The sequence below is a fragment of the Gymnodraco acuticeps genome, unplaced genomic scaffold, assembly GCF_902827175.1.
Source record: "Gymnodraco acuticeps unplaced genomic scaffold, fGymAcu1.1, whole genome shotgun sequence".
In the NCBI taxonomy this organism is placed as follows: domain Eukaryota; kingdom Metazoa; phylum Chordata; class Actinopteri; order Perciformes; family Bathydraconidae; genus Gymnodraco; species Gymnodraco acuticeps.
The window spans coordinates 162-72,250 of NW_022991964.1; the positions used below are offsets into that span (position 1 = coordinate 162).

General features: G+C 40.7%; 3 protein-coding genes across 3 annotated transcripts in view; 2 read left to right on the plus strand and 1 right to left on the minus strand.

Annotated features, from left to right (window-relative positions):
• Positions 1–1,409: 1,409 nt before the first annotated feature.
• On the minus strand, positions 1,410–5,106 carry LOC117536047 (putative monooxygenase p33MONOX; the record flags this gene model as incomplete). The annotated part of the gene is given in 3 exon segments (XM_034200771.1): positions 1,410–1,585; positions 2,233–2,296; positions 4,953–5,106. Coding segments are annotated over 2 exon segments (201 nt in total), but the record flags the coding sequence as incomplete, so codon positions are not given.
• Positions 5,107–6,673: 1,567 nt separating this feature from the next.
• On the plus strand, positions 6,674–47,489 carry pof1b (POF1B actin binding protein). The gene is made up of 13 exons (XM_034200770.1): positions 6,674–7,451; positions 10,463–10,507; positions 33,687–33,976; positions 36,780–36,813; positions 37,111–37,191; positions 37,358–37,450; positions 37,974–38,087; positions 39,389–39,541; positions 40,744–40,863; positions 41,442–41,579; positions 44,377–44,470; positions 45,067–45,179; positions 47,170–47,489. The coding sequence occupies exons 1-12, from the start codon at positions 6,948–6,950 to the stop codon at positions 45,162–45,164; spliced, it is 1,764 nt and encodes a 587-aa protein (XP_034056661.1). The 5' UTR covers positions 6,674–6,947; the 3' UTR covers positions 45,165–45,179; positions 47,170–47,489.
• Positions 47,490–58,500: 11,011 nt separating this feature from the next.
• The window catches only part of LOC117536045 (protein sprouty homolog 3), a 17,815-nt gene continuing 4,226 nt past the window's right edge, over positions 58,501–72,089 (plus strand). Inside the window, exons 1-2 of the mRNA XM_034200769.1 lie at positions 58,501–59,277; positions 72,060–72,089. The exon at positions 72,060–72,089 is cut by the window's right edge and continues 4,226 nt beyond it. The gene's annotated coding sequence lies outside the window, so the exon portion shown is untranslated. The remainder of the gene's footprint in view (positions 59,278–72,059) is intronic.

Below are 72,089 nucleotides of genomic sequence, written 5' to 3' on the forward strand. Positions count from 1 at the left end.
TCTCCACTCTCCACTCTCCACATCTCCACTCTCAAGACTTTGTATTAAACGATACCTCTTGCTGAAAAAACAGCATCATTAGAAAATAGGTGTGTGTGTGTGTGTGTGTGTGTGTGTCTTTGTAAATCTCAGCTAAAAGCTCACCTCTTTGCACTGGCTTTTAATACTAGTTGAGCATAACATTTTGATATTTGTATGTGTTTTACTAGTGCTGTCAAAATTATCGCGTTAACGGCGGTAATTAATTTTTTGAATTAATTGCGTTAAAATATTTAACGCATTTAACGCATGTGCAGAATGGCCCGCCCCATACGTGCCACCAGTGGCAGCGCCAGGGTATGGCTGGGGTAGGCTACACCCATACCAAGAAATGGCTTAGCCCCACCATGAAAAATGATGTTAAAGGAAGCAAAATAAAGTCTGCCAACTAGCACGGAGTAAATTGCACAGACAGCAGTTAGTAAGATTGATTTCAGTAGCCACGGTTTTGAAAACTTTTGTCACGTAGTGATCGTCTTCTCAATAGAACATCTTTGATAACGGCGTGGTGTTGTTGCAGGAAGTCCCGACGGAGAATACTTTTGCTGTAGTACAGGGGTGCACATAACTGGTACGCAGGTTATGTGCGTAATCTCTCTGAAATGCGTACCGTCACTTGTGTCACAAAGCGCATTTGCGTACCGACGTACTTGTGAAGCTTTTCCAGAAGGCGGTTAGATCACCGGACGACAGAGTCGGTCTCCGTGTGCACAGACAGGGCTGCTGTTAACGTCGGTCTGTACAACGGAATTGTGCCAAAACTACGCCAACCGGCTCGTGGAGGGAGACTCCCCCCCCCTTCACTGGAGAACTGCGCTAAAACAGCTGATCACAACGTTCACACTCTGTGGTCACGAAGTACTCCACTAGCCCCCCCCCCCCCGTCGACTTTCCTGAAGTACTCCCCCGTTGATAGAAATCAACACGTAATGAATTAAGACCCCACGGTTTGATGATTGATAGGTGTGTGGGTTGTCTTTCATTTTGACACGCAGAAAAATGTTATAATAAACATAGATACTGTATGTTAAATGGATATATCCGCCTTCTTTCATTTATCTTTCCATTCCCACAACAATATACATAAATAAATGGCATATTTTGGACATAGTTCGAATGGTGATTAATCTGATTAATTAACTTTTAAGCTGTGATTAATCTGATTAAAAATGTTAATCGTTTGACAGCCCTAGTTTCTATATGTCTCTAGTTATTGTGCTTTTTAACTTGTTTTTAATTATTCTTTTATCAATGTACTCCTATTGTATTATTTTATATTTGTTCCCATTACAGTCAACTGTTTTAAATGTGCTGTCTGTGTGTGTGTGTGTGTGTGTGTGTGTGTGTGTGTGTGTGTGTGTGTGTCTCACCTCAGCCAGGCGGGAGAACTTCCTCTCCGGTATGATTGGTCGTCTCCACAGGTTGTTGATGCTGATGTCGTGGGGCGGCGTGGACATGGGGGCCTCCAGGTTATCGTCGTAGCTGAGGGCTCGTCGGGTCATCCCGATGGGAAGCCTCATCGCGCCCATCCCGGGGCCCTCGATGGCTGCGGACACAAACAACAACAACAAGTCAACAAATGCTTTTATCTTCTCTTTCTGTTGCAGAGAGTGCGTCACTGTGATGCAGAGCGAGGCAGAAAACAACTGAAATCAATGCATTGGAACGAGGACAGTCATTAACTTCCAACGCACCCTTCAGCTGCATGCTGTTAGGTGAGTGGGAGAATACTGTATGTCCACAGCACACAGGGAGTGACGTGCAGAAGGGATGGTGTGCTTTTATTGGCTAATCGTTAAAAGTTATTTTTGTAGTGGTTTATTAAAAGAAATAGACTCTGTGCTAAGAAAAGGTTAATGATACTTGCACGCTTTGCTCCATGACATAATCTAAAAAGAAGCTTTGATTTTTTTGTTAAAGATTAAATAGCCTAAAGTAAAAGGATAACGTTAAGTTAGCAAAGTTCATCATGGTCACATGACGCCATCAAGGTCATTTCCCTTTGCTAAGACCAAAATACACTGCTGTTTTCAACCAGTGAGAGCAGGGCACATAATAAACACCAAACACTGGTAACATATGCAAATGGGAGGAAGAGTTGCATCCCTTACCAGCTTTAAAAAACATTGGTAATTTATTGATGGGCTGGAGAAATGTTATCTGTTGTGCGTGTTCTTCCAAAATAAATCTCACCTGGTATGTCCCTCGAGCCAGACATGATTTCAGTAACGAGGAATAAGATCAACCGGGAGAGGATCTGAAAAAGAAAGATACAGAGATGTCTATTATTATTGTTAATAAACATTTATATTAGGGCTGTCAAGTTAACGCCACTATTTATTTTAACGCGATTAACGCATGTGTATTGTTTGTCCTCGGCCGCCCCGTAGTTTCAGAGCGCATCGAGTTTAAAATACCATCTACAAGCTGATGCTCACAGCCCCGCTCCTGCCGCCCGCTTGCGGCAGACCACACTTCCACGCTCACCGGGTTCTATAGGACTTCACTTGCTAGTGGAGCCTCGCAGATGGGGGTGCTGCAACCCCCTCAGCATCCCCCCCTTCCCGCGTCCATTCGCGATGTCTCGCTGACCCCACACAGCAAGCAGGAAATGAACCCAGATCACACTGTCCGCTCCTCGCAGCAGCGAGCCCTGCGACGTCCCGCCAACACGGCCCCCAGACCCCACGCAGCATTCTCATCTGTTTGTCCTTACTGGGGTCATTTCCTGGTTGCTAACAAACGCCATTGCAACACATAATCACTGATGTTCTGCTGTAACGGTGGTGGACTCATCAGAACAGAGTGGGCGAGCTGACCAATCAGAGCACAGTGGGCTCACAGGGGGGGGGCAGGAGCTCCAACAAGCCGTGTGGGACAGAGAGTGAATACACATACTATACAGAGAAGCTGTTTGAGGAACCAATGTGAGTTTGGAACATTGCACAATTAAATCTATTCTAGTCGACCTGAACAATGGAAACATGATCATAGAAATGGCCATGACATATTTATATATTCATTTGACAGGGACAATGCACATTGATTAACATTTCTGTAAATGCGCCAGAGTTAGCCAACAGGCTATTTTTCATCTGCAGTCTCTGGACAGATGTTGAAAGTCATCCTAAAAACAATAATGTCACTTCAAATGACAGGTAAATACAATCAGTAAATCAACATTCAACATAGATGCTTATATTATAATAAAAGCATATATAAAAACAAAAATAGATATTCACAAAGCAGACAGATAGCAACAGGTCAAGGTACATGTGCACACAGAGCGTTGTAATGTACAGATTGTGTCAGTGTTGACAGAGCTGACTTTCCACTAACCATGTTTTTAAGTTAGATTTAAATAAACTGCAGGTGTTTTGTTCTCTAATCGTTACTGGGATTGAGTTCCACTGTTGTGCAGCTTTAAAAGAAAAAGAAGATTGGCTGAATGAACTCTCCCTTAATGGAACAACGCAGTCTCCTCTTGCTGCAGCTCTTGTTGACCTAGTTACAGGTGTGGTGATAACATGTCTGAGCGGAGGTGAGGTAAGGCTGTGTATTATTTTGTACACGAGGCAAGCATTTGAATATCTAATTACATTTTCCCAGCTCAACAACTTATATTTTGTGAGTATTGGGCAATGATGAGAATAAACTGACTTCTTATCTAATATTTTAAGTGTTTGTTTGTATAATGATTCCAGGGGTTTAAGAGTGGTTGTACGGCATGTGAGCGGGCTGTTAAGCAGTAGGTGATATGAGATAGAACCATAGAGTGCATCTCTGTTGACAGAGGCGGCTTTAAGTAAAGGATTTAAATACTCTACCTTTATGAATGTGTAACGTTAGACCGACTGGTAGAGTACAAAGATTTAACTCAAGCTTTTGTTTTATGTGACTTTCATGAATAAAAAAAAGTGATATTCTTAACACAAATTCTATTTATATAGCATCCAGCATTTACTTGGTCACTTACAACATTCTCTACATTATTTATCTTTTTGTATTTATAGTTGACTTCATCTGCATTACTTGCATTGTTCTGGAAAGGGAGCTCATCCTGTTAGAACCAGCTCACTGCAGGGTTTCTCCAGATGATCACAGGCTGCATTACGTAACCGCTGCTGCGTCAACAGGGAGCCTCACTGACACCTGAGCTTTACTCCAAAACAAAAGCTTACATCAGGTCGTGTTGGGATGATACAGCAGGCCTTGCAGTTTACACATAAACAGGTTGTTTGGGAATTGCATGATGAAGACAAGGCTGGTTGTCAATAGTTGCAATTAAACATTTTTAACGACCCTTTCTAAAAACAGGTACATTTAAATGTAGCAAGTATGTTAACATGAATGTTTTTTTACCATTGTATCACAGAATAAAATTAAAATAAAACACATTCTTCCTTCACTCACTTTAAAAAAGGGACACTATTTGCAAAACTACATTGAAATATTCGGCTTTTAAGGTATTTCAGAAGGGGGGAAATGGCTATATTACTGTCTGGTGGCTTAAAAACCAACATAATATCCCAGTGAATTCTGCAAATCTGAATCACATAATAGCACATTTATTTTCCAGATTATTCAACAGGCTTGTTTGGTGTGAAAGGAAACACACATTTTTCCTTTAACAGGTGTATTTTAACCGATTTTAACTCATGCCGAATTGAAGAACGTCTACTACACACAAGCAAAATGTCTAAAAACAAGGTTTACTAATTAAATACGTCAGCTGAGAGCATATGCATTGTTAAATTGTGTATTTTCCAGGTGTAGTTTGGTGGCAGCACGCCGGGTCGACGGATAGCGGAACCGGTCGGAGCTGGATGAAGGACAAGATGCCCCATCACCTGAGGACTAAAACCGGTTGACAACAGGATGCTCTCAGCGTAGTGTGTCTTGTTTTCACTTACCAGAAGAAAAGGATTCTTCAAAGAAAAGACTGGGGCATCTGTGACCCTGCAATGTCGACTGGACCGCGTTGAAAACAATAGAGAAGTCGGATAGCAGCCATTATTATTTCCGATAACTAAAAAAGCTGCTTCCTTGCTAGATTACGTTGGTTGATCTCGCTGAGTATCGCGAGAGTTGAGTTTGTATGCAAGGCACACGATGATAGATAGATGGAGCAAATATTCTCGTGAAGATCAACATTATTTTACTTTTTTATAATGTGGGATTTTTTTCTTTACCTTATCTGTCAGATTACATGGTTATTCAATTATATATATTTATTTTGTAATTTTAGGACATACATTTGTATTCATAATAGCAGAGACAGAACTGAATAACATTAATGTTTTTATTTTTATTTTATCGGACACATTAAATGGTTATTCCAATGTACATCTTTATTTTGTATTCATATAGCAAGAGAACCACAGGTTAACTGAATAACATACATTAATGTAAATACAATAACATCTAAAATACTTGTTAAAAGAAAGCTGTTGAATATTTCAGAGAATAAAATAAAAACATTCTACAATAAAATATGTTAATCTAAATTAATATAAAAGATCTTTGTAGATTTTAGATTTGGCAGTTCGTGCAGAAATGTGCGCTGTTGTCCAGGGACAGTGCAAAGATTCACTCTCTGATTAATTTAATTGAAGACCAATCTGCTTTAAAGGTCCCATGTTATGGCCATTTCTATGATCATATTTCCATTGTTGAGGTCTACTAGAATAGATTTAAACAGTGCAATTTTCCAAAATCACATTGGTTTCTCATACAGCATCTCTGTATAGTATGTGTATTCACTCTCAGTCCTAAACGGCTTGTTGGAGCTCCTGCCTCCTACACTGAAAATAAAGGTAAATGCACGAGTTACTGTGCAGGAGGCTGTGAGCTGTATCATTAGTGGCTGTCTGTTTCCACCTAGTGGCTGGTTCAGGGTTTTGATTAGATCTTTACCATTGGTCCAGTAGTGCTGGTTGTTGAACTAACTCTTTAATGCTATCTATTTTTAAGCATCATTTTCATATATGGACTGTATTCATCTTCTATCTTATATTTATTGTAGTACTTGCTTTCCTTGAAAATTATATTTATAGGCATTTTCTATTTGATTTGATATAATACGCCTATAATTATACAGTTACCTCACATTATAAACCTCACACAAAATAACACATGCATGAATAAATGTCCTAAAAACAAACAAACAACGCAATCGTAGTTATAGAGGTGGAAGTAGTAGTAGTGGTGGTGTTAGTAGTAGTAGTGGTGGTAGTATTGGTAGTGGTATTAATAGTAGTAGTAGTGGTAGTAGTAGTAGTTGAGGTGGTGGTATTGGTAGTAGTAGTATTAGTAGTGGTAGTAGTAGTAGCATTAGTTGTGCTAGTAATAGTACGTAGCAGTATTAGTATTAGTAGTTGTGGTAGTAGTACAGGGAGCTTTACTTTTTAATTGTTTTATTGTATTTTTTAACTTATTATGTTTATGTCACATAAGTACACTGAGGCAAATTCCTTGTAAAACCCATTTAATAACAACATAAACAACTTTTAATAATCAGGGATCCTCTATGTCTAAATGAACTGACTGTAACTGTTATAAAAGAGATAAATTGCTTACATAATAAAAGTATCCATGTTGACGGTGCAACAGGTGACTTCCTGTCAGCTGAGCCTCCTCCCACCTCCACAGCAGTAGTTTCGGGCAGAGGAGCGGAGCGCCTCCCTCACTTTCTCAGTCTTTCCCTCCACGGAATAACTCCTCCAACCGGACTTTCCTCTCCAGTTTGCCAAGCAGAGGAGGAAGTAAACCCGAGGTAGTTTAACTTTTCCCACCGCTGGAAAAACACGCACAGGGGAACAGCTTGATTCGCCAACTCTTCCAACTTCCAAACTTTCTTTGGTTGTTCTTATTTTTCCTCCCTTTTTCGGTTTTGTGGATCCATCAAGATGTCTGTGCATAACACCCAGAAGACGACGACGACCTACCGGACCGTGAAGGTAGCGGCCTCCTCCCCGGATCCGGTGGTGAGCAACACGGTGATCTCGTCCAGCCCGGTGTCCCCGGTTCCGTCCGGGATGAACGGCTTCGAGACGGTGCGGTACCTGATGCCGATGCAGCAGGGCATGCAGCAGCAGCAGCAGCAGTCCTACATCCCGGTGCAGCAGCAGCAGCAGTCCTACATCCCGGTGCAGCAGCAGCAGCGGTCCTACATCCCGGTGCAGCAGGGCATGGTGCAGCAGGGCATGGTGCAGCAGGGCATGGTGCAGCAGGGCATGCAGCAGCAGTACATCATCATGCAGCAGCCCATGATCCAGCAGCAGCCCATGATCCAGCAGCAGCCCATGATGCAGCAGATGGTTTCCCCGGTATACCTGCAGGGAATGTCCAACCTGAGCGTCAGCAGCCAGGACACCACCGACCACATATACCTGCAGAACAGCAGGCATGAGGTGAGCCCCATGGACAGCTGATTAAAGCCTTTTATTATTGATATTCTGTGTGTTTATAATGCAAAGTTAGGTCTACTATCTCAAAATAACAATAACAACATTATAAAAGTCATTATCTCAGTCAGTTTCTCATTGTTAAGAGATTTTAGGAAAAAATGGTGATACTAAGTCATTAATGTGTGGTACTAAGTTATTATTATGAGATCCTAAGTTATTGTTTCGAAATACTAAGTCATTTTTTGAAATGCAGAGTCCTTATTTGTATGCTTAAGTCATTATTATGTCATACTAAGTCATCAATTTGCAATACTAAGTCAGTATTTTGAGAAATCAAGTCATTATTTATAATACTGAGTCATTATTTTCTAATACTAAGCCATGATTTTGAGATATTAAGTCATTGCTTTGTGCTATTCTATATATTTCTTATATGAAGTCATTATTTTTGAGATTTTAAGATATTATTCTGTGATACTAAGTCATCATTTTGAGTTTCTAAGTCTTTATTTTGCTCTACTACTTAGTCATTATTTTGAGTTGAGTTAGTATCTCAAAATATATGTAATAATACAATTTTGGAGATGAGAACACGTTTATAATTAGCAGAATATTCATCTGGAGTGTGAGAAAGAGTCCACACACCAGGTGCTGATCCCAGTGTGCTGTTACATGTCTGAGATGGTTTATTAGTGTGTCAGTCACAAAGCATTTGAATGCATGATGTAACAGCTGTCAGAAAAAACCTCAGCAGTGTGAGCATGTTTACCACATCACAACGACTTCTGACACTGTGCATCACATTCTTACAGTTAATAGCCAGAGATAAATATGTGAATATAATAAATATATGACCAAGATAATGTTAAGACTTTTGCCACGACCCCAGATGCACATTTTAATACAGAAAGGAGAGAATTAAATGTGTTTATATACAAAATGATTGATTAAAAGTATAAATCTGATTAAGTCATGATGAATATAATTGTTAGTTGTGGGCCTAATGCTGTCCCTGTTAGGGAAATAATTATCATAGACGCCAAGATGTGACATACAGGACAAACCTTGACGTCTGTTTACCTCCTTTAAGGACACAGGCTGCTTCAGCCAATAATGTTATTGTTCCCATTCTGTGACCGGTCAATACTGGGTCACAGATGGTCTGTATTGTGGGTACACTGGGACACTTCCTTCTCTGGTGTCTGAGGACTCCAGGGCATGACATATGCAAGGCCATAAGTGGCGGAAGCTGGTAACTTAGTGTGCCCAAACTATCTAAAGCTATCTTATCAAAACATGTTGATGACTCTCTGTGGAACCAGTTAAATGGGCTAGCAAGAGACAGGCTCTCCAGAATTGACGTGGCAACCCACCCGTGCAGTCTCACCGTGACTGCCGTGACTTGTGATGTGAATACTCTGGCCAGAAACTCCAAATAAATCACAGTGGTTTGACATCAAAGCTCCGACTCTTCCCGTGTCTCCTTCCTGAGTCGGTGACTCCACTGCATTACTACACAGAAGTTTCCTCTACAGTCCCCATGCCTTTCATTTCAACTGCTGTCAATTAAATGCTACAATGCCAAAAAGTATTCTTAATAAAAAGAGAAACACAACATCTTTCACAGTTAGGAATATTAATTTAACATTTGACAAAGGGCCGTTTGTAACTTTAAGACTATATAAAAATACATATATAAATATAAAATAATGTATTATATTACATTATTGGCTCTGCATTGAATTATTATCGGATAGGGTAATAACTTCATAATTAACTACGTCTGAAAGCAGAAGTCTAGGGCCAATAATTGCAAGTCTCTTCAAGGAGAATGTCACAAAATGATTTAAACAGAAAAGCCAAATTCTGGAAAAAAAGGCACAATAAAAAAAAAGGTGACATTTTGAAAAATTCTATGAAAAAAGGCATATTTGAGATGCATTGTGCTCCATGTATGGGCTCCTGTAAAGCGGCACGTAACCGTATAATTAATAATTATATTCTTTGCAAGCTCTTACATAAAATGAAGTCGCGGGTCGGATTTGGCCCCCGGGCCTTGAGTTGTATTCATTGATTACTCATCACTCGAGTCTCGCCCTGTCTGATAAAACATATTTTCCTGAATGCCGTGCCCTTCTCCCTCGGGAGGATTTACAGTTGACAACATCCAAATGATATCTTCCTCTGTGATTACAAATATTCCTTCCACTACTGCTTTAGTTTAATCTCTCTCCAGTATCGAGTGCAGCAGCATGTCAGGTCCAGCTAGATTTCCCTTTTGCCTGCTTCTTGTCTTGATGTAGTTCAGGTTTTGCAGTTTGGGTAATTGCGAGCTAAATGCTAAATGACGTGTTTGATAGAGACGTTGTGCCACACCTGGTCTGACTCTGCTAAAATGGCACTCCCTCACATTTGAAGAAAAACACATATTTCTACCTGACACCACAGCTGAAATAAACTGCTTAACTTTCACTTCATTTGTCTTTTTACATTTTCAGGGCACCCACAACTGATTAATTTAGTCTCTAATCTCACTTTTTAAAAGTATTCCATGCCCTGCAGGATTTCTTCATTCTGATTGGCTGGAGAGTAATGGCTGCAACTAACAATAACATTTCTTATTTAATTGGTTAGTTGCTCTATAAAATGTAGAAACATGTCCATCCCAGTTGTCAGCTCAAAATGCAAAGATATTCACTTTAATAGGATTTGACCCACATATTTGAGAGGTTGAAGTACACCATTTTTGGACATTTTTGTATGAAAAAGAGTACTACAAGAGTACTTAGACATAGTTTAGATTATTTAGTTTTGAATGTAGTAGTAACTAATGTGGTTAGTTGCGACTGAATCAAGATGTATCTGTCTACTAATATTAATTGTGTGGAATGTGTGTGTCATAGGCAAACCTTTTTTATTGATTTGCTCTAGCTTCAACAAAGTGGACTGAAGTGTTTTTATTTTCTGTTGGAAACTGACAATCTCTTATTTTTCTCCCCTTTCTGTTATTTCAGAGCATCAGTGGGATGTCTTCATCAGTGTTCAGTGTTGAGGAGGAGGCAAGTACACACAAACAAATACGTTTTTTACTTCCGTGCAATTTACATGTATTGCAAGCTGGTGATTTATAATAATAATAATGGGTTCCATTTATAAAGCACTTCATATTTGATTTCAAATCCCAAAGTGCTACAAGTAGTGAGCATGAACAGTATAAAAAACATTACACAACAAGGTAGAATTAATAAAAAGCAATACAAAAAAAAATAAAAGGGTGATAAAAAGGTCTAGGCAAAGGCTCTTTTGAAGAGATGGGTTTTGAGGCCTTTTTTAAAAGCCTTCACGGTCTGTGGTGCTCTCATTTGGTCGGGGAGAGCATTCCACAGACTGGGAGCAGCCGAGCAGAAGGCCCGGTCTCCCATAGTACGGAGCTTAGTCCTGGGGGGTTTGAGGAAGTTGGAGTTGCTAGAGCTGGTGGTCCGCAAGGAGGTATGGGGGGTGAGGAGTTCCTTGAGGTAGGGAGGGGCAGTTCCATGGACACACTGGTGGGTGAGGACGGAGACCTTGAATTCGTTCCTCAGTTCCACGGGTAGCCAGTGTAGTGCTTTAAGGATGGGGGTGATGTGATCATATTTGCGCACCCTCATCAGGATCCTAGCAGCGCTGTTCTGAATGTACTGGAGCTTCTGGATTTGTGGTGACAACAATTTCAGGAAACCACAGTGTTCAAGTTCTTCATTTCTTTTGGTCGAATCAAAGCTGGCATTGTGGTTCGTTCCAACCCTCCTAATGAGTCATAGTCTGAAGTACAACCCTTCTGTAGTACACGAAGAAGGTGTGGAAATATCGTTACTCTTGAGTAATTGAGCAATATAATGTTTTGTAATTGTGGATCGGTTTTAAGAATACATAAAATACATATCACTTTTCCATTTCACTAACAAAAACAACTTACTGGGGCATACGTTATTTTCAAATGTCAAGGATCCATGTTGGGAAACAAGAATACTTAGAACAAATGAACAGCTTCTTAAATTATAGTATTAATCTCTCGGATATCTTACAACATATTTCAACACTGGTCCCTTATCAAACACTTCCCATCCTTCTGCATTTTTTAATCTAAGCTTTTCCAAATAGAGTATCTCTCATACTGTATAGCCACTATGACCTCAAATTAGATTGAAGAAATTGCAATACGTAGAATCGTAACGCCTGCATGGAATCGCACATTTCTTGCTTTTACACATCCGTTAAAAATAGAAACTCAAATAAGTTAGATAAACCGAAGTGTGTGTGTGTAAAAGTCCATATGCTGGTTCATTGGAAACACACCCATCAGAATGAAACCTCAGCATGGGAACAGGTGGCTGTGTGAACGTGCATTAGTACTATATATTTATTTATTTTGTAAATCCTCTCCTTTCAGCCAAGGGCGAGTCACTGCTCTTACATGCTCCAGTCTCTGTGAGCAGTCTACGCCCTGCCTCCATGTTCACATTCTTACAACGGCACTTTGTTCATAATCACAGCCGCGTCAACTGTCGCAACACTGACAAACCATGCAGGGTGGGTGTTTTAGCTGGGTGTGTTCCAGCCTTTTTCTGTGGCTGCCTGCATTCCTGTAGTTTAAACCTGCGGCGTCATGTATAAATGGCCGCTGTCAAAACAGGGAGGTGACCTGTTTGAAGCGGCTGTGCTTTGAAGACTTTTTGTCCTGGCATCAAAGTCACAAACATTTTTTCAAAGTAAGTTATTTTGGCAGCGTAGTTGTCACCTTAAGGCTGGAACTAATAAATATTATGATGATCTATAAACGTCTTGGCTTTAATTACATTACATGTCACTTGTTGTTAGACGCTTTTATCCAAAGCGACTTACATACTCAATACTGTGGGCAATCCCCACAGGAGCAATTTGGGGTGAAGTGTCTCAGGGACACAACGACATGCTGACTGCAGTGGGGTTTGAACCTGTGACCCCCTGATCCCCAACACCAACGCACAACCCACTGCACCACACGCCTCCAGAGTTACGCCTGAACAGGGACGTGTTAATTGTTGAGTGTTTCAATGTTGGAATATAAATGAAAAAAAGCTGTGCAAGATCATTGATGTTTTACAGCGTTGGCATTGTTGAGTTCTGCTCTATATTGTCCTTCGAAAGTGATTTTTTAAGTTTAAAAAACAATACATTTGTTCTTCCTTTGACTATTGTTCAACCCTCCACCATAGTTTCATGAAGACCTCAGTAGTTCTGTAATCCTGCTGACAAACAAACCAATAAACCAAAAAAAATACCGTCTTGGTCGAGGTTACACAAAGATTTTAAGACATTTAAAACAATCAACAATGAACTCTGTACACAGGTCCATAATAACACTGCAACAAATTAGAATAAAGACAAAACAAATTGCTAGACTCTGCAACGGTAAAAAGATAATTGGAACCTGTCGCACCTTATTTTAAGTCAACGTATCTTCCCAAATTATTGGGTAATAATTGTTCGTTTTCTGTAGTAATTTTTTCGTTACAACTATTAATGAGTCTTTCTTTTGTTGTTGTATGAGGACACACACTGTGACGTTTGGTCCACACCTCTTTAAGAGGGAGTGTCTCAGCCTTTGATTTATGACATTCATCTTTATTCATATGTTAACTTGTGATTCATTTAATAATTTTGTGTAAATCAGAATCCTGAGAGCCAGGTTTAATTCAGTTTGACACTTTTATCTATAGAAACTCCTTGAGTAGCAATGAGAAGTTTTTGTTCTCACAAATTAGTTTGTAATAAAAGTGTGTGTGTGTGTGTTGCCTAGCATTACTATACTTGTGGGGACCTAAATCTGTTTACACAGTCACGTGTGGGGACTCACCTCCCTTATGGGGACAAAATGGAGGTCCCCATAAGGGGAATCATTACTTTTAGGGTGAAGACTTGGTTAGGTTAAGGGTTAGGGTTAGGCATGTCTTGGTTATGGTTAAGGTTAGGATAAGTCTCCAGGAAATGCATGTAAGTCAATGTAATGTCCTCTGAAGTGATGTGTGTGTGTGTGTGTGTGTGTGTGTGTGTGTGTGTGTGTGTGTGTGTGGTGAAGAAGACTCAAAAGTTGTTAAATGTTGGGGACGCTCCTTACAAAGTCAGGAGATGCAAGGAAATAAAAGGTGTCAGAATATGAAGTATAATTAAAAGACAGCTAATTTATTTCCATGTGAGAATTGAAACGGTATATATTAATCAAGAGCCTGAGAAAGAATTCATGTTATGTTACACGCCCTGCGAGAAAACCACTAATCGTTTTGGAGATCTTCCTCTTGGTTGACTGACATACTGTATACTGCATGTTGTCGTTGCTTTTGACAACAGTGACTCAAAAATATGTTGCCAAAACATGATGTATTCACAATGAGGTAGAAGGTGTGGTAAACTAACCGGCTTTCCTGAACTGATTCTTCTCAAGCTCACAATTTACAGCTCTGGGTTTCACCTCAGGCCACCAGAGAACAATATTTATTCTTAAATAAAAACATTGAGCTGCATTATGTGTTCCCATTTTATTCTCTACAATAAGCTCCCTCATGAAGGTGCAACACATAAAAAAAGGAAGCTATACGCACCTGTAGTAAAATATTTATCTTACACACACACACACACACACACACACACCATGTATACATCACTTCAGGGGACATTACATTGACTTACATGCATTTCCTGGAGACTTATCCTAACTTTAACGATAACCAACACATGCCTTAACCTTAACCTTAACCTTACCCTAACCCTAATCCTAAACCTAACCAAGTCTTCACCCTAAAATTAATGATTCCCCTCATGGGGACCTCCAATTTGTCCCCATAAGGGAGGCTAGTCCCCACATGTGACTGTGTAAACAGATGTAGGTCCCCACAAGTATAGTAATGCTAGGCTACACACACACACACAGACAGACAGACTCAGACACATTCAGCGTCTTCAGATGTACGCTGGGTTATAGTGGTGGATGAAAACTTTGCATAAGAATTACTCCTGTTTGTAATGCGACATTTGGTTGGAGTATTGTAATTGGCGAATTGTTGGAAATGCTAACTAGTCTCTCATTTTTTTTTTGTCTGGTTGAGGTCAGTTTTTTGGGGGACATTTTTAGGTTTATAAAATAGTAAATACTGACGTTTGAATGTATGGAATGTTGTGACTTTGTTTTCACGGGTGCCTGCTCTGATTGGTTAGTTGGCCGGCTCTGTTGTGATTGGTTAACCACTTATGGCGCATTTCCACTACAGCACGGTTTAAGCGTGCCGTGCCCGGTCCGTTTTTGGTTGCGTTTCCACTAGGCGTAGTTCTGGCTAGCGGGTATTTTTTCATAGTTTTCAGGCTCTCCAAAATCGATGTTCTTTGCGGGCCAACAACCGGGCTGAGTATGCTAAACTAGTGAAAGAATCGCTGGCAACTACAACAAAATGAACATATTTGACTGTGATTTAATTGTAATGCACGTTTCAAAATGATGCCGAAGTAACAACATACTGAAACCGGTTAGTAAAAACCATGAATTAATGCTTTGACAAGTCTGCAGACAGACAGCAGGCGAAACACCTTTTAAAATGCGTGTTTTCTGAATGGAGATCTAAGCTAACGTTGTATATGCTCCGACCGTCCACACTCACAACAACGGCCTACAGATATAAATAAACCAGCGACTGTATTCGCCATGACACAGGCAGTCTGTGGTTTGTACTTGTTTAACTTTTGTATAGTTTCTGAACAGATATGAGGAGCTGTGAGCTTTGAGTGCTAAGAGCTAACGGCTGTGTTGTTTTGTGTTTCGCATATGAAGATGGCGTCACGGCTCCGCCTACACTGTGTTACTATAGTAACTGCCCCAGTTCCTAAACTGTAATGGAAACGCAGCATAAAGTGAGCCTGGCCTAACGAGGCCTAGCCATGCTGTACTAAGCCGAGCGAGGCCCTGCAGTGGAAAAGCGCCATTAGAGATGTCCTGCCTCTTAGCCTATAATGCACTATGTGTTGGAGCTCTAGCCAATAGATACGCGAGTGTAACATAGTGATGTCACTAAGTTCTGGACGTAAACAAAGGAGTCCAATGGATGCATTTCAGGCAGGGGGGGAGGGGAGTGTGTGGGAGAGAAACTCCCCCTGAAGGGAACACGGGGATTTGAGCCTTTGCAGACCATTTACATGCACACAAACCTATATAACACACTACATGTATAGGAAAGGGAAACTCACAAAAAGCACCGTAACAGTTCACTTTGAGTTGGGTCAAAGGTCAAAGCCATTGAGAGTGAAGGTGTGAGATTGTTTGTTTGGCATGCAGGTTGAAGTTGAAGTGTGTTGAAGCGGCACTGATAGACATGTCCACTACTGTGAGGATAGATTCCGTCACCTTAAAGTGGCTGCCTGTCTTCCACAGTGAGGATGACGCTAGTGTTCAGTCTGAGAAACGGCGATGAACTTAAGCTGCATTCCTTCTTCAAATAGTTTTCTCTGTCTTCAGCTGCTTCTTAAGGGTTTTTCCTCACTGCCTCATGGTATGTGAAGCATTCAGACTTAATTACAGGAGAGAGAAGAAGTGTCACATTGTGGTGACGACAGAGATGGATGTCAGGTTTGTTTACTACCTGTACAATCTTTAATTAAATAAGTATCAATAAGATTCTGTACGATGATACATTTGATTTGTAGTTCACTTACATCGCCATTGTGGAGGAAGAACTTGGCAACCAACAGGAATGCAAAGCTTTACAATCCTCCTTTTTTCAGTGTCACCACAGTTCACAGTTGTACAGCCATGTTTTGCATATAGTCAGCTTGCACCTCATGAATGCTTCTTTGTGGCTCCTAAATGTTTGCGTTCTCCCACTAAACTTAATACTGTAAGAGCAAGAATCAATTTATTTTATGTTGATTCTGCAACACAGGTTTGCACAACGAAATGCATCTGTAGTCTCTTTGTGTTACATAAGTTAACAACACGGAACAAAGACATTCCTCTTGTGCATTTCTTGGATATGTCTCAGGACGAATGTAAACCACAGCAACAACAATTTGTAAGTCCTCTGTTCAGACGACACTGTCAGCATACTAAAGATTCAGGAAATGATGTCATGAACTTTGAGCAACAAGTATTGTAGTATCGTAGAACATGTGGCTAGCTTTAGTCTTAGCTACTAGCTTAGCTTTAATTAGGACTCTCCTACGTTCCTCTTGGAGCAGTTACTCAGCCTTTAGTTTGATCCCAACAGTTATTTTCCCGATGTTGATGAGTGTATCTTTGATATAAAAAGATAAAGCTTAATTTAGCTACTTTGTGAGGGAACAGAGACGAGAGTAAAACAATTCTTGCCAATGTGTGGTACCAGTTATGCTAGCTAGCTTGCTCAAAAAAGCTTAATTGCATGTTCATGGACTCTGTGTTGATATATAAATGGTTTTACATGGTGTGAGCTTGTAGCCACCTCTACCTGCTGCCCTTCATCTGATACTTACACATTTTACAAGGTGGAGGAACACAGATCCACCTTCCTATTGTAGGTTTACATCCTGCTTTGATTATAGCTTGGCATTACATCTCCTGCAGCTCCTACAGTATATCAAAGAGACGTAAAAACCTCTGTAGGCTACTTGTAGTGGCATCAAGGGTTTCCTCTTGCCACTATAGAGCGGGGTTGACGACACGCAATCCAAAACAATAAGCAGCCGAAGGTTTTCAGTCAAAAAAATGTAATTTATTAACAACAAAGTATTGACTTAAATAGTCTCAAAATAACTAATCTTAAACAATATTTCGGCGATATGCTTTCCTATATAAACTAAACTATACTTTGTTTGCAGTCCAATTTGCAACACCAATCTCTGTCTGCAATTTGCGGTCGAAAAACTGTTCCGCTCCCCGTCTCATCAGGTCTCCGAGCACGCCGGCTGTCCTCAATTACCTCACTTAAATCAGGGCTGCCAACTTTGGGTACCTGGCTGGAGTGAGATTTTGATATCATGGGTTTAATTACACATATTCGCACTAAATGACTGCTATCGTGTCAGTAGCGGGACCTTAGCATATATATAAGATATATATATACAATATATACAAATACACAATATTGGACACAGACTATAAAGTTTCATTCACTAATGAAAATCAAACACATGTTTGTTTCCACTGTTTTGTCGCGATAAGCAATTCATTGACTTATCATACGATACGTTTTTGTTTTAGCTGTTTTAACTTTTAAATGCACAGTAAGGCGACCTTGGGTGTCCTGAAAGGCGCCTCGAAATAAAACGTATTATTATTATTATCATACGATAAATAAAAATTACCATTTACATGAGGATGTGACTAGCAGTTTGAAAGGATGTACTTGAATTATTATTATATATTATTATTATGTCAGTGGTCTAAAATGGTCATACAACGGTGCCGACAATATTATCGTTTATCGCAACAATTTCCGGGAAAATGAATCCAACAAAATTAATTATCGTGAGAGGCACATCACACACACACACACACACACACACACACACACACACACACACACACACACACACACACACACACACACCCACACACACACACACACACACACACACACACACACACACACACACACACACACACACACACACACACACACACACACACACACACACACACACACACACACACACAATTTCCCTTATATGGTATTGACCCCATTTCCTTGCTTTTTGACTTTTTATTTAGTTAGTCATTTTTTTTATTATATGTACCTTGCTCAAAACTTTTACTTTGTTATCATTTCTACTGGATCTTAGATCTGCGCATGCGCAAAACGGGTCGGGGATTGACCAACCGGCTCCCACTGCTCTGCTGTCTGTTAACGTTGTTAAGAGTGGGTGGGGGCGGGGACTGGGAGGGAGCGGATCGATACCGGCGGGCCAGATACTCAACATTGTAAATAACCAACCAAAAACGATCGCCGATTCATCTTGTTTTTGGCGTGAGAATAGTTTGGGCAGCGTGAGAGCGTGAGATTGAGAGTGAAAGCGTGTGTCACACGCCAGATGCGTGAGAGTTGGCAACCCTGCTTAAATACACACCGGAAGGTACACGGAAACGATTATATTTACGATATCAAATTAACAATGATTTAATCAAAACATATTCACCATGGCAATATAAATCATTTTCCATCATTAAATCATTTATCAAATTATGAAATCGAAATAATAACTTTGTGGCTCTAACAGTACTGTTTCCTCATAAACTTAGTGTTGGTTGTATTAATCCTTTTCGGTTTTCTAGACAGACGTGTTCAGCAGATCTGTCTTTACAAATATGCACCGCATGTTTAAACTGGTGTGGAGACGCCACACAACGCAGCGTCACCGCGTTAAGGATTAAGTTCTCATCACTTTCTGTTTACATAACCGGCCTCTTTTGATGACTTCATGCTGGCATTTGTCTAGCAGACACACCGATCCAAGTTTTCATTTAAACTGTTAACCCTGATAGTTAACCCTATAAACACTAAGCTTTCTGTAAGACACTTCCTCTTGTTTTCTTTACCTTTTGTTCATTGAGCTAATTAATGGCTTGATATCCAGAGAAAAACATGTTTTTGAATTGCACAGTTCTGACATCATGGTAGCTGGTTTTAAACCTGTTGGGTGTGTTTGTAGGAAAGGTAGGTACAGTGTAGTGGGGTGGATGTGTTTTATTTTGTACTCTTATTTTCATACATCTGTTTTTGATCCCACTATCACAATAATCTCCAATCTTATCAAGCTGTTTCTCTTGTACTGTATTTCCTAAAAGGGATACAATCTGACAATCCAGAATACTTCACACAATTGCAGGTACGAACTAGTACACAGTGCAGACAACAAGCATGGTATGAGTATTAAAAAAAAAAGCAGAATGAACTCAAATCAATGCATTGAAAGACTACATGTATTCCTAAATGATGAAACTATGATTATGATACAACAACTCATTAGGTAAGTGTGTGTGCATATTTACATCAGAACAAATTCGTCAGGTTTTGGACAAATATCAGACTTGATTTTGTTCCTGAACAAATGTTTGAAAACAGTTTGATAGCAGCTACAGGTGGAAATATTCTCACCGCGCTGACAGGCTCACTGGAATGACTCGATAAGACGGAGATGTTTAGCACACAGAGAGCCTGTGTGGTAAAGTGACCCCCAGCTCTCCATTATCAACCTCTAGTGTTACACATGCACGCACACACACACACACACACACACACACACACACACACACACACACACACACACACACACACACACACACACACACACACACACACACACACACACACACACACACACACACATACCATGTATACATCACTTCAGGGGACATTACATTGACTTACATGCATTTCCGGGAGACTTATCCTAACCTTAACCATAACCAACACATGCCTAACCTTTACCCTTAACCTTACCCTAATCCTAACCAAGTCTTCACCCTAAAATTAATGATTCCTCTCATGGGGACCTCCAATTTGTCCCTATAAGGCAGGGGTGCCCAACCTTTTTTTGAACCGAGAGCTACTTTTAAAGTTGCCAGTCTGCTGAGATCTACCAGTCCAAATAGGGAGGCGTAGCCATTACTGACAGCCTGCTACCAGGTCAATACACACTTCTACTTGTATAAAACTGACCTTTGTACGATGAATACTTCATAAAATACTGCAGATCCTTTATCTTACCTCTTTCTAATCTACACACATACAAGTATTTAACTGAAGTTACACAACAGTGTTGTTGATACAGAGTTGGAGTTTATTCACACGTCACTACAGTGGGTAATGTTTTCAAGAAACATTGAACAGTGCTGCCACATATGACACAGGAAAAAAAGAAAAGACTGAACCCTTTCTTTGCTATTATATAAAAATAGTGTTGCTACAAAAGTATAAATGAGGCTTACTAATAAGAAAACTCAGATCTGAAGCTACACAGGAATCTGCTGCCAAAGTGCAATAAAAAAAGACAAAATTAATAGAATCAAACCCTTTTTTTGTTGCATTTTAGTAGAGTATACAAATAAATGCCTTAAAAATAGGATGCAAGCAACACTAGTTTCTTAACCTGAATTGATAATAGACTATAATCAATTTAAACAGAACAGATCTGAATGTTTGCATTCTTATACCATTATGTACAATAATGAATAAGTTCAAACAAACTAAAACTTACAGCTGATTAATAACGGTATCTAACTTGAGTTTTTATTATATCAAAAACCTGTTGAAATTCTGTTATTTTGACTGTCCCCCAAAAGCGTGTCGGCAGCCTCCAGGAAAGCTTCTTTCACAACTTCGCCGTCTTTGAAAGACTTCATGACACGATAAGATGCTCTGGTAGCAGCCTTGCTCTTGTTGTTGGGCCTGGTGAAAATGGACTGCTGTGCATTTAGCTGTCCTTTCAGGCCCCTCCCCTTTTGGGAGCGTAGGGCAGAATTAGGAGGGAATTCCGTCTCGTAGCGTTTGTGCACTGTTTTGAAATGCCGCTCCTAAATTACCCTTCTTCGATAAAGCCACGCTCGCATTGTAGATGAGACAGATGGACTTTGAATTGGAATAGATACAAAAATAATGATCCTCCCACTCGGAGTGAAAATTATATATTTTGGGCTTTTTTGCTTCTGCCATAATTGCGGTCTTGTGTGTGCGGACTGTCACTCCTGTTGACACGGACAACGTCAGTGAAATACTGCCCAATGCCCACCAGTCACGCCCCGACACATGGGGTCTCGCCGGCCAATCATAAAGCTTTGATGCGTTCAAATGCATTATTCTGGCACAGGAAGATTATGTTACAGGACATTAACGATACAACAGAATGTTGTTGTTCTATTTTTAGATACATCTCGCGATCGACTGGGAATCTCCCCGCGATCGACCGGTCGATCGCGATCGACTGGTTGGGCACCCCTGCTATAAGGGAAGCCAGTCCCCACACGTGACTATGTAAACAGATTTAGGTCCCCACAAGTATAGTAATGCTAGACCGCACGCACGCACACACACACACACACACACACACACACACACACACACACACACACACACACACACACACACACACACACACACACGGTAAAGACGTGATGATGTATTGAGTGGGTGTATTCGGTTACCGTCTCTTTTCACAGCCCGTTGCAGAGAAACTAGATCAGTCGGCTTGTGATCCTGAAAAAACTTGGATTGATTTTTGTTTGCATTTGAAACAGGAAAGTGCTGCTTTTTTGGAGACTATTGCACAAGATCAAATGTACCATAAAAACACCCAATGTTTAATCACATCTACAGGAACTTTTGAGGGAAGAGAACACGTTATCTAGACCTCACACTGCAGGAATCGACTCATTGATTTTCAGATGGAAGAATTTAACTGGATCTTGACTTCGGTCTGAACTTACACAGAACAGATCACAGGTCCTCAGAGTGCTTCCTTGGGCTCTCACCCTTTTCTAGGTCAGTCTTCCTGCTAACACACATGCACAAGAACACCCACACATTCTACAGTACAAGTGGAATTTAGCGTCTGCAGGTTAGCTGCAAATGAATCTCTCTCAGAATCACCTGACACATTTCTGTATTGAAATGAACCCAGACAGTTTATAGAAAACAAACACGGCTCAAGTTTCACAGCTGTAGCTTCTGTGTCCGTAAGGAGGTGACTCTCTCACCTGCGGACACATTTCAAGATGGTTTAGTGGGTTTGAAGAACGTTTTTCCAAATAACTTTCTTAGGTTTTTCACCATAACTCGACAAAACAAGTGTTCTTAGTTTTTCTTTCTTTGAGTGTTTTTGTAACCAAATCGAGGGTCTACAGTTTCCTCTTGGAGACATACCGTATATGTGTTTGTTCATTATTTGTAATCAATATTTTCAAAGTCTTTAACATTTCATTAACAGTTAGTTGTCTGACGTTGCAATGTTATTTCTCTAAATTATTGGGCAAATGTTTATTTTTAAAAGATAAACAACACCAATATTTACTGTAGCTAGTGACATGGGAAAGCAAACATTTAACAACAGTTGTTTATTCAACTAATTATACCGAGACTAGCCAATGTTTAGGAGGCATATTCAAATTCAACACGATTTTCAACTTTTAAAGTAGATTATGTAACACTGCAAACATGTCTTTATATGACATAATGTGTTAAAGGTCACCTATTACACAAAATCCACTTTGTCATGTCTCTTCTACATCAACATGTGTCCCCTCTTCTTCATGTCTCTTCTACATCAACATGTGTCCCCTCTTCTTCATGTCTCTTCTACATCAACATGTGTCCCCTCTTCTTCATGTCTCTTCTACATCAACATGTGTCCCCTCTTCTCCATGTCTCTTCTACATCAACATGTGTCCCCTCTTCTTCATGTCTCTTCTACATCAACATGTGTCCCTCTTCTTCATGTCTCTTCTACATCAACATGTGTCCCCTCTTCTTCATGTCTCTTCTACATCAACATGTGTCCCCTCTTCTTCCATGTCTCTTCTACATCAACATGTGTCCCCTCTTCTTCATGTCTCTTCTACATCAACATGTTCCCCTCTTCTCATGTCTCTTCTACATCAACATGTGTCCCCTCTTCTTCATGTCTCTTCTACATCAACATGTGTCCCCTCTTCTTCATGTCTCTTCTACATCAACATGTGTCCCCTCTTCTTCATGTCTCTTCTACATCAACATGTGTCCCCTCTTCTTCATGTCTCTTCTACATCAACATGTGTCCCCTCTTCTTCATGTCTCTTCTACATCAACATGTGTCCCCTCTTCTTCATGTCTCTTCTACATCAACATGTGTCCCCTCTTCTTCATGTCTCTTCTACATCAACATGTGTCCCCTCTTCTTCATGTCTCTTCTACATCAACATGTGTCCCCTCTTCTTCATGTCTCTTCTACATCAACATGTGTCCCCTCTTCTTCATGTCTCTTCTACATCAACATGTGTCCCCTCTTCTTCATGTCTCTTCTACATCAACATGTGTCCCCTCTTCTTCATGTCTCTTCTACATCAACATGTGTCCCCTCTTCTTCATGTCTCTTCTACATCAACATGTGTCCCCTCCTTCTTCATGTCTCTTCTACATCAACATGTGTCCCCTCTTCTTCATGTCTCTTTTACATCAACATGTGTCCCCTCCTCTTCATGTCTCTTCTACATCAACATGTGTCCCCTCTTCTTCATGTCTCTTCTACATCAACATGTGTCCCCTCTTCTTCATGTCTCTTCTACATCAACATGTGTCCCCTCTTTTTCATGTCTCTTCTACATCAACATGTTGTCCCCTCTTCTTCATGTCTCTTCTACATCAACATGTGTCCCCTCTTCTTCATGTCTCTTCTACATCAACATGTGTCCCCTCTTCTTCATGTCTCTTCTACATCAACATGTGTCCCCTCTTCTTCATGTCTCTTCTACATCAACATGTGTCCCCTCTTCTTCATGTCTCTTCTACATCAACATGTGTCCCCTCTTCTTCATGTCTCTTCTACATCAACATGTGTCCCCTCTTCTTCATGTCTCTTCTACATCAACATGTGTCCCCTCTTCTCATGTCTCTTCTACATCAACATGTGTCCCCTCTTCTTCATGTCTCTTCTACATCAACATGTGTCCCCTCTTCTTCATGTCTCTTCTACATCAACATGTGTCCCCTCTTCTTCATGTCTCTTCTACATCAACATGTGTCCCCTCTGTGGAAAGAGACTCTGAAAGTTTCAGGAACAAAGATTCTCTCTCTTTTTGATCCATTTCTATAAAAACCTGTCTGAAAATGAGCCGATCAGATTTTGGCCACTTTATGATGTCATAGCCAGGGGTGCACATCACTTTTTTGCCCTGGTTCTCAAAGGAGCACCTGGAGATGTTGCTTGGTGCTCATCCTTAAAATGAAATAAACCGTAACTTTTGAGGGGGTCTTGACTTTATTTGCCAGACACACGGCACTGAACACACGTGCAGTGGTGAATACAGAACACACATGCAGAGGTGAACACAGAACACACATGCAGAGATGAACACAGAACACACATGCAGAGGTGAACACAGAACACACATGCAGAGGTGAACACAGAACACACATGCAGAGATGAACACAGAACACACATGCAGAGGTGAACACTGAACACACATGCAGAGGTGAACACTGAACACACATGCAGAGGTGAACACTGAACACACATGCAGAGGTGAACACAGAACACACATGCAGAGGTGAACACAGAACACACATGCAGAGGCGAACACAGAACACACATGCAGAGGCGAACACAAGACAACATTAGCATGACCAGTAATCCTACAAGCTGTCATCACTACCCTCCTGACTGTTCTCCTCACTGTCTTCCTCTCTGTCAGACATGGTAGCTGATGATGTAGGCCTACTACTTTCTCTCTGGTTGAGTCTGCGATTAGCTGCTGGTTTTGGGTCGAAAGTCTGTTGTCATCTTAAACAAGTGGATGTAATCAAATAAGTATGTGAACATAACCAATAACCTACCATAGCCAATAACAAATGAATGTAACTTATTTTATTTGTGTTGTTCATTCATATCTTATTTTACCTTAACATTTATTTATTTATGCATTTTATTTATTTGTATCTCTCCCGTTTTAAAGCATATTTTTGGTTACTGTCCTATAGTATGCGTTGGAATGATTTCAAACGTGTTTATCCCAATAATTATAAAGGAGTGCCTTGGAAATATGTGTTTACATAAAATTGTGACCAAACTGTTTGAACTAAGACTAAAGTTAACTATCTAAGCACTCAGAGTCCTTTACCTCACTGAGCTGTAGTATCAGCCTCAGTCTGACTGGAGAGGACTCTCCCTCCACATTATTGTAGAAACATCTTCTTCTTATATCCGTTAGCAACTAGCACCAGATTCTAATAACAACACCGGGCGGTGCGCCCTTCTCTCTCTCTCCCACGCTCACTCGCATTTTGGCTGTGAGCTGCGGGCTCCAGATAAGCCAACATCCCTCATTTTCATCACTTACAGGGCAAATGAAATGTGTAACCAGGGTTAAAAGGGTGTTACATTTACTAAATTATGAATATTGTTACATCAAGGCCGAAAATTAGGAGGAGCCCCAACGGTCAAAAATGTTTTTTTCCCTCCCAGAGCTGCCAGTGCAGCGCCTCCCCAGATCTGGCGCCCTAGGCGAACGTCTATAACGCCAGTGCTACGGGCCAACCCTGAGTTCATATGCAACTCGCAAATATCTTTCTCTCTCTCTCCTCTCTTTTCTCTTCTCTCTCTCTCTCTCCCTCTCCCTCTCCCTCTCTCAATGTTGGTACGCAAATGCGCCTTTTTTCAAATGACCCGGTGCTCTTTTTTTGGCGGAGGTGCGCATGCGGGGGGGCTCCTTATTTTCATCTAAAGTAACAGACAGAGAATCAGCACTTTGGAAACAGAGGGGATTATGGGTAATGCTGCATTGATCTGTTTGGTGTTTCAGCCAATCAGAGACAGGTTCTGTATATATCTGAGACCTGTGATATATTGATGAAAAACAGGGGACCTTTAAAACAAATGTTCCTTAAAGAGGAAATGTTTTGGTAATTGTAGGATCATATTTTGTTTTGTGCCTTGGTAGTGTTTGGGAGAACTACCAACTTTGGGATTTGAGCCTTTGCAGACCATTTACATGCACGCAAACCTATATAACAAACCAAAGGAAACGGAAACCCCCGAAACACATAATAGGGCCTCTTTAAACCTTAGTAGTTGATGCAGTTTTTTTTCGTTGGGTGGTCCTTCATTTCACTCCAAGTGGCATTAGAACAAGTCTTAACTCTAACTTGTTTCAGCTGTAAGAACATTGTGAAAGGAAGGAATACATGTAATTAAAATAAACTGATATGTATTAGATCTGTCTGGTGATAAGAAGCTCATGTTTCTGTATGAGGACCGCTTCAGGTCATCCTCTCACTCTCTGTGCAGGAATGAGAGGCATGTTAGCATAGCAGCCACACCCTCCTCAATGCTATCACAAACAGACCCTCCTCAATCCTCTCTGTCTCACACTTCGCTAAGCATTACGACATATTGACAGTAATAATAACTGCCTGAGAAGTAGCCACCTTTGGTCCTAACCTCTTACTTCTGCAGGGTCATAAACCAACTTCAAGTTTCACATCGACAGACGTGTTTTATTTACGAGCGCACACCGTCAGATACCAGAGCTGTGTGTCAGCGAGTGCAAAGCCTTTATTCAAACACTGAGGTGCGTGATGCATAGCGCACAGAATAGGTTCTTTAAGTTATGTCAAATGTTTTATGTTGCTTTCCCTGGCTCATGGCCAATATTAATTATCAAATGCATTAGAGGTATTTCCAGCATTATGGAGCTGTTGAGAGATGTGTGTGTGTGTGTGTGTGTGTGTGGTGTGTGTGTGTGTGTGTTGTGTGTGTGTGTGTGTGTGTGTGTGTGTGTGTGTGTGTGTGTGTGTGTGTGTGTGTGTGTGTGTGTGTGTGTGTGTGTGTGGTAGTGTGTGTGTGTGTGTGTGTGTGTGTGTGTGTGTGTGTGTGTGTGTGTGTGTGTGTGTGTGTGTGTGTGTGTGATGTGTGTGTGTGTGTGTGTGTGTGGTGTGTGTGTGTGTGTGTGTGTGTGGTGTGTGTGTGTGTGGGTGTGTGTGTGTGTGTGTGTGATGTGTGTGTGTGTGTGTGTGTGTGTGTGTGTGTGTGTGTGTGTGTGTGTGTGTGTGTGTGTGTGTGTGTGTGTGTGTGTGTGTGTGATCATTGTTCGACGTCATGATGGATATACATTTAATTGTGATACATTGGTGTTGTGATGGATCAAGTTTTTCTAGAAATTGGGACCACACATGACCGGTTTCAGTTATGTGTCTGAATCAGAAACAAGAACACTTCCCTCGAAATTGGATTTTGTCAAACAAATATATACTTTACATAAAGAAGTTAATGTAAACATTTGCACTTTGTAAAAAAATAGATAACAAACAATATGGACTTTATATCTAGTAGCGTTGTAATATAAATAATGACTTTGATTCTAAAAACAATAATGCTTGAACTGTAGTGCAATAATGCCAAAGTTTGACCCACTTTCGGTCAGATTTTAGACGAGAGACTGGTTGTTTTTTAAACAGCGGGTGATAATATGTTCATTTTGTACAACATCCTCACAGAGGGGCTACAGAGCGTGAACGTGAATTGAAGCTGCAGGGCTGCTGACCTTCCAATGGCACAGTAGTGTTAACTTCACCTGCTCAAGGTTCAAGGCTTGTATTGGTCATGGCTCCTAAAACAGAAAAAAATAGTGCAGATAAAGAAAAAAAGGGAAATAGTGCAATAAGAGTCTATATACAAGTGATTGGAATATGAAGTAATTTCTAAGTAGCAGCCAGATTAATGTTATGGATGTTGTTTCAGCAGTTCAGCTGTTTAGCAGTCTTATTGCCTGTGGGATGAAACTGTCTCTGAGTCTGGTGGTTTTAGTCCGGATGCGGTAACGCCTGCCAGACGGCAGCAGGCAGAACAGTTTGTGGCTGGGGTGATGGGGGTCTTTGCTAATCCTGAGGGCTTTCTTCCTGAGCCGCTGGGAGTAGAGGTCCTCCATGGATGGCAGCTCCGTCCTGGTGATGTTCTGTGCAGTTTTCACCACCCTCTGTAAAGCCTTACGGTTGAGGGCGGTGCAGCTAAAACTGCAGTGGGAAGCTCTTACTGTTCCCCTGGATCAGGAGGAATGTGGCGTGACCGCTCTGCACAGACAGTTTGGATATCTCAGAAGGAATAAGACTAAATGTTCTCCCTGATGGTTTGCAGCATTAAAAATAACTAGCCTGGATATTCTCATCAACATGGATTAAAAGATCCTTCATGATCGTTTTAATTTTTTTTTACAAATCCTTCAATTTCTGCCCTACCTGAGGTTTACAAAGAAAAGTAACTCTCTACAGCATGAACTTCCCTTTTTATATTAAAATCAAAGGGTATTACGAGCCAGTTTTAAATCCCAGATTTCATATATAGAAATGTTATTTATTGGGATAAACCCCTTGAGATGCACCATCTCGTTTTCAAGGGGGTCCCGACAACAGCAACAACTTACAGACATACATAAACAAAAAGACAAAACATGACAAACCACGTACAGTCTGTTAAGTAAAATTCAAGCAATACATACAATTATTACAATTTGTGACAGTCGAGCAGATCAGTTTCATCAATATCAGTTATAACAAGTACAGACCAGTTGAAAGTGAGATAACAATGCATGTTTAAACATACCAATGATGCAAGAGATCTAATAGCAGCAGGTAAAGTATTCCAGTCAGTTGGGGCTTTGAACATGAACGCTCTTCTGCCAATCCATTTCTTTGCAGAGGGGACAGAGAAATACATCTGAACAGAATGTCTAACTTGATAATTTGGTGAGTAGGGTACAAAATACTGCTTTAAATAAGGCGGATAGTTAAGATAAATGCATTTAAATATCAGCTGAAGCCAATGCGTGTCTTCTTACATTTAAAGAAGGCCATTTAAGTTGGTTATACATTGTGCAGTGAAGTGTACGAAAAGGACATCAGAAGGGAACGAGTGAGACTGAGCTTGGTTTCAGGATTTGTGCAAAGCAGCATTGAAACAACTCATGCAGCTTTACAGTGTAAGTGCTGCTGCTGTAATTAAAAACAGAAACATTGAGAAGCTTCGGCGATATTAATGTAATATCATTTTCAGGAATATTTGTGCATTTAAACGTATATAGGCAAGTTAAGAGTAAGAGTGGCTTTAGCATGTGATTGGCTGAAAGATGGCATTATGGCGTACTGTGTGAAAGGACATGACATTCACACACCTGATTGTGAGTTGCAGATTTGACAGAAATATAAATCAGTAAACGAAACACATACCTATAAGATTGACTGCATTTGAAGGGACAGATGGGCCGCGGGCCAGAGGAGCATCTGCATTCCTAGATTTAGTTTTTATGACGCAAAGGTCAGGCTGACACACACACACGCACACACACGCACACACACACACACAGGCCTGACATAAAGCCAAACAACTTGTCTGTCACGAACGAAAAAGTGGCGCCAAACTTAATTCCTGACTCTACTCTGTCTGCAGCATCAGAAGGAAAGAAAGTGTTTTTTTAACAACCAGTTTGTACCAGGTGGCGTGTGGTGCAGTGGGTTGTGCGTTGGTGTTCGGATCAGGGGGCACAGGTTCAAACCCCACTGCAGCAGCATGTCGTTGTGTCCCTGAGACACTTCACTCCAAATTGCTGGATTGTCTACAGTATTGAGTCTGTAAGTCGCTTTGGATAGAAGCGTCTAACAAGTGAAATGTCATGTACCAGTGCATCACAGGAGTGTCAATCTAGACGAGGCAAACATAATGAATGCTCGCTGGTAATGTGTCAGCAGACAGACTGCTATTTGCACAGTGAGAGTAACGAGCACACACAGAAGGCCGCTCACTATGTGTGTCAGATAACAGGTAATGTAACAACTGTGTGACTTCTCTCTGTTGCCACATATCTGTTGCCGATAAAAGACGTGTGTTGGGCTCAGATTCATGCGTCGCTGCAGCGACTTAGAGCAGAATGACAAGAGGAGATCTTAGCACGCCAAGAAGGGATTAAACACCTCCAATGTCTTTCTGCGCTTTAGCTCCTCAGTGGTTGCACTTTGTAGCTTTCCCCTTTCGACATGAGAATGCAATGCTGCCGGGATGATGCATTTTTGTAGGCCGACCCTGAAGTTAGCGTTGCCCTGGTTCCCACGACAAAAAGGCCAAGGATATCTTACCATTAGGTTTAAGAATATTGCAGAAAATAAACTTTGTGGCAAACACATGTATATGAAACTTGTATGCAATGTGATCTTCACAAATAAACACCACTTAATGATTTTAAAGCAGGCTGGATATTTACTGTGTTATTTTATGTTGTCCAAGAAAATGTGGATACATGTTTAACTTGTGTTCAACACAGACTTACCTTTAAGGCCCGGACTGATTTTGGCCGCCGATGAGCGTGGACACGCCCTACTCAGATTGGTGTGTCCGCACCGTTGTGTCTTTTCAGCCGTGCTGACACCTTTTCGGCCGACTGCCCACCGATTCAACATGTCGAATCGGTGGGCAGTCGGCCAAAGGCTGTCGGTCAAATAAATCACTCTGATTGGCTGTTCAGCTAGCGAATCAGTGCATGAGAAGCGAAACGGAAGTGAGGGACCCAAACAAACTATTAAGAAGGAGATTTCATTGAACTCCAGCTCTCGACTCAGGTTCGGGAAAGCCCCGTGAGCTTCTCGCTGTAGAGTGGAAATTGAACGCACACGCTATTTGTTGTTTGTTTATATCACGCAGTCTGTTCTTCTTCTCTCGGTCATCACGCAGTCTGTCTTCCGGTTGCCTTTTGAATGACGAATACACACTTCCGCCGCCTGCTGGTAAGGAGAGTTATTGCCACTCACGCATGCGCAGTTCGTACGTGCTTCTTGGCAGCCGGCTGAAGTCTTTGCGGTGTGTTCCAGTGCGACACATGGCCAAGACGCAGAGACGTGAGGCGACACAACAGTCGGGGGTCCGTCTGTGTGAGTTCTTTGGTGTCAGCTTGGTGTGTCCGGGCCTTTAGACACCTAACCAAAAAAACATTGACTTTGAAGGAACAGGAGGAGCAGACATGCAATTTCCAGGTTTAAGGTTTATTCCTACAACATTCAATGCTTTTCTGCAAGCTGGCTCCATTATACATATTTGTATATTTGTATAATTATATTTTTGTATTCAGGATTGTTGGAAACGTTATTTCGATCTCTCTGTCTGTACACACAAACTGAAAGATTGACATTTAAGTTGACTTTGACTTTGATAAAGGAATTGTTCCCCCATGTTGTTGAGGAGGGACTTGACTGTCTCCCTGAGGCATGAGCTTAAACAACTTTTGAACTTGATATAATTTGTTTGCTGCAGGCACAGGTGAATGTGAGGCATTGTACGTATACTTGAGAATTTGAGGGACTTGCCGTTCTGGAACAATTATCCGCTTATAGCAGGGGTGCCCAACCTTTTTTGAACCGAGAGCTACTTTTAAAGTCGCCAGTCTGCCGAGATCTACCAGTCCAAATAGAGAGGCGTAGCCATTACTGACAGCCTACTACCAGGTCAATACACACTTCTACTTGAATAAAACTGACCTTTGTACGATTAATACTTCATAAAATACTGCAGATCCTTTATCTTACCTCTTTCTAATCTACACACATACAAGTATTTAACTGAAGTTACACAACAGTGTTGTTGATACAGAGTTGGAGTTTATCCACACGTCACATGGTGGTCATGTTTTCAAGAAGCATTGAACAGTGCTGCCACATATGACACAGGAAGAAAATAAAAGACTCTGAACCCTTTCTTTGCCATTATATAAAAATAGTGTTGCTACAGAAGTATAAATGAGGCTTACTAATAAGACAACTCAGATCTGAAGCTACACAGGAATCTGCTGCCAAAATGCAATTTAAAAAAAAGACAAAATTAATAGAATCAAACCTTTTTTTTTTTGTTGCATTTTAGTAGAATATAAAAATAAATGCCTTTTTTAAAATAGGATGCAAGCAACACTAGTTTCTTAACTGAATTGACAATAGACTATAATCAATTTAAACAGAACAGATCTTAATGTTTGCATTCTTATACCATTTTGTACAATAATTATAATGAATAAGTTCAAACAAACTAAAACTTACAGCAGATTAATAACGATATCTAACTTGAGTTTTTATTATATCAAAAACCTTTTGAAATTCTTCTGTTATTTTTACTGTCCCCCAAAAGCGCGTCGGCAGCCTCCAGGAATGCTTCTTTCACAACTTCGCCATCTTTGAAAGACTTCATGTGTTTCTCAAGAACGTGACTGACACGATAAGATGCTCTGGTAGCAGCCTTGCTCTTGTTGTTGGGCCTGGTGAAAATGGACTGCTGTGCATTTAGCTGTCCTTTCAGGCCCCTCCCCTTTGGGAGCGTAGGGCAGAATTATGAGGGAATTCCGTCTCGTAGCGTTTGTGCACTGTTTTGAAATGCCGCTCCTAAATTACCCTTCTTCGATAAAGCCACGCTCGCATTGCAGATGAGACAGATGGACTTTGAATTGGAATAGATACAAAAATAATCATCCTCCCACTCCGAGTGAAAATGATATATTTGGTGCTTTTTTGCTTCTGCCATTGCGGTCTTGTGTGTGTACGGACTGTCACTCCTGTTGACACGGACAACGTCAGCGAACGTTGCCCACTGCCACGTCACGTCAGCCCACTGAGTGCCCACAAGCCACAAGCCACGCCCCGACACATGGGGTCACGCCGGCCAATCACAAAGCTTTGATGCGTTCAAGTGCATTATTCTGGCACAGGAAGATTATGTTACAGGACATTAACGATAAAACTGAATATTGTTGTTCTATTTTTAGACACATCTTGCGATCGACTGGGAATCTCCCCGCGATCGACCGGTCGATCGCGATCGACTGGTTGGGCACCCCTGGCTTATAGTATGATATTTAATTGTTTTGTCAGAGGATCATAGAAGGCCTTAGGTGATCTCTGATCTTTTCATGTTGGCAGCTGTGTGACAGGAGGCTGAGAAGGAGAGTGATTTGTTGTCATTACTTCTTGAATTCTTGCTGTAAGAACAGTCGCAGAACTTGAAAGATGACATTATCACACTGACTTATGAAGGATATTTGTGTAATCTGTAAATCTGTGTGCAAAAATGAAAATGCATTCTACAAAAACACTTTGAACACACACTGGTTTTGGCGTTTTATTATGTTGACCGTTTGCTGCATTACACATTTGTCCTTATCTGTTAATATGTCAAACCTGTGACCTTTGTCATTGGTGACATTGGTGGTCATTGCATTTTTCAGTCTTTCCCAACTCATAATTTCTTCATCAGACACTGGGAACACTGGGAACACTGTTAGCAATGTAGACAAACTGAAACATGTATTCTGGAGCTAACAGATTAAAGGCATTATAATGTTAATAAAAGACAAATGTTTTGACGCTATATTTGTGAGACTTTAAAGACGAAGCACCTGGAGTCAAATGATTCTAAACAACATTATTTTCCTTGAAATTTCAATATACTTTAAGTATGAGGAGGAGGCAGAAACTAACTCGATCTGTCTTCTTCCAGGAGGAGGAGGAGGTGGTGTTGGTTGAGGAAGACAATGAGGAAGAGGAAGAGGAAGAAGAAGAAGAGGAGGAGAGAGTGGAAATAGACGAGGTGGAAATCATCAACGTGGTGCACTCGGCGCCGCCGGTGATAAAGACCCGCAGGATGGAGGTGAGGACGGAGGTGAGGGAAATGCCCACGGAGACGAAGATGGACACGCGTTACTTCGGAGAGCTGCTGGCCGAGGTCTACAGGAAGAACTGCGACATCCACTCCTGCATCTCCGAGCACGTGTCCAAGATCCGCGGACAGTGAGTGCATTTCAGACGTTCATCTGTTCGCATTAGGGTTTATAAGACAACATATATCATTGTCTGTTTTATTCTCAATGTAAAAGGATGTCCTCATGGCCAATTCATCTTAACCTTGGAGTGTCTTCTAGGGAAGTTCCTGAAAAGCTATTGATTCAAAGATGTATTGTCATATGCACATAAGCTACAGTGTAGAAATGGCAATGCAATTCTTCTGACCTGAGCTCCTCCAACAATGCAACATATATAATTAAATACAACACAAATAAAAAATAGTACAAGAAGTCTATATACATGTAAATATTGAGACATGCTTCAATGTCTTGATCTTTGAGTTCTATAGGGTTTATAATAGGAAATGTATCGACAATTTTATTTTTAAAGTTAGTGATCCACATCAAATACAATTCGACAACATATCTTACTTTTTCAGACATCACACAGATTCGGTGCAACGCGTCACAAATCCTGCTATCAAACATTTACCGGCTAGCTTCGGTTTATTTTCCCTCTCTGTAAGCATGAACATGAATGCATCATTCAGATGTTCCTGAGTTCATACAATTGAAGAGGAGGGTTTTAGTTCAAAGTGCTGGGTTTGTTAATATTCAAATGTGATGTTATAAAGTGCAGTGACCATCAACTGGCGGCCCGCGGGCCAAATCTGGCACGCCAGACATTCTCATCCGGCACGCGCTGGCGGAGTGGTTAGTGCGATGTAACATGACAAACTCACTTTTTCAGTGCCTGTGATCATACATTCAGACAGAGGGTGAATACAGGTATATTCAGACAGACAGTATGAGAAGTATAAAGTATTATTATAGCAAGTAAATCAAGCAAACTTGTTCTAGTAGAATACCGAAACACACACAAGTATGAACCTGAGAACACGTAGGATATGTCCCCTTTAAAACACCAATATCATCTACAAAATATTGCTTAATTATATCCTGTATATGTAGATATCAAGATACATGGTCAGACATGCATTTCAATGATTAAACATCAGACTTTGCTGTAGGAAGCAACTCAATTGACAACAGGATGTAATTAAAAAAGGACCCCGCACGATTCGAATTAACTAACTAAATAAATGCAGATAAATTATGGCTTCCAGTAACTGCTAGAATCCACTTCAAAACAATGATACACCCGCACTGCGAGGGCGACCCAAGTTCCCATCAGCAAAAACACGTGGGTTTGCTGTCCTGGCTCCAAGATGGTGGAATGAGCTCCCCATTGACATCAAGACAGCAGATAGCTTACACACCTTCCGGCGCAGACTGAAAACTCATCTCTTTCGACTCCACTTCGAGCGTTAGAACTATTAACAAAGCACTTATATACTAATAAAGGACTGGCTTATCTAAAGCCAGTTGAGTAGCACTTGAAATGTTTGGCTCTATGAAGCCTGATGTACTTATATGATTCTGTTTTCTTCAAGGTTGTATCTTCTTGGTCGAATGTACTTATTGTAAGTCGCTTTGGATAAAAGCGTCAGCTAAATGTAATGTAATGAAACTAAATGAACATACACTCAATATGCATTTGTCACTTTAGTTCGTAGATATGGCGTTCCTCATCGACACTGACAGGTTCACAGGTATTTCTCATAAAGCTTTATCATCTTCACAATCTGATCGTATCAAGTTGCAGGAAGGTTGGTAGAGTTCTGAGAACAGCCGTGGGATAGTTTTTATTGGAGGTAGCTGCTTGACTTGGTGTAATTATCAGCATGCTGGAACAGGTGGAGGCAGAGTTTCGGTCGAGTTAATCCTTGTGTTGAACTCAAACTGCTCCTGCAGACACCACAGGGACCTTTGACGAAAAGAAAATATCAAAAATAAAGAAACTCAGGCAAGGCAAGTTTATTTATATAGCACTTTTCAACACACGGCAATTCAAAGTGCTTTACAAAAAATGAAAGACATTAAGAAAATGGCATTTAAAATCAGTCATTAAAAAGAAAAGCTAATAAAATAAACATTTATTATCTGGGAATATCTGGGAAAACTTTGACTTTTAGTTGAGCCACTCAAAATGTTGATCTTGCTGTATTATTGTTGTTTTATTGTTGTATTGTTTTAAGTGTCGGACCCCAGGAAGAGAGCAAAAGCTAATGGGGATCCTTAATAAACATAAACATAAAATGACTTGCAGCAAACAAAAAATAAAGCCAACTAAGTTTGTTAATACAACACTTTTCAACGACAAGGCAATCCAGTGCTTTACAAAGCACATTAAAAGCATACAGACATAATGCACAAGAAATGCATTATACATTGAAAAGTGAAATAAAAACAGTCTTAAATATAAGACAAATCAAGAATGAAAGTTACAGAAGTTAAGAAATGAATCATTATTTTACTTGATCGTTACTCCAAAGAAAATGAACCCTAAAGTTACGTTTTATTCATTTGTTATCGACACTGGTTACATCACCTGCAATACATTACATTACAGTCATTTGTTAGACGCTTTTATCCAAAGCGACTTACATTCAGTACTGTGCACAATCCCCACAGGAGCACCTTGGGGTGAAGAGTCTCAGGGACACAACGACATGCTGACTGCAGTGGGACTCGAACTTGGTACCCCCTGATTCGAAGTCCAGCACACTACCCACTGAGCCACAGCCACAAAATACAAATAGTTCACCACCTGCTGCCTACGTTTTAGTCACATTAGTGGATTCACCCCCATTCTACGGACATGTTTGTCTTCACTATGATGAAATGCAAACACACACACAGTCATGCTGTCCTCCTCATTGTTTGTCTTTCCTGTGTGTGTGTTACAGGAAACACCACCTGGATCCCAGCAATGACTACAAGGTGAGAATAATCAAGATTGAAAGGCTTCTTGAAAATGAGGCAGGTTGTTTTAAGGTATTCTTTTTGATAAACACAGCAAGAAGAAATCTTAACCTCCTTCAGTCGAAATGTATATTTTCTTACAATAATTGAACTGTGATCACATGCAATTTAAGGGACCAATCGTATTCAAAAGTACAATTTCAAGTAATACTGACATATTTTTGGAATCAAATCAAAGTGAGAGGATTTCCTTCATCTTTTATTTTCCATAGGGTGTGTTATTCCTTTGTTTCTATTATATCTGTGTGTGTTCAGGTGGAAAAAGAGGAGGTGGAGGCTCTGCTTCCCAAAGGAGCTTCTGAACTGACCAGACAACAAATCCGCTACCTGCTGCAGGTCAGTTTTTAACATGCAACGTAATAAAATCAAAGTATAGCACACTTCCCCATTGAACAGAATATATCATACTGTAATGAAACACATCTATTTATCTGCAATGGTTGGTTTACTTGCACGTCAGATGAAATGCCTCCCTACTGTTAACTCGTGTGTGTGTGTGTAGACTCGTCTCACTGCAGATAAGAGCATGCGTCTGCTGCTCTCCACCTTCAGCAGTCTGAGAGAGGAGCTGCTCCACATGACGGAGGACATGATGGTAAGAAGTGAAGCATTTCATTCAGGTGATAAAACTCCTCCCTTAGTTCAGATCTCCATGGAGACAGTGGGAAAATACAAAGGTGTCAGCAGCATCACATCCATGAGGTCATGTGATCTGCTCCGCCAACATTAATGACATAATGGTTGACACAACCTCAAAGAAATACCAACAAGTCAAGACTTAAGAAATGATAGTATAGTGAAAACAAGTTATTTCTGCTGGTCAGATTGTGGGGAATGAATGTAATTGCAGTAGTTTAAATACAAATAAAAACTCCTATATGTGCAAAGTATCTTATTAAATCAATTCTTATTAAATCCATTCCTAAAAAGTAAGTTATAACTGTAGCTTTCAAAAAATTAATCAAAGGAAAAATTACAAGAACTACCTTCATTAAATGTTCTTAATCACTTTCTTTAATAACCCCACCAACCCGACATAATCAGAGATACACAATCACGAGAGTATCTGAGAGGAATGCACGGGAAAAATGATTGATGTTTTTCTTTTGCGTGTTCAGCGTCTGGAGAGTGAGAAGGAGGGTCTGGAGAGAGATCTGAGCTTCAAATCGGACCAGGCTCTTCAGTATGACTCGCTGCTGGAAGCCGTCAGAGACAACAACAGACAGCTACAGGTACACAGAACGCCCCCTGTGTTGTTAACTACACAGTTTATTTGCAAATTAAAAAAGTTACATAAAATGCAGGTAAGTTAGAAACCCACAGCAGGTTTATTTCAAACAAACTCATTATTATTAATTAACATATCTACTGACATTGTAAATTATCAATCAATCAATCAATGTTTATTTATATAGCCCAATATCACACATGTTACATTTGTCTCAGTGGTCTTCACAGTGTGTACAGAATATCAGTATGACAATACGACACCCTCTGTCCTTAGACCCTCTGTCCTTAGACCCTCTGTCCTTAGACCCTCACATCGTACAAGGAAAAACTTCCAGAGAAAACCCACAGTTTAAAGGGAACATGGGAGAAACCTCAGGGAGAGCAACAGAGGAGGGATCCCTCTCCCAGGACGGACAGACGTGCAATAGATGCCGTGTGTAAATCGAAGAGATAATACATTTACAACATAGGTAGACCGAATGTTTGGAAATGCATGTGTCTGTAATAAGAAGATGAATCCACGAGGATATCAACAATCCTGTGGGAGCCATCAGGGAAGTAGTATGATGAGAGTCAGGCAGGACCGCAGAGCCACGACTCGAAGTCCAGGACTCAGATCACGACTCGGGATCCCAGCGTAGATAGACACCAAAAGGAAATGTGGGGAAGCTGGGTTATTGGGAACATGAGAGTACACAGGTATAGACAGAGAGAAGGAAGAAGTCCCCTGACAAACTAAGCCTATATCAGCAAAACTAGGGGCTGAATCTAATCAGCCCTAACTATAAGCTTTATCAAAAAGGAAGGTCTTAAGCGCACTCTAAAAAACGGATAGGGTGTCTGCCGCCCGAACACAAACTGGAAGCTGATTCCACAAAAGTGGAGCTTGATAAGAAAAGGCTCGATTATAATTAGCTGTTCATAGTTAAAAATAGTACAATGTTATAGTACAATCATATTTATTGTCTATGTTTATCTAAAGTTTAGCTCTATATACTGTATATATACCTTATTTGGTCTACTACTAATTGGTACTTTTTAAAATGTTTTTTTGCATGCTAAGTGTTTTCTTTTGCAGAAACTGATGAGCACATATTTGGTAAAAAACTGATTTAAAGATGTGCTTTTGCACGATTATTTATATGGAAACATCATTTTAGGGATCAGTCAAATCAAAATATCTATTTGACTACAAAATCGTGCACAGTAGAATTCAAATGTATCTGAGGAGAGCTCTGTAGGTATCCCACTGCTGATATTTGAATCTCTGTGTGTGTGTGTGTGTGTGTTCCCTCTCCATCAGCTGTCTCTGAAGGAGACCAGCTCCACACAGCGCTCCCTGGAGAGTCAGCTCATGAGCACCAAGAGCAGCGACTCCAGCCGCGACTTCAGACTGAAAGAGATGGAGGGCAGGATGAGGGCGATGGAGAAGGAGAACGAGATGCTCCGACAGAAGGTAACACACCACCTTAGTTTATTTGTTTATAGTGTCGTGGACAGTCCCCATTGCTCAACTGTCACAATACAACTGTAAATGGGGCAGCTTTAGTCAACATTGCTAATTTCCAGCTGGCCAGATGATAATAGATACCTTTAAAATCACAATACCTGTTTTCATCATGTCCTCAAAATACCCAGTGGACGAAATGCAGCTGTTGTGATTCAAGCTTAGACGCTGCAGAACAGTGAGAGAAAAGCTCGTGACACTCATGTTGGTGCGCCTGCTCTATCTGCTGCTTTGATCAGTGACTGCGGCGACATGTAGATTCACAGGCCAGCTTTTTTTCCCTTCGTAAATCAATCAAGTGTGGATTCTGACACAGGTTGATGCATGTCTGCTAAAGAAAACGATTAAAGGTACATGAATTCAGGTTAGTCAGTTGTGGTTTGTAGGCTTATCTTCACACTCGGCTCCTCCTCGCCCGTGGGGGAAGGCCCATTTCACTCCTTCTTCAGATGGGTATTGCTTTTATGTGTTTCTTTCGATGCTGTGTTTAATGCATGCTTAAGTTCTCACACCTGGTCACTTTGTTTTAATAAAGGTTGACACCAAGAATAGTTACAAACACAGAAAGATGAGCTATAGGCGCTTTCACACCGCAGTACTTTTCCCACAAAGGTTCATGAGAACTTAGTTGTATGAAGTATAAGGAATTAAAAGCAGTATTCATTCCAGGTTAATGAGGATAAAACAAGGTGTTTGTTACTGATAGAGATAGAATAAAAGATAATATATAATATAAATGTAGCTAGTTGAGTTCATTGCTTTGAAACTAGAATAATAATGTTGAATTCACCTATGAGATTTAAAGCAATATCTTAAAGTGATTAACAAATATAAAACTGTATTATGAACAGAAAGTCTCTATTCATTTGTTTTGGATTGTTTTTAAAATGTATGACATTTAGTATTGACTATTTCACTTTCATTTAATGTACAAAATAATGAATGTTAAACAGTCATTGTAGTAAGCTAAGCACCATTTCTGTCACAAAATGTTTTTTTATTGTTTTGATAACATTTTGTATCCGTGCGTTTGGTTGTTTAATACAAAAATGATAACGTTACGGAGGAGATCAGAATAAATGAGGGGGATATAAAGATAAAAACGTAGAGCCAGGCAGTGATTTCTTGTGGTTCCTGTGTGTGTCCTGCAGCTGGCGGGGCAGGCGAGCAGCTCCACCCTGCACGTGAAGACGGAGGAGTTATCCCGTCAGTACAAAGAGCAGCTGAGCGCCATGAGAGACGAGAAGGACCAGGAGATCCAGAGGCTGCGGGTGAGAAGACAACAACTAACAAGAGACTGGTTTAGATATCCCTGACTCGATATTATACTAGATATTCATAGTGACATCTTCAAGTCATCCTGTAAATCTGTTTAATACTTACATTTCTTTTCAACCAATGGCATTAGAACTGCTGCACTCATTAGCATATTAGCATGCTAACACACTGAAGAGGGCTAACGTGGTAAACAATATACCAGCTAACATCATCATCATGTGGAGGTTTTTGCTTTAAAGACAGTGTGTGTGTGTGTGTGTGTGTGTGTGTGTGTGTGTGTGTGTGTGTGTGTGTGTGTGTGTGTGTGTGTGTGTGTGTGTGTGTGTGTGTGTGTGTGTTGTGTGTGTGTGTGTGTGTGTGTGTGTGTGTGTGTGTGTGTGTGTGTGTGTGTGTGTGTGTGTGTGTGTGTGTGTGTGTGTGTGTGTGTGTGTGTGTGTGTGTGTGTGTGTGTGTGTGTGTGTGTGTGTGTGTACACATATTTGGTATTTTGAACACCTGTGAGGTCAAAGTAATACTCACTTCAGCCCTCTGTGTCTGATGTGTCCCTCGTATCTCTCCGTCCCCCCTGCAGAGCCAGGTGACGAGGATCCAGACGGAGATTACCACCACCAGCGAGAGGTCGTCCTCCGACAACAGTCTCCAGCTGAAGATCTCCGAGCTGCTGGCCATGCTGGAGCTGCGGCAGACCACCATCAGCAAACAGGAGGAGGTCCGCAACACAACACACACTCTAGACTTTATTTCAATATAGAGAGAATCAGGGTCTCCATAAGGTTGAATGATTGTATTTGTGACAAAAACAATGATATTAGGACAGGTTATTATAACAACCCCCAGCAGTTCAAATCAGGTAAACCATATTAGAAAGATTTCAGTCTTATTATGTTAAAACCAAAGGACCCGGGTTCAAATCCGGTCTGGGACCATTGTCCTCCCGTTTGTCTCCCCCTATCATAAAGGCACTGGTTGCCCAAAAATATATTGAAACGTTTTTTTGAAAAGCCCAATTTGAGCCATATATCTACAGAGTGGTGCAGTGACGCGTCCTAAAACGCGGACGTGAGTTAGCATTTTACCACTTCCTGTTCCCTGGTCTCAGAGCCAATGGGATCTCTCCATAGGATTTAGGAAAATATCTGAACTAAGGTCTGTGGTTGAGACACATTTAAGAGACGGATCACGTTTTGTTCTACGACATTAAATCCATCAGCAGTGACCCCACTGGTGATTTCTGAAGAGTTGACGTGTCTGAGAAACGATGGTTGTTACCAAGTGGCTGAATAGGACTACAGAAGTTTGTTGGCCCTGTTCTGCTTGAAAGCAAGTTCCTGCCTCCTGCAAACTGTTCAAACAAACACTTCAACTTGTTCCATTTTGAATCTGTATGTTTGAATATGGATCTTAAGTTGGCGTGACGTTGAAGTCGTGCGGCTGTACTCGGCTGTAACGTAATAGCATTACGTTAGCATTTTGCTTCTGGCGACTAGATTTATGATTCGAAAATTATAAAAGTAGGATAGAAATGTGGAGATTATCCGGCTGAACAAATCGTGCATTTATCAAACAGGTTCGTTTTCCACAGACCTTATTTCGAGCTATTTTCTAAAATCCTATGGAGAAATCCCATTGCTTTCTGTCGAGGGAATCCATGCACAGCTTACTTCCGGGTTTTAGGATGCGTCACTGCACCACTCTATTGTGTATTTATATTTACAGAAGAATATTTGGAGCCCTTAAGCAAGCAAAGCCTTGAGAACCTTATCATACAAGTCACTTATTAAAATAGTCAACTATTTTTGAATGCAGGCTACAAAGTTGTTTCCCTACAATTTCAGACAGAAGGTAAAGTTAGCATTTATCTCCAAATAAAGTGTTGGTAAAACATCAGCATGCTCGAAACTATGGCACGAACTGTAGGTCAAAGTTCTTCCAGAAGTTCACAGTGTAATTTAGCAAACAGTCAGTATTTGTATACTAAAAAAATTGAAAAATAACGTGCACAGAAGTACTTCTCTATTTTAGTGCAATGTAAACCGCACCAAACCGAAATAAATGATTAACAAATGACACTTACAAATTAGTACTGAAGTAGCTGATCTTCCTAATCGTTGGTTTAAAACCACATCGTCCCACTAATTGATCAGATAGAAAACCACGGAACTACTGATGGACAAAACTGCCAAAATAAACCTCAATATTTATTAAACTGATTTTATCTTCTTAGTTCTCACTTCACAATCACAGGAGCTACGCTCAGCAGGAATGGGTTCAGGCATGCAAAAGAGTCACTAACCTGCAATTAAGTGTATCGAGAAGGGAAACTAGGCCAGCTGTGTAATGTGATCTGTTTACAAAGACACACACACACACACACACACACACACACACACACACACACACACACACACACACACACACACACACACACACACACACACACACACACACACACACACACACATCACTTCAGGGGACATTACATTGACTTACATGCATTTCCTGGAGACTTATCCTAACCTTAACCATAACCAACACATGCCACCCTAACCCTAACCTTACCAAGTCTTCACCCTAAAATTAATGATTCCCAATTTGTCCCCATAAGGGAGGCGAGTCCCCACACATGACTGTGTAGACAGATTTAGGTCCCCACAAGTATTGTAATGCTAGACCACACACACACACACACACACACACACACACACACTGAGCCCGTACGTTTCTTTCTTTCTTTTTTATTAGTTTCATCTTTCAGGTCCAACTGCATTTTGTTTTCGTGCAGAGCTGAAAGCGAAGTGTTCTTTCATTTAACCTCAGGAATTGTTTTGGAGGGACATGCCTGATTTATAGTTTCCCTCATAAATATAAAAGCAGCTTTGGTTCAAGGTCAAGGTTCAAGGTTCTTTATTTGTCATACGAACACAGCTGCAGTGTAGTTATGACAATGCAAATCTTAAGTCACAGGCTCCTCCAACAGAGCAACACAATAAAACAGATACACATACAAATATAGTGCAAGTAAATAGTAAATACAAAAAGTTTTTTTTTTAAAAGTGTCTAAAGTCTAAATGCCAGTTATTGGAATACGATATATTAGATAAATAATTTCTAAGTAGCAGCCAGATGAATGTTATGGATGTTTCAACAGTTCAGGTGTTTAACAGATGTTGTTTCAACAGTTCAGGTGTTTAACCGATGTTGTTTCAACAGTTCAGGTGTTTAACAGATGTTGTTTCAACAGTTCAGGTGTTTAACAGATGTTGTTTCAACAGTTCAGGTGTTGAAGTTGAGCAAATAAAAGCAGCCATACAAGAACTTTGAGGAAATCCGATTGGGAAAAATACAATCCAATCTGACTAAGAATCTGAGCAGACAATCGATCACTTTCACACTCCGTGCAGGGAGGATAAATCAAATAGTTTTTGTGAAATTCAAAACACAATACCCACAATGCCCAGTAGTCACATGTATTTGCTGCTGACCTTTTGACCTGTTGTGTCCTGCAGGAGATCAGGAGGATGAGGATGGAAATGACCAGCATGACCAGCAACTCCAGCAGCTCCAGGAACCTGGTCACCAAAACCACCACCACCCAGAGGTAACATCACAACAAATCATCAGAGCAAACACAACTATGTGTATGTGTATACACTGCGCTACAGTGGCAGAAACGTTACCTTTTTAATAACTGTAGAGAAGTGGACTTCTCACCATCACTCGTTGTCCATTTAACTGCTGTAAACACAACGGAAAAGTCAATAGGTGGATAAATATCTGCAAAAAACTGTCTGTTAACTGGTGTGTGTGTGTGTGTGTGTGTGTGTGTGTGTGTGTGTGTGTGTGTGTGTGTGTGTGTGTGTGTGTGTGTGTGTGTGTGTGTGTGTGTGTGTGTGTGTGTGTGTGTGTGTGTGTGTGTGTGTGGTGTGTGTGTGTGTGTGTGTGTGTGTGTGTGTGTGTGTGTGTGTGTGTGTGTGTGTGTGTGTGTGTGTGTGTGTGTGTGTGTGTGTGTGTGTGTGTGTGTGTGTGTGTGTGTGTGTAGTGTGTGTGTGTGTGTGTGTGTGTGTGTGTGTGTGTGTGTGTGTGTGTGTGGTGTGTGTGTGTGTGTGTGTGTGTGTGTGTGTGTGTGTGTGTGTGTGTGTGTGTGTGTGTGTGTGTGTGTGTGTGTGTGTGTGTGTGTGTGTGTGTGTGTGTGTAGGTTAGTAACAAGTACCCTATGCTGGGTCTGCTGGACGACCAGTACCAATGCTCATCCGTCAACACTAACAAGACCATCGTCCTTGAGAGAACTACTTGAGATGTGATCGAACAGGTAAAAACAAGTTTGTAAACTTCTGAAAGACATGTACAAAAAAATACACATACAAGATATATTATAATACATGCTCAACATACTGCACTGTGGTTTAGTGGGACTCATGGATGACTCTGTAGGGCTCCTCAGATCATAATAAAGTCATTTAATCCATTCATCCAAAAAATAAAGCCTTAATTGGTATTACAAAATCTATCAAAATTAAAAAAACTGCTAATCTATAAGTGTTTAAATCCTTTAACATCATCAAATATTTGGATGCATGCTTTTTTTTGTGCAGAAAGTGTTTACAACTTGAGTAGAATCATTGCAGCGCAAACACAAACGCATCGATGCCAAAGTTACAATAAATGTTCCCCTTAATTTGAGGATTTTTGCTTCTGTCTCGAAAATTGGTCTTGGAGTGGCATTAAAAAGTCTTACATGTAACTTTCCTTTAGCTGCAAAACCCTGCTTTGCTGACGGGAGTTTTCCCTATATAAAGTATTTGTTGTACTGACATTGAGCTCTTATGATGCTGGCCGACTCATTATGAGAAACATGCCGCATTGAGGCATCGTGCTAAATTCACCGAGTCGCACCACATTCAACACGGAGGTAATAAAAACGAGCCCAGGTCGAAGTGAAGGTGAGGGCTTCCTAATGCAGTTCTTCACACGAGGGCTCGAGTTGAAATGAGGCTTTGTTTACATGATACTGGGTCCACATTCACACCAAGGAGGGGCCACATTAACACACACACACACACACACACACACACACACACACACACTCCGGCATGTCTTGACGTGACAATGTAAATGATCCCAGCTGAAGGAAACTAATTAAATCAAACAATAGTTTAAAACATACATGGTTTTCATTTATTTGGATATAAAGCTGGGAAGAACACTTTGAATTGGAATTTACAATTATGGACACACCACTATATATACTATCTCTGTGCAATGGTTTGACTTTGACTTCAACATTGAACTACTGGATAAATGTTGGGCTTTTCAAAACAATTTGCCTTCTGGCTGAGTATCGAGTCATAGTGATATAAGTACTTCCAATGTTTTGAAATCTCTCAGCTGTTATAGGGTTATGATGAGAGCTGTTTAGTGTGAAGTTAAGGGAGGACTTGACATCTGATTTATAATGATGATCTAGTGCCGCCTTGTGGTAAAATAATGCCACTGCAGGTTTTAGGTGAAAGCTTGCAATCAAGTCCTTTGAATCCTTTGTACAGTGCTTTCACAAAACATTAAAACAATGAGAAAAACTATATTGATAAAAACTTATAACAGAAGAAGTTAACAACATTAAATCACTACCGCCTTTAAAACCAGGAAGGCCGAATATTTATGCTAAACTCATATCTAAAATCTGAGACAATCTCCAGTCCCATATCAAAAATAACAAACAATAGAAACTCTCTACAGGGTTCTTCTTACGGTCATTAAAAACCTGGAAAAGTCATGGAAATTCAAAATGCTAATTCCAGGCCCTGGAAAAGTTATGGAAAACAATATTTTTCCCAAAGTTATGGAAATATAACTAAAGTTGCATCAAATATAATTTATATTTTAGCTAATCGCCGAAATAGTAATACTATAATGATAATAAATACTGTATCGTATAGTAATGAAACGGCATTTAACTGACGAGGTATTTTGCTGGTGAGAGATTTTAGTTGCTTTAGCGTGTAGAAGCTAGTAAGCCTATTATTTGATTTGTTTTAGATAGGCACAACATGTTTCAGATGCAGACCTTATTTTCCTGTTCCATGTTCAAATAAACCATTTTCAGTGGTACCGCTGAGAAAGAGTAATTGTTTTGGTCATGGAAAATTAGGTAAAGGTCATGGAGAAGTCATTGGAAATCATTGGTGAAAAAGTGTATGAACCCTGTCTCTAACATTCAGAGAGCTTCATTAATTCCTTTTAAAGCTGACACAACATTTTAACTGTGTTTTTATTTAAGTCACTCTTCTTCTCTCCAACAGGAATGATTGAGCAACAACAAGATCCAGACGACCCCCCCCTCCTCCTCCTCATCCTCAGGGCTCATAGGCTTCGTGGTGGCTGATGTATCAAAGACCTAAATGACCAAGAAAAGTAATTAAATAAAATATATTTGTCCAAAACACAATTCTACGTAAATGTATTGAGGCCATTCTTGTTAAAAAAAGAAAATAATTAAATTACAAAGCCAAGAAGGAGGGTTATATTCAGAGACTAACTAGAGATTTTAAAGTTGTCAATTCAGACATGCTTTGAGATCAGAGAGGCATATGTATCATAAGAATAACTAAGACAATTCCAAGACAAACACTGAAAGCAAAAAAACGGAAACTTGCCCTACTTTGCAAGGTTGGCTCAAACATGTCACAATAAATAAAATCAATACAGGCCATTTTTGTACGTGCTGAAACACAACTATGGAGATGTTTTGGTTAAAGGACAGACAGGTCTAAAGCATTTTCCCTTCTGTCAGTTCCCTTTCACCATTTGTTGATCTCTAACTGAGGGCTCTGGTCTTCAATCACTCATGTCCTCACTGAAGGGAGAACAAGATGTCCAGCTTGCTGTTGTCACGAACACACTTTTATTTAAAGACTAAAGCACAGCATCCTCCTCAAAGCCACCACAGCCACTCTAGCCCGGGGATAAGGAGGTGGAACCATGATTGCTACTCTGCATGTACATATTAATATTTTTTATATATATATTGTAAGACACTCATTGAATCTTTTGAAAAAATCGGGTAGTTTGTTTCGTGGTTAATGGTAGTTTTTATGTATCCGATGTGTCATTTTGTGTTGTTGTTTTGACTCTGAGGTGCATGGGGATGTGTTCACACAAAGCTTTGATGTGTGAAGTGTGTTGGTGGAACTGTAGCATGATTTAACCCTCCTGTTGTCTTCGGGTCAAATCTGACCGTTCACTACTTTCATCAATCATAACTTTTTTGTTTTACATTCGATTGCATTTAGACTTTATGATATCTTTCACAGGAGACATTTGAACACATACAATGGCTGATCACCACTTTCATTGAGTTTTGGATGATTTAGTCAACTTTGTAACACCATGGTGACCGCCATAAAGAAAAGGAATTATTAACCATCCAGATCAGATAAAACACACACACACACACACACACACACACACACACACACACACACACACACACACACACACACACACACACACACACACACACACATATTCTAGATGTGCCCCCCCCCCTTATGTGCCCAATCCCCCCCTTATGTGAATCACACCTGGCACACACACACACACACACACACACACACACACACACACACACACACACACACACACACACACACACACACACACACACACACACACACACACACACACACACACACACACACACACACACACTAACTAGATGTGTCCCCCCCTTATGTGCCCAATCCCCCCCATGTGAATCACACCTGGCACACACATACCTGGCACACACACACCTGGCACACACACACACACACACACTCTAGATGTGTCCCCCCCTTATGTGCCCAATCCCCCCCATGTGAATCACACCTGGCACACACACACACACACACACCTGGCACACACACACACACACACACACACACACACACACACACACACACACACACACACACACACACACACACACACACTCTAGATGTGTCCCCCCCTTATGTGCCCAATCCCCCCCATGTGAATCACACCTGGCACACACACACACACACACACACACACACACACACACACCTGGCACACACACACACACACACACACACTCTAGATGTGTCCCCCCCCTTATGTGCCCAATCCCCCCCATGTGAATCACACCTGGCACACACACACACACACACACACACACACACACACACACACACACACACACACACACACACACACACACAGAACAATTTGACCCATGTCCCGCTCTTATGTGCCCATCCCCCACATGGATCACACCTGGCACACACAATACATGTTCAGTGTCTGTTCTTTGTATATTTACTGCAGTTGTTCATGTATACCAGTAGTCTGACACAACATGTACAGTTTGAAAGGGTGTTAAAGGACATTTGGTGATGATTAATAGTTTTTGTGTTAATGTAATAGCAGTTAAAACAGGACCGGTCAAATTTGACCACGAACACCAAAGTAAGGGGGGGGGGGGGGAACGAAGACAATAGGAGGGTTAATGGGGGTTTATGATGGTGGAAGAACATTTTAAAAGCACAATATTATGTTAACTGTTTTTGTTCCTGTCAGAGTTGTCCTGCTTTGTCTCCGTTCAGGTTTTTGCATAAAGGAATCACGTTGACGGCTTTGTGTTCACTGGGAGCTCAATGGTAGAGAGTTTACAGACACTGAGGCTTTTATTTATGTTGCTCGTAATGTAGAGACCACTGCACTGACTTCCTGCTGCCAATCAAATGATTCTCTGTGTGCTGTGTCTCCCAAACCAGCCTCATCACATGACAAAGTTATCTGTACAGGACAAGATAACAAGATGTCACTTTTATGGACATCAATACGAACAACTGTTTTCTGAAGCATAATCTTCACCCAAACAAATCAATAACTTCATTATGTGTTTTAGTCTATTCCCAACTAAAGACATCTTTGTCGAAGATTCAATTAAAGTTGATTTGTAAAACTGAGTTTCTCAAAAATCTTACCACAGATGTGTCCAAAAAGTTTATTGAAAATAAGCTTCAAACATCTTTATTGACTACAGAAATCTCTGAACTAAAAAAACGAATTTCAAATGAACTCAAACTGTTTCATCCTGTATCGTATATGTTTCATAAAGTCTGCAGATAACTTTTTTGTGCATTTCAAAAGACAGATTGTTTTGGTGGTGTCCATGGTATTTCTTGAAAAGCTGCAATGTACCTAGATGCTTTTTGTTGGATCATGCATAAAGGCTGATGTATGTTCGCACTGCAGAAATAGGGTCCGGATGAGCTTCTTAAGTTAACATGGAAATGGTGTCAGATTGTGCAGCTGATGTATGTGCTGTAACTCGTCCTTAGCATATTTTATATTATCTTATTTCACTTGTTTTTAATAGAGACGAGCTGCCAGTGGACACAGAGACGGATTTCTATGAAAAGCCTGTACATTTAATTGACTGGACCTAAAGTGCCTTACTGCGTTAGCAACGTGAGCTAATGTTAGCCCAGCATTTCAGTTTGTTGACGAAATATTATCGTCTTCAAACAGTTTTGGGACCAATGCTGTCTCGTTTGCTTTCTATCTGTGTAACTTTCTCTGAGGAGACTACATCTTTGCTGACAGTCAAATATATGCTGAGCTGAATTAACTGTTTTAGCTAATCTAGCAAATAGAGTGTTCTTAATATATTTTCTTATGCAAACAGCTGTCTTTATTTCCAGTTCAAAAGGATTTTGGGCTCCAATGAGATATGTTTCAGCTGTGATTAAAATCAGTAATGTTTCTATGCAAACGTGTGTTTTATTGAACTCACCAGATCAATACTGTCATATCAGGGGTCATTTCATCCTAATTATATATATATATATATATATATAAAAATACTTCTACATAGCCTACCCAAATTCCTCCCTCTTTTCTATTGTCTTCATATCATTGTGTTCCTGTTTTTTGTTCCCTTTTTGATGGTAAAATAATTGCCTTTAAAAGTCTATCCTTGAATACATTTGGTGAAAAGCAGAGACTCACCGCTGCATCACATACAGAAAGTTGTGAATCAGTACTTTTTCTCTATTTAAAGGTGGGGTATGTAATTTATTTCAGAAACACTTGTTATATTCCATGGAATGCTCTTAACATCCCGATAGCAATGAATATATTAAATGCTTTGACAATAAATACATTACAAAAAATTCATCTGTGGAAGCCGTGGCGCTGTAAAAAGCACGACCAATCATTTGAGCCGGCCCGGCTAAAATAACTGGATGGCCTACCTGCCTGTCAGCCTTCCATCTGGGCACAAACTTATCTCGTGCCCTCATTGGTCATGTGCGCGTTCGTGTGTGTTGGAGGAGGGACTCTGTAAGGAAGTCTGAAGGAAGAGGCAGATTTTTTTCCGGTTGTGTATTTTCAAATTCTAGCGCACTCGAGCTGGTTTCTCCAAAATTACATACCCCACCTTTAAGTACTGTACTACATTTTAGAAACAAATTGACCTTTTACGTAATTCACAAGGTCATTTGCATGATCATATTCGAACTAATACAATGTGATTATGGATTAAGATATACACTACCAGCAGTCCACATCATTAAAGCACCTGTGACGTACTAACTGTAGAAATTGCATGAAAAGCTTGTTTTTGACAGTTTCTGTTAGACAAAAACAAGGACCGAAGAGGAGGTATTTTGGAGTAGATTGGCCTAGTGGACACCAGATGTTGCTGCTGGTAAGTGTGCACATTTTCTGCCTTCATTGAAGGAAAAAAAAGGCGTTATTTGGACCCAGACCCCTATGCATGTGTGTTGGTCCAGTTTGCGCCTGGGCGTGCATTTCAGGCCTGTGTGTGATATGATGTAAATAACACCAGAGTGAACATTGAATTTCCCCTTGTGGATAAATACTTCTTAATCGTACCTGGACCTGGATAATGCTGCACCTCCACCACTCAGAGTCTCCAGCAGAGCCCCCCCCCCCCCCCCCCCCCCCCCCCCTCAGCTCCTCTGGCTCGGGGTCAGTGAGGGATCTGATGGAGCAGAGACTCAGAATGAGGTCATCTCTGTAGGGCTCGGCTCAGTTGGCTGATCGTCAACCATTTTGACTTCAGTCACTGTTCCCGAATGGCCATAGAGGAAGCACACACACACACACACACACACACACACACACACACACACACACACACACACACACACACACACACACACACACACACACTCTCATCACAGAGCCCGACACACACACACATCCAGGAGGAATCACAGGACATGCAGAGACCTTTTATTATCCAGTAAACTGAAGAATATTTTCTTGGTTCATGGTTGGATCTACAAGATGTCTGAAAATAGTGGAACATGTCCATCTCAGAGTCCAAGGTGATGTCTTGTTTCGTCAGTTAAAAAGATATTCACGTATGAATAAAAGGAGAACAGCAGGAAATGTGCATATTTTAGAGGCTGTAAACAGCATTTAATGACTTTTCAGCATGAAAAATTACTTTAACAATAGTTGGGGATAATTCTTCTGTTGATATACAATGTCATTATATCTCTTGATCAGACTTATTAATGGGTCACCGATACTTGTTCCTACTTTGCTGCCAATGGACAGGTATCCTAATTTTCAAATAATTTTTAATGGCCCTTGAAAAACAATTTTAGACCAATTTTATGCAGCATTTGTTTCCACCATCCTTATGTGGCATGAATGCAATAGGTACATTATTGGAATGCATCATAGGAAAAAAATCTCATGAAACTCGATTATCTGATTCTTTACATGTTACAGACTTTTAGTATTGATTAGATTAAAGGATATTATGTGTTTTATGACTTTTTGCAGGAACCCCCTACGTAAATATGTATTTTTTGGGCATTCTGTTAAAACAGCTGGAGAGAAAAATCTTCGACTTTGTCTCCAACTTTTCCCTTTCACACACAAACCAATTCCTTCCCCTATGTAATCGCATTAACACAATCTCTCACACACAGCCGCATGCTCTCTCCTCTCTCTACTGTACATCACTTCTTTCTGTCACATTTAAGCGAGTGTAGCAAGTCTGACGTATCCTCTCCCTCTCTCTCTCTGTAAACCCAATATCCTCTGAGGCCCGGGGGTTTTAGAGAGGAAAGGCAGTGCAGAGGCAGGAAGAGAGAGACTGCATTATCCACATCAAAGGGCCAGAGTTAACAGCCATAATCAATGCTGCCCCATTACCCTCCCCCGTCTGCCTCTCCCTCTCACCCTCTCTCTCTATAATCCGATCAATACGCTTTATTGGCATGAATGGAAGTATTATATTGATATTGGCATAAAGAACAACAAGAAAAGGGGTCTGGTTGATGATTTGAAATGTTGAGAGGATACTGATTTTCAGACATTTTGAAAGTTGAATGGGATACATAATGTGAGACAGAAAAAAACAGCTGATCCCTGAAAATAAACACAATTATGCCTAAAAAGTATAAAATGACGTGAGTGCAAAAACAGATTGTAGTGTCGTATCCATTATACATAGATCTGCGTTTTGACTAAGACTAGAGACACAGGAAGTAATCATTTTATAGCAATGCAGCAGAAACACACATCCTCTCAATGGACCAAACTCAATAGGTTGCCACTGCCGGAAAGGTAAATCAATAACAGAGAATGTAAAAAATGTACTGTGAAAGAAAGTAACGCTCAACATATTTATGGAGAATATGTGAATTAAACCAATAATGCAAATTAAAATCTAATGTTCTCTGCCTTTCGGCCTTATTGACCCCCTTCGCCCCACACAGGCAGGCCCATCGACCCCTCAGCCAGAAACCAGGCCCCATGCCTGGGGTCAGCGACCCACTGAAGCCCCCTGCCTCTGTGTGTGTGTGTGTGTGTGTGTGTGTGTGTGTGTGTGTGTGTGTGTGTGTGTGTGTGTGTGTGTGTGTGTGTGTGTGTGTGTGTGTGTGTGTGTGTGTGTGTGTGTGTGTGTGTGTGTGTGTGTGTGTGTGTGTGTGTGTGTGTGTGTGTGTGTGTGTGTGTGTGTGTGTGTGTGTGTGTGTGTGTGTGTGTGTGTGTGTGTGTGTGTGTGTGTGTGTGTGTGTGTGTGTGTGTGTGTGTGTGTGTGTGTGTGTGTGTGTGTGTGTGTGGGGGTGGCCTAGCATTACTATACTTGTTGGGACCTAAATCTTTTTACACAGTCACGTGTGGGGACTCGCCTCCCTTATGGGGACAAAATGAAGGTCCCCATGAGGGGAATCATTCATTTTAGGGTGAAGACTTGTGTAAGGGTTAGGCATGTGTTGGTTATTGTTAAGGTTAGGATAAGTCTCCAGGAAATACTTGTAAGTCAATGTAATGTCCCCTGAAGTGATGTGTGTGTGTGTGGCACAAACTGATGGAAAGAAAATATAAACTCCAACTTCAAGTATTTAACTAACTTAAAGTATCCTGATTACGTAATTCCCCTTGTTGTAATCCGTGACTCCACAGCCTGATATAACGGTGGGATAACCCTTGTGGGTTTGCACACACGACTCCAGGTTGCATCTCATCAGTCTGGATGTTTTTAGTTTTCCACCTGTCACCACTTTCTCTCTTCCTCCATCTCCCCGTCTCTCCACCCTGCCAGGAAAGCGTTGACAGCTCTCATATTTCCTCCATTTGATGTAATTAAGATCCTCTATACACATTTGAAGCTCCCCATTCAGGTTTCACAGAGCGATGAAAGGCCATACTGTATAGTGTTGTCTCTCTCTGGTGAGGTACCTTCCCAAGCCCACATGCATGAAGACACATGCTCATTTTCAGGTTCATATGTGTATGTAGTGTCTCTACTGTGACATGTCTTCATACTTTAATGTTCAAAAAGCTCTTTATTTGTCTCATACTGGAGACATTGGAGCAATAATGAGTCATGTCTTGCTGCATATTTAAATGAGCGTTATGCCTTGATGAGAGGAAAGGTGCTCTGAGTGTCCTGTAGTGTATTGCTGTGTAATGAAGTTACACTGTAAGAGATACTGTAGGTAGTGAGCCTATAGAAAAGCTCTCTTTCTCTTTTGATGTCTGGCCTCTGCTTTGTTTCACTTAATTCTATCTCCCCATCTCCTGATCCATCCATCAGCATCTCCCACACTCCCCCCCCCCTCTCGTTTGTCTCACACTGTGTCTCTTTGCAACTCATTTTCACTCCCATCATCCTTTCCTTTCTCTCCCTTGATGAGTGAGTGTGGGCATTGCTGCTGATGCACTCCTGGTCATTAATAAAACTTTCATACACAGTCAGGAAATGCATTTGAGCCCCGGTGGCTGGAGCTCCTCTCAGACACACAGGAAATGGGCGCTTGGCCGGCAGCCAATCCGGCTATTTCAGGGGGTTGTCCGGAGCCAATCAAGCTGGATCTGGTCAGTTAATGGATCAGTGGCTCTTCTTCTCTCCGCAGGCAAATATCTGCAACAATTACAAGGTGAGAGGCCAACCTAAGAAATAAAAGGAACATTCATTCATGCTTTTACTGAAAGATGTTTTCATGAATAACAAGTAAAAGTTATATTTAAAAAAAAAATGGATAGGCTGAATGTCTTTTAATTCTCAGAAACATGCCAATATGTGTAATAAATCCTACAAAAACAATATGTACAACTGGTATTTTTTTGTACAATAATGATTGACCTAACCTTGACTTGGTGTGCAGGTTTACTCTCCAACAAATCCATAATCTCGCTTCTTCTTAATAGTAAGATAACTCATTTGAAAAATCTTTTTTTATTTGCAAGCTGTAAACTGAAAACGTCTGTGCTTACATCAAGCTATGTGTTCCCACCCTGACACAGCAATGGGCAATGCAAGGGGATGTTCGTCTCAGGGGAAATGAAGGGAGGAGAAATTCATTTTGGACCAGTCTTCAGATAAAAACATCCTGTGAAAGGTGTGTGTGTGTGTGTGTGTGTGTGTGTGTGTGTGTGTGTGTGTGTGTGTGTGTGTGTGTATACGCATAGTGTTGCTCACGTGAGAGACATATTGTAATGTGTTGTGTAAGTTGACACCCATGTGCTTCTTGGGTGGGACGCCTCCTCCCAACCAGCAGGCATTTGCTATTGCAGCACAATGACACACACACACACACACACACACACACACACACACACACACACACACACACACACACACACACACACACACACACACACACACACACACACACACACACACACACACACACACACCGGAAGAGAGCGTCCAGAGTGGAGCGCCGGCAGAAATGAATGACTTTGTCAGCTGTATGCTGTTAACCAGGCCATTTGACATTGATCCCTGCCTGACCCAGAACATCAACCCGTCTCTCTCTCTCTACATTTAGCTGCTTTTACTTAATTGTGCCTGGTTGTATGCAACAATGTAAGCACTATCTATCTGGGTCTCCATTTCTAGAGCTTTTTTTTTTGCATGGATACCCAGTGAGTTTAATCATATAGAGAAAGTAGCAGTTTTCTGTCACTACAACACATTTTTATTAAAACAAACCGAACACACATACAGTAGATTAATAAATACTCTAATAATATAAAAGGCCTAGCAATATAAGCTCTTAAATATGTAATGAAGGTTTGGAAATCAATCAATTGTGCAATAGTGATTTGATTGAATGAACTCCACACACAGGTCTGAAAAACATGCTTTTTCAACAAAACAAAAAAAATATTGAAATGTTTAAATTCACAATTTAGACTTTAATGTGTTATTTAGATTTAAATTACATTTACAGAAATTGATTGTGCACTGCTGTTGTTGCTGGACCTTCATACATTTTTTATAAAATAATGACTTTTAGTAAGTTATCTTTCAGTTGAACAAGGATAAGTTGCACTGGTTGGGAAAGGCATCTTCAAATCGTTTTTACATTTTGTGTTAGCTTTTAATACATGAAATCATACAGACAGGAAACATGGTGAATACATTCAGATGAATAGTGGTCTCTTGTCAAATGTATATTTAACACAAAGAAAACAGATACATTTGTTTGATAATCACATTTTCTTTGTCTCCCTCAGTGTGTCTCTATCAGCAGTTTGTTTCATCTCAGATATTTTCCTCAACAGGAAACAGAGCTCCCCCACCCCCATTAGGGACCAGTGTCCGGTTACTTTAGTGTGTGTGTGTGTGTGTGTGTGTGTGTGTGTGTGTGTGTGTGTGTGTGTGTGTGTGTGTACACTTGTACGCCTACACTGGTGTGTCTTGCTTTAGTCCGGATGGTTGCAAGTTGCTGAGTAAGAGCACAGACAGAAAGAGACAAAAGCACACACACACACACACACACACACACACACACACACACACACACACACACACACACACACACACACACACACACACACACACACACACACACACACACACACACACACACACACACACACAGGAAGAGGGTCATATTACAGTCGTGCAGCATATTGATGTCACTTGTCCTGATGGAACAAATGAATGAATGAGAGTCTCCTCCCTTTTCTCTTTTCGCGCTGCTCAAACATGTTGACCGAGGTTTGAAGCCGCTCTGTGCAGCAAGAAGCACCTGCTCCTTAGGGGGCAGCATTTCACCTCTACTAACTAACAGAAAACCATGGATGCCCAGAATATGAAAAAACTGGTAAAACTGTTAAACCTGCACTCTTTGTATCGGTCTCTAGTAACGTTAGCCATCTTTGGCTTTGGTGCAAAACTTGGTTATGAGAATATACAGATATATGGAAATAGCGTTGATACTTTTGGAAAAATCGCCTATTGACATTAACATCATTATGTGTACAACACTGTGTAGAGAGAATGCAACAAGATTACAATAAGAAATATCTGAAAGAACATTTTAAAAATAAGAAAAGACAAAAATAGGGCAACATTACAGCGCACAAAGTAGATCACAAGGGGTGATTTTTGTGACGACTCCTGGCATTTCCCTGTGTGATTTTTTATTTTTGCTGTCTTCTGTTTGCTATTATAGTAAAGTGTTTTTATTGCATGTATACAGCACTTTGGCTCGACCAAAAATCGTTTTAAAAATGTGCTATATAAATAAAACTTGATTTGATTTGATTTTGGACACTGATTATTTTTCATTCATTGAGTTAGCGACTGAGCTTGCTAGCATGCTATCTGGAAGTTCGCAGCTTATAAATGTGGCTGGTTGAGCAAATGTATTTCTGTGTGGCTTTCTGTTATTACCAGGTCACACTGACCCGGGATCAGTACCTGGTAGAGAGTGAACAAAAGATAACAATTGTTGAGCTGATATCAATAAACTGGATTAAATCTGGACCTGTGAAGTCCAACAGATATGTAATCTAGACCAGAGCACCCTCACCACACTAAACCTTCCTGTTTCGTTAAGATGTCATTATCTATATAGATTTCATTACATTGGACCAGTTTAATCTGAAAACTAATAAAAAACTAATCATTTTAGAATATGACAGTATAATGTTTGTAAATACTATGTCGACATTTCAGGAACACGCTTGCTTCTGCCCTGTCATGTTCATAAAGCAGAACTCAATTGAATTCAGTGATGGGAGAGGAAGGGGGCAGAGAGAGAGAAAGAGGAGGGGTGATGTGTGTGTGAGTGTGTGAGAGAGAGACAGAGAGAGAGAGACAGAGAGAGAGAGACAGAGAGAGAGGGAGACAGAGAAAGTGCATCCAGCTCTCAGTCATTCATCTCTCGGGGAGAGGAGAGGAAACTAGCAGGACGGGAAAATAAACATTTTTGAGCAGAAACAAAAAAGTGAAGATTGCTTTCGTTAAATCTCTGACTTCAGAAGCTCCAACTGCAGTTTCCTATTCATCATCTTCTCACATCCACAAATATCCTGCAAGAATTTCCCTTGCTCCTTCTGCTCTGCATGGAGATACTGTTCCTCTCTCTCAACCGGCAGGAAGTGTGCATGCTTTCTTCAGGACCCCTGCACCGCGAGCATCTCTTAAAACTTGAATGTCCTTACAACTCGGACAGAGAGAGTGGTTCCTCTTCCATGCAGCGTGCATAGAGGGACTGGTTGCTTTTTTCGGGAGGTGTAGGAGGAGGTACTACAGGAGGAAGTACCGGGATCAGAGCGCCCCTGGAAGAACTACGGGAAGAAGAAGAAGAGGAGAAGGAGGAGGAGGAGGAGGGCGCGTCACGCTGAGAAAGAGCATCGTCCCAGCCCTTCTTAAAAAACAGCGCTACAGTAATCTTTAAAAAGTGCTGTAGGTGGATTTGATATAAGTGTTCTAGCAAAGTAACCTCCTGCAGTAACATAAAGTAAGAATACGACTTGAGTCCATTAAGGACAAGTTAACTGATATACTATAAGTGATTTGAAGGGATATTATAGGAGTATTTATTTGTCACTCACGCTCACGCTCACCCAGGAGGCTCCAGCACGCCGCAGAATGGATCTCCCACCAATCAGAGGTAATCATAAATTCATCCTGTCGCCATCCGATCTGCTGTTGAACTATTAATGATCTGTGTGACCTTGGGATGAAAAACTTCCATAGGGATTTTTTCTTGAAATACGAATTATTGAAAAGGTTGGAGTAGCTTTGTAAAAGTGCTGGGTATCTATCATGTTGTGCTTAATGTTTAGGCAACAGTCTAAACATTTTCCTGCAGAAATACTTCAGAGATTTTGTGTGGTAAATGTTGGTGAAGTATGGCTCTCTATTTGGCTCTGAATACTTGGTGGACAGGTGGACAGGATGTTCATACATTTTTGCAACAAACAAACACAAGTCATGTCCTATTTTTATGAAAGCATTGCTAAGAAATGTGGCCGCATGCACATTCAACCAGTTTTCAGAGTCTCGAGAAAGGGATAACGTTTTGGTTACTTTCTTCACTTGTCAGATCAAACTGCGATGCAAACAGACTCACAATATTTGTAGATTAAAAAGCAACGTTATATTTCCCCTTTAAACAGACTGGTTTCACCTCAAAAAGGGTGCATCCTGATTATCTGGTTTCCCTTCACTGTTTGATTTGTGTTACATTATACTGCTTTTATAGAAAGATTTAAATCACAATCACATGCATTTCTTTCTCTGCCCTGTTTCCACCTCTTGTCTTGGTGGGTGGGGAAATAGTCGAGGAAGGATGGGTTTCTGAGTCGTGATCATGTAAACTCTAATCTGTTTTGCCTCTGGTGGACACATTGGTCCAAGCTTTCAATTTCATATAAGTGACGGTGAATAAATCATGTTGAAACTTTAATAGTGTGAACAGTTACATTCAGTTTGTGTTTTTCCTCACCAGAAAGTTAGCCGACTTTTAGCCGACTTTTTTATCAATGAAAGGCGTGAGAGAGTGTATTTCTGATGTTTAATCTGCATATTAATCAATTGTTTGACTGCATGTTAACTGGTCTAGCTGTGTTTTAGCAGTGTGTGTGTGTGTGTGTGTGTGTGTGTGTGTGTGTGTGTGTGTGTGATTGGGACATGTGAGGTTGGGATTGATTGTCCTCAAGGTCGGATGCAGAATGTCAATACCCATCTCCGCTGGGGTGGGACTGGAGGGGCGGGTGGAGGAGAAAATGATGGGACGAACTGATGGGGGGGGGGGGTGTGGATGAGAGGAGTGGTATGATTAGAGGAAGGATTGACCAGCGATGGATGGATGGATGGATAGATGGATGGATAGATAGATAGATAGATAGATAGATAGATGGATGGATGATAGATAGATAGATAGATGGATAGATAGATAGATGGATGGATGGATAGATAGATAGATAGATGGATAGATGGATGGATGGAGGGATGGCGACAGTATGTGTGGAGCGGAGGAATAAGGCGGATAGATGAACGAATGATGAAATAGATGGGTGGATAGATGGAGAGAGAAAGGGGGGGTGTGTGGAGGTGGAGGGACTTTTATGCTACAGCAGAGCTAATGCATGGACTAATGCACTACACAACCACAAACTTGTGGAGTGAGAGAAAAGAGATCAACACTTTGCGAAAAATAAAAGAGAGGAAATACAGCAAGTGAAGTGGACATATAACACGTCTTCTTTAGAGTATCAATCATTTACATTTGGAGAAATAAAGTAGTTCTGCTTTGTTATATCCAAGCTTTAGCATTTGCCTTTTGAAGCAGACTTTGCTGCTGTACAAAAAGTTCACAACACTTTGAGTAAATAAATATTGAGCGAGAACATTCTGCAGGATCAGCCCCAAGTGTGTGTATAAGAAGTGGGCGTAGTCACAGTGACGTCATAGTGGTTTGCAGACTACCTTAATGAAGACTTGAGTTTGGCAATTTGTATATCATCTTAGTTTTTGGGAACCGCAGGGAAAGAGAGAGGCTGGAGCGAAGTGCTACCAAACACCAAGACATTTTAGGTCTCTAAAGTTAATTCACTAAATTGACGTGAAAGGGTGAGAGAAGCGGAATGAAAACACCCGCATTGTACAAAGATTTGATAGCCACCTGTCAATCAAGCTTGCCCTTAAGCCATTTTAATGGGAACATAATCGGGCATAAAACTGATGATTGAGATCATGAACTCATATGGATCATTTATATATCAAGTAAGAAGTATGGTCATTTTCTCATAGACTTCTATACAATCTGACTTGACTCCCAACATCAGATTGCTGCAAGTTGAAGCCATGTGTCCATAGATCAAAAGCAATATGACTTAATAATACTCCAAGTTAAGATAAAAAAAACGCTTCAAAACAATATCTGGAGCACTAAATCAACAAACTAGTGTAGAAGAAGCTTCGATATTCAAGGAATGATGGAAGTCCAGAGACAGCAGTTGACAGCAATTACTCAAATCAAATCAAACAACAACTGAGAAACAACAGAAGGTAAATCAGGCTCTTCTGAAGACTCATGGACTCCTTTGATAGCCGTTGATGTTTTATTGTCTTCTTGAACAAAATGAGAGGAATATTGTGACTGTGATAAAGGAAACTGCAGGCTTCTGCTATTTGGGTGCTTCAGGGATTAAGTGTAAATACTCCATTTTAACTCAACATAGAGGTGTCAGAACTATGGGAATCACTGCTTTTTTAGGGATCCATCAGAGGATAATTGTGGCGCTTTTCCACTGCAGGGCCTCGCACGGCTTAGTACGGTATGGTTAGGCCTTGGTAGGCCAGGCTCACTTTATGTAGTGTTTCCATTACAGTTTAGTAACAGGGGTAGTGACTATAGTAACGCAGCGTAGGCGGGGCGATCGACTGTTCGGCGGGCGGAGCGACGCTGCGTAAAACTGCCGTGGCATCATCTTCAATACGAACCACAAAACCAAAACATCCGCCGTTAGCTGTTAGCACTCAGAGCTCACAGCTCCTCATATCTGTTCAGAAACTAGACAAAAGTGAAACAAGTACAAACCACAGACTGTCTGTGTCATGGCGAATACAGTCGCTGGTTTATTTATGTCTGTAGGCCGTTGTTGTGAGTGTGGACGGTCGGAGCATATACAACGTTAGCTTAGCCGATCTCCATTCAGCAAACACACATTTTAAAAGGTTTTTCGCCTGCCGTCTGTCTGCAGACCGGTATCAGTATGTTGTTACTTCGGCATCATTTTGAAAAGTGTATTACAATTAAATCACGGTCAAATATGTTCATTTTGTTGTAGTTGCCCCCTTGCCAGCGATTCTCTCTGACCATTCAGCAGTCGAGAGTGTTATGTCACTAGTTTAGCATATTCAGCCCGGTTGTTGGCCCGGTAAGAACCTCGATTTTGGAGGGCCAGAAAAAAGGTGAAAAAGCAGCCCTGAGCCGGAACGAGCCCTAGTGGAAAAGCAAAAAAAAGCCGACCCAGCTTTTTAAACCGTGCTACGTGCTGCAGTGGAAAAGCGCCATTGGTCTACACCAAGGGCCAGAAGGGCCAAGAGTTGATCAACTATAAATTCATTATCGGGAAAATACAATATAATTCAAATGTATTTACATTGAACAAAAATATAAATGCAACACTTTTGTTTTTGCTCCCATTTTTCATGAGATGAACTCAAAGATCTAAAACATTTTCTACATACACAAAATAACCATTTCTCTCAAATATTGTTCACAAACCTGAAAAAATCTGTGATAGTGAGCACTTCTCCTTTGCCGAGATAATCCATCCCACCTCACAGGTGTGGCATATCATATCAGGTGTGCCTTAGGCTGGCCACAATAAAAGGCCACTCTGAAACGTGCAGTTTTGCTTTATTGGGGGGGTCTGGGGGGGTCCGAAAACCAGTCAGTATCTGGTGTGAGGGTTAGGGTTAGGGTAATGTTGTGAATCGAGTGGCCTGTGTTCGTCGTCCATAACACACGCCTGCCCATACCATAACCCCACCACTACCATGGGCCACTCGATTCACAACATTACCCTAACCCTAACCCTACCCCTCACACCAGATACTGACTGGTTTTCGGACCCCCCCAATAAAGCAAAACTGCACGTTTCAGAGTGGCCTTTTATTGTGGCCAGCCTAAGGCACACCTGTGCAATAATCATGCTGTCTAATCAGCATCTTGATATGCCACACCTGTGAGGTGGGATGGATTATCTCGGCAAAGGAGAAGAGCTCACTATCACAGATTTTTTCAGATTTGTGAACAATATTTGAGAGAAATGGTTATTTTGTGTATATAGAAAATGTTTTAGATCTTTGAGTTCATCTCATGAAAAATGGGAGCAAAAACAAAAGTGTTGCGTTTATATTTTTGTTCAGTGTATAAGGCTCTGAACATGTTCACTTGCCTCTATTTGGCTGGTACTGTGGACTTCTACCTGCTTCTTCTCACTTGTTATCTGATTACAGATATACCACTGTTCCCTTTACACAGAACATGGTGTTGCATAAACCTTGTGGAAGTATACACCGTACCAGTCCAGATTCAGTAACAAAAGCAACTGATGTTTGAGAACTTTAAGTACGTTTTTACCTGAGGGAAAACTTACATTTTAACAAAGTTTATGAGACCAAATACCTAACAGTAAACAAAGTTAAACTTGACAGAAGAGCACAAGCTCGTTGAAACACCTAGAGACCTTTTAATATGCGGTTCAGACAAGTCACTTATACAGAGAAGCAACAACTGCTTGTGATTAAGAAATTCTGACAAGATAATGGTCAGCGTTTCCGCTTCTTAGATATTGACATCTCAATGTTATGGAATAACAATCACTGCAAAGATCTTGAAGCAAAACAGCTAAAGCCATTTAGGTCAACCGAAACATGAAATAAAGCAGTTTTCTATGAGCATATCATTCCCCACCAATTATTGCAGGAACATCAGGATTACATTTCGGCAAACATGAGTCTAATGTCTCATCATTATGTTTTGTATTTAGCTTGTTGGGATCTGGAGTACAACCTGGGTGAACCTTTCATCAAATCATCTCCACATCCACTTCCTCCATTACTCTCTCACGCTTTCCTTCTCTTGTTTGGACTTTCCTTATCTCTGGCTCTACATCTGGCTCCATCCCTTTCTTTTTATCATTATTAGTATCACCATCCCTCACTCATTCTTCCTCTTTTCCTTCATCTCCTCTCGTTCCCTCCCCCCTCTCCCCCTGCCTGGACTTGCTGGTCTGCAGTGTCTATTTCAGTCTTTCCGTTGGGGTCAGATTCGGCACATCCGGTATCTCATCCAGTTTATTGTCATTCAATCCTGCTGTGCTCCCGGAGGGCATCAGGAGGAAGGCCCCTGGGTCTTAGTGCCTGACCGGCCTCACATACAGTCATACATACCCAGAAAACCTTGCAGTACTGTCGTCAAATGTTATGACCTTTTGAAGCTAAAAATGGTTCTTAAATGTGTTCTTCAGAAAGGTCCTGAGAAAGTCTACATCAAATGAATGACGTGCTCCTAAACCGCAGAATGTTTCATTCCTGGATTCTTGCAATGCTGAATGCTGATGTCCTTTGAATTGAATGAATATCATTATAATTATGCACTACCAATCTTCATAAAAGCCCATGAGACTACAAGCCTGTTTGAAAATACCAACAAGTAAAATAATCTTTGACAAATTAAAGTCATGAACGCCCAAACCGAAGTCTGATGAGGAGACGATTTTCCGGTTCAAATATGTAACAGGGAGAATGCTTTCCTGTAGCGATCCCTGATGATATCAATGTTAACGTTAGCTGTTAGCAGCACAGTTCTGCTTGGCTAAATAACAGAGCTAACAGCTAATATAGTGAGGATGTCGACAGTGTAAATCATGCTCAGCATTTGTTTGAATGACAATTGTTTATCTGGAAAGGTTTTTCTATATCTTACATAGTAGAAAAACATTCTAGTCCTGTTTCAGACAACGAATAACGTGCATAGCAAGTCTACCACAATATTTCTCACTACCGATAAATTGCAGAAAAGAAAATGTTCTATGCAACATGATTTGATATACTTTATTAATCCCCGTGGGGAAATTCTTTCTCTGCATTTGACCCATCCTAGTGTTAGGAGCAGTGGGCTGCCATTTTGAACAGCGCCCGGGGAGATGAAAAACATGAACAAATAATGAAATGTTCACCAGATGGCGATCACCAATTTTGGTCAACATCATCCTTCCTGAAGCCAACATATTTCCATACAACCAAGTTGCATATCTTTTTGCAAGAAACGATCAGGTTGTGGGCAAAGACAGGGTCTGCTTCAGTCGTCTGATAAACGGATTCATTATTGAGATTGGCTGTGCATGCAGATCCTGAATTACCCTCACTAGCAACACACTGTGTATCCAAGAAGCTTTAAATCAGAGGAATGTATCTTCTACAACTGTAAATGTGTCAAAGGAAATGTGTTTTCAAGCAGGAAAACAGTTGTAGCATGACGTGCTTGAGGACTCTGCACATCCGGTGAGGTGACTAACGTACATGCAGACATTACATTGTTGATGCAGAAACAATATATTGTGCTAAAGTACAGATATTCTTTAGAGTCAATTCCTTTATGTGGCTGTTTGCGACAGTAATATCATGGCACTGGGAAAACTGCATTTCGACCATCATGTCAGATAGAGTTTACAGAATATGTAGTATAATATATATAGTGTATAAGTGCACTATAAAACATACAGAGCATGTGGTGTTTGGTCAAGTCGTGGCAGTGGTATTGCACTGAGGGAACTTTGCCTTATGGCCTCACTTTCTCTAATATCCTGCAGCCCCTGTCTGGAGTTGTTGCACAGCTGGCTATTCTTATTTCTCTGAATGCAAAACAACCTAACTTATATTCTTCTAAGTCAAGATAAAAAGTACATTTTCCAAAGGGTGTTGCTTTAAACTCGTTCTTGGGATATTTTGTATTGTCTGTGAGGGTCATTGTGAGCTGTTTTATTTCTTAGAAGTTATCCTACGAGTATGATTAACAGAGAAATAAAACTAATTCAGAGAAGTGCCAGAAACGTAAAGGGAGTCGAGGATTGGGACAGCAGACAAAGAAAGGGATGACAGGAGGGAGTGAAGGTGATGTGAGGGGGAGTGAGGAAAGGGTGAGAAATGAGAGGAAGGGAGGATAGAGGAGACGTCAACAGGAAAGGAGAGGAGAGGGCAACCCCTCCTCATTCCAAAGCGAAGGGTCACTGCAGTCAGTTTTAAATAGCCTGAAACCATGATGTCACCGGTGAGAGACGCAGCGATGCTCCGTCCATTAGAACCCAATCGACCATCGGCAGGTCGGTCCAGACTCAGCGGAAGTCAGAGAGTCAGAGACGAGGATCAGCACCGCTAAGAGGTTTCTGTTTACTTCTGACATTTCAATCAGGACAGGGATCAGATCTTACCTCCAACAGTTGTTAGTCATAAGCTTTTTGTTGGGGAAACTCAAAGTATGTTTGCCAGTTTAAGCTAATATAGGAGTTTCAAATCCAAGGCAGTTAGACGGCAGCTTAATAATACAGCTGTGTGAAATTAAGACCATTTCTAACGTGTAATGTTTTTCATGCAAACAGCATTGCATAATATAACACTTCAGACAGAGGACTCTTTTGAAACTGGCAGGAAGATTGGGCAGCACAGAGTATGCAGTGTGTGTGTGTGTGTGTGTGTGTGTGTGTGTATGTGTGTGTGTGTGTGTGTGTGTGTATGTGTGTGTGTATGTGTGCGTGCGTGCGTGTGGGCAGAGGCTCAGTCATTACTGATACTCCCACAGCACAAAGGTCCATCCTCAGGTTACTGACGGCCTCTTGAAACACCAGCTCTCTCTCTCAACCCTGTGACTGTTTCTCTCTCAGTTTGATCTGCTTCTCTCACATTCATTTCTACAGCTTACACGATGCAATGTGTTGGAAATTAATCACAGAAAAAGATACCTTTAAAACCTTTACTATCTTACAAACGGTACCTCTCCCATCTTCTTTTCTCTGTCCTCTGAGGCAGATGTATCCTCTCATAATGTAACATGCATTGGGCCGTCCGCCATGTTGGTTCAGATTTAGATCCACCTTCTTAGTTTTCGAATATGATATTAAAAATAAGTGTAGGTTCTTATTATTTCCAGAAGATGATAGGGAACTTTTGGTGATCATGGTACATTCAGGTTTTTCAGGAAAAGGCAGTATCTGAGGAATTCCTGGCAAGGTCATTACGGAAAACATGTTGTGTATCCGCCCTGAGGCTGTATCCCCCCAAAACAGACAAACAAACCAAACTGAAAACCAAACTTCCTTGGCGGAGGTTTCAATTCCTGAATTAATAACTTTTGTAGTCTTCACCACTTTACTGTAAGATGTTACACACACATTGAACCCTGTGGAGTTTGTTTTATAAAACAAATGTCAGTCTTTCTTCCCAAAATGCATTGTTTGAAGTCCATCCTCGAGGTCTTACAAAGTATCCTTGATCATAAAACATTTGCTGAGTAGATTTCTTTAAAAGCAAAATACAGCATTGTAAACACCTATGTTCACTCTGTCTGCAGACTTCTTCTACCCATGACTTTGTTGGCGCATTGCAGCATATCTGTGCGTGTTACCGCCACCTGTTGATCAGCGGAATAATGTGACACCGATGGTAGGATTGTGTATCGCATCATGCACATCTATGTGAGACAAACAAAACAGGGTCCCAATCATAGAAAATCTGCTCCATAGACAGGTTTACAACTCCACACAGGAACATTAAACACACATGTGGCGTACAACTAAAACTCTACTCTACTCGTATGTGAGAGCAGAGGGTTCTGCCTGCCTCACCCCCCAGCATCCTCCAAGACACACACACACACACACACACACACACACACACACACACACACACACACACACACACACACACACACACACACACACACACACACACACACACACACACACACACACACACACACACACACACACACACACACACACACACACAACTCTCATGCCAGCTGTTGTTGCCAGAGGATTGATAACAGACACTCCCCACACTGAGCATCACTTCCCAAAACAACTGGAGCCCTCAGTGCAGCCAATCACTGCAGCCGATTCAGGTCATGTGATAATGCTTAAGTCAGGGCCACTGAGACATCTTATTTATCCCCCCGGCAATCACTTTATTTATTACTAAGTATTTTTTTAATGTTATATGTGTTTGCTTGACATTGTGGTACAAATATTACACTGATCAAACTACTAACTTATACATTCATAACAATTCTATTTATTTGAACGGATGTCTGTTTCCCCTCTGCAAAATTATAATTTAAGAATGGATTTATCTGAAATTTATATTTTCTTTAATTAATCTATTAATCATTTGGTCTGTGAATTGTCAGATATTGACATCAAAAGTGCAGATTACAAGTTTGCGGAGCTCAAAAGAGTTTTGTTTTTGATCAGAGAAGCAGTCCTCAACACCAGTCGAGGTCAGTCATTTAACTAACAGTAATACACAATGGAGAAAATAAGAAAATTAATACATTTAGCCAATGATGTCAATGTGGAGACATGGACGCTACAAAGAAGATGTGTCATATGTTTTTGCTCAGAAATTTGAAACATGTTGATATCAAAACAGTTTTTAGATTACTTTGACAGCACATGAATGCAGTACATGTTAATTTAAGAAAGTAAAACAGTTTGTGTATTTGCCCCTAATTCGGACCCACTGAAACATTTAATGGGTTCTTTTTTTAGCCCATGCTAGACGCTTTAATTATCACAAAACAAAACCTTGCTAAGTACATATCAAGGTGGAACTAGACCTTCAAAATAGATGTTTCAATGACTTGAATTGACTTGAATGCTCCACTACATCTTGCCTTAGTTGCATAGTCCCAAACTTTTTGACATGACTTCCAGTATTGTTGGGAAGGACCAGCTCAACCAGTAAGTAACAATGAGGTCATGTAAATGGACGGAAGGCCTCTTTCTTTTAACAATTAGATGGACTGATAGACGGGCAGAGTATGCGCGGGCTGCAGACACCGCTCTGCCTGATGAGATTAGTCACCAGGACTTCTCCTCTCTCCTCGGACTAATTTGAAAATGCACCCTCATCTAACCAACCTGAGCCTCCTTATCTGCTCCTCTGTGGCTGGCCCTCTGGAAGGAGGGCTCTGAGAGATAAACACAGAGACATGCTGGAGGGTAGAGCACCTTTGTGCCTAAACTCCCCTTGGAAAGCCTTGAGGACAGGAAGAGTTTTTGTTTTGTTTTTACAGTCCGGCTCACTAACCACGTCTCTTTCCTCCCAGTGATGGATTGCCGTTCTTGGGTTTCATCCACGTCCCCATCCCTTCTGTTTGCTCCTCTCTTATTGCTTCTGCACTTCACTTTCCTGAGGCCACTTGTTTGTCCTTTTCCTACTTTCTCTATTGAACTGTTTGGCTGTACACAACAGGGCAAGAAAACAACATGATTCTTAAGCATCCTATCGTTATTTTTTTAAATTGTTGTTGGTTTGTATTTGTTAAATGGTTTGTTACATATACAAACATCTTTGGATATAGGGTTGATGACACGTTTAGGTATTTGTTTCAGTATCTGCTCTGCTGCACATGCAAAGTACTCAGGTTGGTTACTCAATACATATTTGCAGGACAACAAATCAAACTTATCAGGAAGCAAGGGATAACATAAACTGGCTAAAAGTTGTCTTCAGGCAAAGTTATGAAAAAAACGAGTTTGTTTGATGTGTGAAGGCAAAATAGCTAATAGCTATTCAGAACAGCCACAAATAAAGCAGCCCTATTATGCTTGTTAGGGTTTTCCCTCTCCTACATTATAGTGTGTTATATAGGTTTTTGTGCATGTAAATGGTCTGCAAAGAACTCCATAGGACCCCCGAAAATGAGCATAACAGGGCCACTTTAAAAGACATCCACACCTGGCCGATCTCTGCTTGAGAATTTTCGGATCCGGAAAGTTGAAAACATGTTGGACACAGCTTTGATATGAGATGACCACCTTTGAACTAAACAATATAGATTTAAAAGTGTCTGGCAGGAGAAACATTAGTCTGGGCAGGAAGTCTTTGATACATTAACAGCGTATTATGAATGTATCTGCATTCAAGTGGCCTAAAATGGTTACTTGCCTCTGCTCCCTCTTACCTCCTCCTCCATCTAATCTCATGATCTGAGCTGCTTTTAATGCATTTCCATTTGGCCTCATTACTCTCCGAGAGGACGGGCACCATGTGAGGAGAAAGCCAGCTCTCTCTCTCTCTCCCCCTCGGCCACTTGGCAGGGCTGCACTGTGTGTACATGAGCCTGTATGGATGTGTGTGTGCAGGAGTGTACAATATGTTTGCATGTTGCATGAGAGGAGTTTGTAATGATTTTAAATTACACACACATTATTTTTTCCAAAGCAACAGATACCAAATCATTATTTTTTTATCTCCAGAGTTCTCTCTTTCATTCAGGGCTCATCTGATGTCTGAGCAGGGAATCAAATCAGCTGCCTACTTGACTAGATGTGGACCCTTTTTTTAATTGTATTAAATGTAATGTTTTTTGCTTATGCATTTACTCCACTCCTAAGCAGTTTGGATTGAGCTTTCATGCATTTAGTTGCAATCACTACCAAACATTTAAATGAGTAAAAAATGCACTAAAATATAATCTCACGCAGAAAGCAAATCATGTGTAATTCCACCTATTATTTTCATATAGGGGGACATTAAGTGCAATAGTTAGCTTTTACCATAACTACATTTTTTCCAACTTTGTTCTCGTTAGCCTTTGAAGAGTACCAATGCAGACACTTTAGGTTTTCGAGATGTCTTTGAGATTTCAGATTTGTTGAGTTTTATTTATTCTGAAAACACAACAAAATGCATCTCATCTTTCAACAAACAAGGCAAACTTTCTAATTGAAAACAATTCACCCAAAAAGTAGATTTCTTGATTTTAAGGCAGATTTTGGTAGCTATTGAGGAATCCATGTTTTAAGGCATGTCCTGTATTGTCCTCAACATGAAACCATGGCTGCTGATTAGTTTTAACCAAAGACAAAAGTGCACTTTGTATAGCTGCTGTTATCTTGAATGGCATTGATACAAATACATATAAGACCTGGAAAGGAAATCTGAACTCGTTCACCAGCAACACATCTGTTGATTTATGAGGATTTGGTTAGGACCTAATCCTGTGACTTTACAGTTCCTCTATGGTCTTTCTGAGGCTCTCTGTGTGCAGGTGGGTTTCCTCCATGTCAGCAGCAGCTGTGTTCAACAGATGCTAAATTACAGTGTGGACCTCATGGTCGTATCTCTCTGGTTCTGGCAGGCTAATAATAGCGTTTTTCTGAGCAGCGGAGAACCTCAGTGTGCCTGTAGCTGGTGGTTGTGTGGAAGCTGGACTGCCAAAAGACATCTTTATTCATGTGCTGCTGATTTTTGGAAAGTAATAGGTTGGCCATTTGTGGTGTTTGGACTACAACATTTAAAGGGTTGAACCTCTATGTGTTCAGTGTTCCTGTTTGGTGTATGGCTGCAACTAATACTTTTCTCTATTAATGGATTGTTTGGTCTTGGAAATGTCAGAAAATTGTGAAAATAACTGATTCCAAAAGCCCCAATTATATATATTTTTTTCTAGTTAAAAACATAAATTCCCATGCATCAGCATATCTGTTTAAAGCAGGAAAATGTCACATGGAAAACAGTTCTCGAAATTGGTTCTTGCATCAAGTAATGTGTAGAGGGAATAGATGCCTAATGAACACACCTGTATGTGAAAAGGTTCTGATTTAAAGGTAAATACATAATCCCTAACACGCTTCCCTTGTTGTTTGTCTGCAGGTTTATCTGATGTGCCGTGAGTGTTGGGAG

Coding starts and splice junctions, on each gene's coding strand:
- pof1b (XM_034200770.1), top strand. CDS start 6,948: ATGTCTGTGCATAACACCCAGAAGACGACGACGACCTACCGGACCGTG. Junction 7,452..10,462: donor TGCAGAACAGCAGGCATGAG/GTGAGCCCCATG, acceptor CTGTTATTTCAG/AGCATCAGTGGGATGTCTTC. Junction 40,864..41,441: donor AGGAGATCCAGAGGCTGCGG/GTGAGAAGACAA, acceptor TCCCCCCTGCAG/AGCCAGGTGACGAGGATCCA.